This window comes from Gastrolobium bilobum, unplaced genomic scaffold (assembly GCF_033153095.1).
Source record: "Gastrolobium bilobum isolate Gb01-03AN ecotype WA unplaced genomic scaffold, APGP_CSIRO_Gbil_v1 utg7904, whole genome shotgun sequence".
In the NCBI taxonomy this organism is placed as follows: Eukaryota; Viridiplantae; Streptophyta; class Magnoliopsida; order Fabales; family Fabaceae; genus Gastrolobium; species Gastrolobium bilobum.
In genome coordinates, this window is record NW_026899548.1 from 525,320 (window position 1) to 586,267 (window position 60,948).

Sequence of the window (60,948 nt, forward strand, 5' to 3'; positions counted from 1 at the left end):
CTATCCATTTCAAAATTTGATGATGTACTTGTAGGAATCTCATCAGAAATGCGGAAGCGCATCGAACCGACACGACGAGGGAAAAGATTAACCTTCACCGGCGTAGTTATGTGACCACGAACAATAGTTGTTCCCTCTATGATCGATCTTCCAGACTATCTCTCGAGGAGGATGAGATGGTTGTGTGGGCAACCGTTCAGATGATGAACGTCTTCCTCTTGGGTTTGTTTCTGATGATCTGTTCACCTTGGAGGCACAAGAGGAGAAAACTATGAATATATACGCTTAGGTCTTAGACATAACTCAACCCTAAGCCTCATGGGCTCAAGTGTCACTGAAGCCCAATAGGACTTTAGTGACCAAAAGAGCATATATCCAACAATTTCCCACTTGCTCTTTAAGATACAAACTTGAGTTCGTAAACCCAAGACCATGTAGCCCATAAGCTATCATCATCTGATAATATACCCCATCCCTTGTCTCGAGCTAGCCTGGGGACCTACCATTTGTCATTGATCAAGGCTCTTGATAATCTTTACAAGATTATCTAATTCAGTGCTACTCCACTAAAAACCCGAACGTGAACTCCAAGAATAATGACATTTATAACATTAATATGCATTGCCCCTTTATAGAATGTCTATAATTCATTGATTAGTTTTCTGTAACCCAATCAATTATTTATTTCCTTGACTTTGATAATTTCTCTAATGGATTACATGCACTGGCCAGTGTCTTTAATATCCAAGTACCGAAATATATCAAGGGGACATTTCCTATAAATTCCTTGTTGTTTATCTCATAAATACTGATAATCAAATAATCTCACTCCCAAAACACCGAGTTATTGGCCGTCAAAAGATCAGACCTCACCCGTTGGTAAATCAAAGAATGAAGACTATTTAATTACCTATTTATAATAAACTCAGGATTAAGAGCAATCACATAACTATAGTTAACTGGAGATTTGATACCTTATGACAGAAAAAACAACCTTAATCAAATCTCTCCTTGATCCTTTCAATGTGAATGTTATTTCACACCAATATTTTACAATGATTCGGACAAAACTATTTCATAAAATATTGCAGCCTAAATAAAGTGCCCAACTTTATTTAATAGCTGTGAATCCATTCATCAATTGTGAGAACCTATGATCATGTCCTCCATGAACATATCCATATGATCATATACTCCACAATTTGATCCGGACCTTTATGTTTGTAAATAGTGCGCAAAATAAATAAATAAAATCTTATTTATGAAATTCAGAAAATTATTTTATTGTTTCATCATCTTACTCCAAGAGCACAATGAAACCAATAACTCCCACTTGCTTAATGCAAGTCTGGGATCCTCCTAAGACCCAAAGAAGTAACATACCTCTCGAACACAAGTTCAGGCAAACTCTTAGCAACTGGGTCTGCAAGATCCACCTCTAATGCTATTTGAGTTTAGTGAGAAACTCATAGCTCGAGGTTGATTTTCTTGAGTCAATATCCACTTGAAATAACTGAATTTTTGAAAACTCAGCTTTTCAAGACTCCCACTAGAATATACCAGCATATAATCTCTCGTTCTCCAAAGATACTTGAGTACATGCTTAACAATAATCTAGTATTCCTCTAGGTTCAAAATGGTACTATCTCACTACTTCCACTGCGTGACAGATGTCTGGTTTAACGCCCAACATGATATACGTGAGTCTACCTTTGCCAAAGCATAAGATATCTTGCTCATGCATTCTTCCTTCTTAGAAGTCTTTGGTCACTCCTTAGGAAGATGAATTCCACATCTGAGAATTATAATTCTTCTCTTAGAATTCTCATGTTGAATTTTGGCAAGAGTTTTGTCAATATAAGTAGCCTGAGGTGATGCCAACAACTTATTCTTCCGGCCTCATAAGAGTTTTATACCAAGAATATAATTGGCTTTCACAGTACTTCCATACCAAAACACTAACTTAGCCAACTCTTTATGCTTGATATTACATCCACATTGTTTCCAATAAGGAGCAAATCATCTACATAAAGTACCAGAAAAAACTACTGTCTTCCGTTGTATCCTTTACATACAAATACACATCATTCATCAAGGTTCTCTCAAAATCAAAATTTTGATAACCTGATCAAAACTGATGTTCCAAGTCCTGGATGCTTGCTTAAGTCTATGAAATAGACTTTCACAACTTGCATACCATGTGTTTCTACCAATTTGCTATAAACCCTTTTGGTTGTTGTATGTAGATATCCTGACATCCAACTCCCAAAATGAAATCTCATAATTGAGACTTATAGCAACTAAGAGAATAAGGATAGACCCAAGCATGGCGTCTGGCAAAAATTGCCTCCAAGCTAGCTTTGAAGGTTTTCACCTTCCTGTCCATCCTCACTTTGCCTTTTATGTCCACATGCACCTTGTGGGTTTTACCCCTCTTGGTGTTTTTACTAGGACCGAACAAATTTGAAATACAAGTATTTTATCTCATTGTTCATGGCTTGAGCAACACTTGATCAACAACATCTTCTAGTGCATTATCGTAACTAGTAGGATCAATATCACTCAACAAGAGACAACTTGAGAGTTAACAAGGTTCTCTTCCACTACGAAGGTACTGCACTAGACCTTGTGTATTTATAGGTAAAACAAAGAGTGGATCAAATGATGGATCTTCAATTTCTTGAGGATCCGCTTATCCTTGATATTGTTCCTTTACATGTGATACTAATATTTCTACTAGTTTCACTTATATATTATCATGTTGAATTTCCATCATGGTTCTCTTGTTTGTTCACTTAGAGATATATCTATCCCCTCTTGAACAATCAAGGGAACAGTGGATGAAGCTTCTAGAGATTCTGGAAATTCTTGATCTGAGATAAATCTCATCAAGAATAACCTAACTTAAGAGCTTATAATTTCTTATCTAGTCCTCCTTTAAGAAAATCATGTGAGTGTTCACTTAGATTATCTTGTCCTTAAGACTAAATAAGAAATTATCTCTAGTTCTCTTAGGGTAGCCAAAAGATATGCACTCTTCCATATAAGATTCCATCTCATTTGACTGCTGTTGTAGGACGTGTGTCGTAGCACCCTAAATCCGAATATGGTTTGATCTGGGCTTGCACCCTTTCCATAATTCTTTAGGTGTCTTTACAACAAACTTTGACGGAATCAAGTTAAGAAGGTACATTTCCTTCTCTTAGGCATCTCCCTTGAACAACATTGACAAAGATGAATAACTGAACATGATCTTCACCAAGTCTAGAAATGTTTGATTTTCGCATACTGCAACTTCATTCAACTAATGCGTTCTTAGAGTTGACAGTTACAAAAACTATCCCCTCTTAAATCAGGTAAGACCTGAACTTACCAGACAGGTAGCCAACACTTTAGTCAGACCAAAGTGTTTTTGATTTGAACACCTACATGCTTTTCTGCCTCAGACTAAACCTCTTGAAATTTCCAAAAGCTTTAGACTTATGGCGCACTTGGTTCATCTGTCCAAATCCAGAGTAAACATTCATATAATGAAGTACTCATCACCTCTTCTGGTCTGAACGCTAATTGGTCCACATACATTTGTATGTACCAGTTCCAGTTGAATAGTTGCGCAAAACCTATTTGGCCCTTGTAGGATTGCTTGGCCACTTTACCTTCCAAATAGGACTACCATGTAGCTGTTAGTTAAAAGATTCTTGAACTTTCAGTCTCTTTTTTAACTAAAAAATATTTTCTACTTGAGATAATGTGACTCAATCACAAAGGCCAAAGTTATGTTTCATTTGAAACTTTTATTTCTTTGGTGAAAATCCTTGTTCATCATCCTTTCCATTCAACACAAAAATTTAGGGGGTATAGGACAAAGGTAATAAAGACTATTTAAACAATGTACCAGAAAAAAAAGACGAAAATGAACTTCGAAATGTAACTGAGGAATCAATTGCATTGTCAACCCATGTTTTAACCAAAACAACTAACAAAAATTGAATTCCTCCTGAAATCTGGAACAAATAAACAGTCACCCAAAACCATAGTCTTATTAATAACTTGTCTTACTGCAAATGCAGACACAAGTTCCCAATTTCAAGCTTAAAATATCTATGTCCATTGCTGACAAGTATGCTATGTTTGAACTACTACAAAGAGTAACAAACATAATCAGTGATTCCTGAATCAATAATTCATTCACTGATCAGGCCTTGATATGCCCATGTCAGGTTCTTTTCATCACCTCTGGGCAATTTTTCTTTCAGTATCCCTTCAATCTGCACTTGAAGAACTTGTCTTGCGGCTTCTTCATAGCAACTGGTTTGACAACTGATAACCAAGTCTTTTTGTTCTTGTTACCACCATTGGGTTTCCCTTTGGATTTAACAAGACTCTTAGCAAAACTTGCACCGACTGCATTCTGTCTAGCAGAGCTGCTAGACGCAGCAAACATGTCATTAAGAGTCTGAAGCATTTTTACTCCACTCTTAATCATGTACACTTTCTTCTGCAAGTATTTGGAAAGACTGACAATAATATAGCAGCGAACTACCATATCTGCCATTTCCCAATCTGAGAAATGCATCTTAGTTTCCTTAGACGCATTCTCTGCAGGTTGCTATGGCACTCGCATTTTCAGGACAAATTTTAGCTTCCATGTTTTAGAACAATATCAAAGATTTGCTTTTCACTTATTCATAGTTGGTACCATCTAGAGGTTTTCGACTCAAAATCATTTCTAAGATATTTTCTGAAAAACATATAAAGCACACAATTACAAACAAATAATGCAATAAACAAACGAAGTGCAAGTAGATTCTCATAACTACTCTTGTTTATTGTTAACAATCCTTTAGTTTATCTTTACAAGGCTTACGATGGGCAAGTGACTTGTAAAAACCAAAATTGTTATTTGGGCTTTCAGTGCCATTGCCAGAGCCTCGATGGGAGGGTTAACAATTTTACCAAAATTGAATGTAATTAACCATTGTTTAATTTCAAAATTATCCTTAGTGTCTAAGCATTGCCGACGATGGGCCATACAATACTTTACTAAAATTTTGAAATTGTTAAGATTTAATCTAGTGAAATCTGATTATCCTTATCTGATGGGGCTTCAGCGATAACCATTTCACTAATAAACCCACAAATGGAGCCCGCATGTTTTAAAATTAATTAATTTTTAAAACCTTCACCCATTCAACATTTTTGTTTGAGAATTTTCATAAGCCCTGTCGAATTCATTGTTTAATTTCAAAATTATCTTTAATAACTTAGTATTATCGACGATGGGCCGTACAATACTTTATTAAAATTTTGAAATTATTAAGGCCCAATAAAATCCAATCATGCTAATCCGTTGGGGCCTCACATGATTATTTTATTGATAGGCCCACAATGCGCCTGGAGGTTAAATTAATTTCTTAATTTAAATCTCCTCCATAATTATTTAGGTCCAATCTAATAAAATCCAATCATGCTTATTCGATGGGACTTCACATGATTATTTTATTAATGGTCCTTATAATGCGCTTGAAGGTTAAATTAATTTTTTAATTTAAATCTCCTTCCATTCAACATAAGCAATATTTTCCAATTTCCAAGAATTATTTAATTGAGAGTATCCTTTGTTTGATTTCAAAAACTATGTAAGCAAGAGCGCCGATGAACGGTGCATCACTTAACTTATATGAATTTTGAAATCATTAAGGTACTAAAATTCGGTCATGATAGGCAGCGTGTGCTTCACACAATCATGATACATGATTGTGGTATGCAGCGTGTGTTTAACACATTACCATTTTAGTAGACCCACAAATTACTCGCAAAATAAAAGAATTCTCTTAGGAAATTTTCTTACTAATTGTCTTGATTTTAAACTCCAAAAATAATCAATTTGATTATTCTAGATTTTACCAAAATCATAATAATTAAATTAATTTTCGAAATTAATATAACCATTAATCTAGATTTTGTTTCAAAATCATAATAATCATAATTTTATTTTACCGGAATATTTAAAATCAAAAACTACACGCATAAACTATCATACTAGTCGGTTCAAGACATAATAGCTACTATGCAGTAATGACATGTGATCATGCAACAATATGGCATCTTCCTATTCTATATGACATGTTATTTCATACATCATGTTTAATCGCACATATAATTCATACAATTCAATTAAAGCATTAAATAATAAATAAATAACTTTAATTCATGGCTTTCCTATAATAATCAATAAATAAATAAAATTACAACTTTGAAATTCTTTTTCCGTCCAGCCCCTAGTATCTGTCTCAAGCCCCTTTAGGGTATCTATGGGCCCACAAGCCCAAAGACCCAATCCTTTGCTAGAAACCCTAGGAGACAAAAAAAAGGAACCCTAGCCAACTGTTTTGCCACGCCGTCCGCCGAAGTCATCTCAACACGAAAATCCAGGGGAAGGACCGCCACGGGGAGACGAGAACACGGCCGCCGGAACCACCCAAAAAGGGTGTGGCACGCGCCCCCACGCGCCGTATCTTTCTCGGAGAGTGAAGCCCACTCTCAGCCACTTGTGGTGGCGAGTGGCGGCGCGTGGAGGCTCTAACGTCCGTGATCCACCCGTCATTTTGATCGTCTTTCCGTCCTCTTTCCAACCATATATGGATCGTCCAATTCCGAGGTCCAGAGGTCCACAAAAAGTCTCGGACAGTGTTGAATCCTCATGTTCTTCGCAGTTTCTTGATCTCCAATTTTTACAGAAATTCGAAAAATACATAGAAATTCCAAAAAAAAAAAACAAAAAACAGCAAGGAAGAAACCTAATCATATGGGATTAGCCTCCTTGTTACAAATCAAGAAATACATGAGAGAATCTAACCATGGATTAAAGCGATTAACTGATTAAAATTAAAAGCAATATCGAATAAGAATTATAAACGAATGATCACCATGAAATAAATAACAAATATAGAAAAAAGATGTCATATTTTCAAAAAATAATTTTCAAAAACAATCACATGAATTTATTTCAAAACTGGTTCTTTTCCTCGTCGCGATCCGGCTCTGATACCAATTGTAGGAATCTCACCAGAAATGCGGAAGCGCATCGAACCGACACGACGAGGGAAAAGATTAACCTTCATCGTTTTGATTACCTGGAAGGGCGTAGTTATGTGACCACGAACAATAGTTGTTCCCTCTATGATCGATCTTCCAGACTATCTCTCGAGGAGGATGAGATGGTTGTGTGGGCAACCGTTCAGATAATGAACGTCTGCCTCTTGGGTTTATTTCTGATGATCTGTTCACCTTGGAGGCACAAGAGGAGAAAACTATGAATATATACGCTAACTCAATCCTAAGCCTCATGGGCTCAAGTGTCACTAAAGCCCAATAGGACTTTAGTGACCAAAAGAGCATATATCCAACAGTACTTTCAGGTAGGATATTGATTTTCTCTTTCAATCAATAAATTCTACCCTCATCCGTTGACTGCACCCCACTAGATCTACTAATTAAAATACTTTAGGTCTCGGGAAGGAGATTGTTTGTGTAAGTAATGCAGGTAATGCATACTTCAGTTGTGAATTATCCTTAGCTATGAGAAAATATTGATCCTGGAGTAAAGCAAATCATTTACTGATTGGCGGAAAATAGAAACTACACGAGTTTAAAATTTATGGTGTTGTCTAAGTTTGAATTGATGGAAGTAGGGGGAATGGAATGACATTTCTTATCATTGTTTGGATTTTTTCAAATAGGATGGATGGAATAAATGCAACATGTAGAATCCATTCCACCCATACTCCAATTTTCTTCCCCTCCCTCCAAAAACATCTGGGTTTATAAGATGCAGCCAACTTACATTTTACGAATATAATTATTAAATTACACTTTTGTCCTGTAAACAACATCAAAAGCTTCTTGACACCATTAAGGGAGTTCTCAACGTTGGTGCGTTTGAGATAAGGGTAATATGAGGGCAAAAATTCAAAATTCAAAATTCATGCCATTCCATTCCCTTCCCTTCTACTATAATTTCCAAACTAGAGAGTGGAGACTTTACTCCACTCCATCTTTGATATCCAAACAATGGTATGGGATCTTTATTCCAATCCATCCTACTTCACTCCATTCCATTCCATTATGTACCCTTCCCCATTGACCATTAGAATCTGAAATTTTGTCAAGTATACTGATCTTAATTGGTGCAGTGTTGCTGTCTTCTTGTCATGGGCACGTCAACATATCTTAGCTGCTGATCCTATTTCAAATCCCAGGTTCTCTGTCATAACTTTCCAGATTCTACAAGAAATGTTTTTTCTGTTTTGCTTACATGTACAGGCCCATCTTTAAATACCTGCTATATCCATAATTATATTTTTGTTCCAGTTATAAAAATCCAACAGTTTTGGGATGCATAGCTGGGTCTGCTATATTGAGGAAGGCTGCAGCACTAGCTTTCTCGGATAAGAAAAGATCAACAGTTACTGGGGACATTATTGAATGCTTAGGGAAAAGGTAGTGTATTCTAGACAGGCATTAGTTTTGTGACTGTGACTTATTTTTAAGCTTTTGCATTTTTTGTTGCAGTTTGGAAGGCATTTGTCCTGCCAGTTAATTCCGTTTCTGTCCTGCAGACACTTACCACTAGCAACTAATTTGATGTTATCCTGCTAGAATCTTTTCTTTCTCTTTAACTTCTTTGAGTTTTCTCCTTTCATGTCTTTATTTCTCACTGTCTGTTCTGTATAGTCTACTTGAATGTTTAAAATTTGTCTGTTTGTTGTGCCATGATAAAGAGTCTAAGAAAGTTTGTTGACCAGAGTTTATCCCAAAATAACGATGTACCCTGAAGTATCATAATGCACTTCAAGAAATAAAAGGTACATATAGAAAACTGCTTAAAATTAAGGCTCAAAAATACTATGGGAGTGAGTATGTTGCAACCATATTGCAAGATATGGGACTTAGAGTCTCATATCGGAAACATAAGATTCTTGTGTGGTGTTTATATGGACTTTAGGTTCTCCTATCTTATGAGCTAACTTTTGGGATGAGATTTTCCCAAGATTCGTATAAATTGGTATTAGAACTTTTTACTATATCTCTTAGTTGCAATCGAGCAGCGCGACTCGGCCGGTGACGTTAGCATTGCAGTGTTCGTGTAGAGCTAGTAAAAGACCAGCGTAAAATCAGGCCGCGACCAGCGTAAAATCAGGCCGCGTGGGTACCGGGGCTACAAAGCGTGGTAGGATGTTACGATCCTATTACAAGGTATGGGACTTGGAATCTCGTATCGAAAATATAAGATTCTCAAAATTCGTATCAGAGTGCTCATAAATTAATGGATTTTTATCTCCTTTGGATCTTTTAAGGCCATATAAAACTACAATATGATGCTCATCTTTGTGCTAAATGTATGTCTTGTTGACATATCCCTAGAGTGCTTTATCTGTGGATACAGGGATACTCTGCAGTATGTATCGTAATTATGAATCCTGGTAATTACCCTTTACATCTCTTGAAGTTGTAAGACAGAAATAGAACAAGTCGATATTTTGGATTAGACGATATTGTACATTTCCTTGATTCACCATGCCCCTCCTCATAGATGATCTGACAGTATATAATTGATTCATTCGTGATCTTTTTTCCTTTTTGCCCGAACAATGAAAATTGTAATAGCCGTAGACGGGTTAAATGTCAGAAAAGAATTATGGAAGGGGTTATATTGTTTAGGCATAGCTCTAAGCATGTAGTTAGAGTGAAACTTTTAACAACTATTTGTATCAGAAAAGAAAAATCAGTGGAAAAAGATGCTTATTGCGCAGGTTTTGCCATATATTTAAAGAACCTGAGAAAAATTAAGAAGGTTTAAATTAAGGGAAATAATTGTTTTATGTCACATAAGACAACTATCTTACGTTGAACACTCATGAAATCTTGTGTCTATTTGTTCTTTTCTTTTTTTCTTTTTTTTTAAATTGTGGACCCCACAACTTTGTTTCACCCACATAAGATACATATCTTATGCAACATAAGATTAATAACTCTCTTAAATTAAACATAAAATGACGGGAGAATATCGAAAACCAGACTTATTGGATTGAAAAGCGTAACTGTACATTGATAGAAACAGTAAATTCTCTATCTAATGAACAAGGTTACACCCCTACTACTTTGATCCACTCAAGTTATCATCATCAAGCTATTTAATTACATGATGGCCCCTCATGCATGCCTTGGGGTCACATCCACATAAACCCCATTGCTCCGTTAACACATCATAGCCCATGGGAAGATTTACTCTCTGGCTGCAAGAACTGCTGGACCTTCCACCTGATATTTCATCCCACCAAATTGACAGTTAGTACAAAAGAATTGGAGTTCGAGCTCATTAATGGAGAGCAAAAGACACTAGATTATGCATGCAAGAAATGTTGGAAGCCAACTGAAATGAAAATTAAACAGAAATTAAATAAACAATAGCTAAGTTTCCCATAAACTGGAAATAAAGGCCTCCAAGTGAAATTTAATTACAGTCTTGGTCACATTATTTGACTTCAGTTGCTAGTTCTAACGGTACCTTCAAAAGACAAATGGATATTATGTCTAATTCTTCCATTGGTTTGACAACCACCACTTTGGGTCAGTTAAATTTCACTCTTAACGATTCTATGGTTAACTTGACAAGACTTTTTGAACTTTTTAAACACTTCTTCTTGGCTTTTAATTTACCCCCTATTCCAAATGCAAGCTTCAATTATTAGTAGTTCCAAACTTTCTGCAACGAGAATGGAGCACTATAACAACAATTTTGTTTATATTCATTCATTTTGTTACCTTGAAGGTTGCACCCCAGATTTCCTCCTCATTAGCAGGTACTGCAGTAATCTTATTTTTGGGATTCTCATAGCACATCAATCCTCCTACAGCTGTGGAGTAGAAACATCCTGTCCAATTAGAGAGCAACAATGTCAACAACTAGAGAGAAACTCCTTTAATTTGAGGGGAAAAAACAGCACTCGGACAATATTATTGCACAAAACTTATTCGGGGATACACACTGACAGAAATAAGCACATATCATATCTCCCAACTTTTCTTTCCAATTTCTATCTATAACATTGTTATAATATCATCATCTTGGAAAGTTAAATGACCCGATCTGAATCACTATAAGCATTTTTTTTTATCACTTGCAAGAAATAACACACTGACAAGACAGACATATATAAGCACATGATAGAAGTTAACCCACCTTGAGGGAAAGAAGCAAGTGACTTGCCACAAGCACCTTTAAGCAATTCTGCATCATCAGCAAATGCTACATATCCATCAGCAGTTATTCCCCAGTATAGAGGTACCTTACCAAATTGATCCTGTCAAAAATAATACGAGCAAAATGAGAAAGAAATGAAAGCACATGGTTATTGATCAAGACAATTGGTTGGTGGGATTTATGATTACTTACAGAGGCAACAAAGAGGGTAGAAGTGGATTTGTCAAAAACTATGAAAGCAAAATTGCCACTGAGATGGCCAACGACGTGATTGGCAGGGTAAGGTGCTCGGTCACGTAAAGCTTTGTAAGCCTCAATCACCAAAAGTACTTCATTGGCAGACTTGGCCAGTCCATACTGTTGTCTCAAGCTGCCCAAATTGTCAAGTGCTCCCTGAAATAAGCAGAACACCTCATCCTTCACAGCAAACGATCTGCCATTTTTCCACTCAATATTTAGATAATAAGGTAGAAAGGTATAATTAATAACATTTCATGCTAAGTTCTAGCTAATAAGCACATCATAGATATTATACTGTCCTAGAAAGTCACTAAGACCAACGGCTGCAGCAGAAAAACCCCTGTCTCAAGAACATTGAACTGGAGAAACATTAATGTTAAATTGATTCAATCAATTAAATTTGTAATTGAACTGTGAATAATGTTCAAACCAAAAACATAGTTAAGAACCTACTAAACTAAGTGATAAACACCATTTTAACTCAAAACCTTAAGGCATTAAAACCATTGATATAACCCCAGCCATCAGCTTAAGTTTTTGGGTTGAATTAGTTCTTTACACTAAGAAAATACAATTACACTAGTTAAGGATGTGACTCTCCCCTAGGAAAAAAGGAAAAGAAAAGAAATAATGGAAAAAGATATTATCCTTCTGATAAGCCAATACTGTAATATCAAAAAGTATAATCAAGAATCAAATAGATTTTATTTTTTTGCTCAATGATGTCTCGTGGGTTTTCAGCTCCAAGCCCCCAACAACCTCATCAGCTCATGTATTAATCTCAAAAAGTACAACTGGTGTTCGAATGACTAATTGTTTAGCAATCACCTAAAACAAAGTGTTTGCCCAATCCAAATTACATCCGGTCATTAAGGAATCATCGTTCCCAAATACAATTGGGCCATATAAGAATTGAGCTGGTCCGCGTCTGAGCATATAAATACGAACCCACTCAATTTAACTTAGCGAAATACAACTCTTATGTTGCACGAAACTTGTTATCTCATGCCATAGACACAAAGCATGTGAGACTCACTCTTTTAAAAAAATAAAAATCGAAAAATAAATGTTAGCACAACTTTTGATGTATTAGTAGAAAGGATATGTTATCTCATGTAACACGAGAAAAACATACCCATTTAACTTAAGTGGCACCTGCATTTTTTTAATAGATAAATTTTAGTTTATAATTAAAAGAATGTTACTTAATTTTCACACAATTTCTTTCTTTCTTTTAATATATTATGGAAAAAATAAAACAACATTTCTGTTGCAATTTTTTGAAAATGAAAAAAGTGTTTTTACAATTATTAATAAAAGTAAGTTAACTTAAATAAAAATAATAATTTGAACAACACCTTAAATCCTTAATCACTTCAATTTTGTAACCCAAGAATTGTTAAAAAAAAAATTATGCCTAACTTATTTTAGAAATAATTTTTATAAAAGTTAAAACTATTTAGATTTAAAAAAAATATTTGATTTTTAATTTTTACTTTTTACTTTTTTTAAAAGCTAAAATTTTTAGCTTTTTAAAAAATAAATTTTTAACTTTTTTTTTTTTATGATTTCTACTTCTTTTTTAAAGCAAATATCTAAATGGATTTAGTAATCAGAAAAAAAATTCATCCAAACAAACCTTAATCACTTGAATTACATATTTTTTGAAAATATTTTAATACAAATTAACATTATTTTTATTATTTTAAAATTTTTTGATATTAAATGACATCAGTAAAGTATTCTAAAAAAAGTAAAATGAAGTTGACTCGTCAACCTGACTCAAATCAACATAACTATAACCAGGTTGAAATAGATTTTTTTTTGTCCAATCTTATTGTGTAATTTAATGAACTCATTTTGATATTAAAAAACTTATATTTTATAAAATTTATAAAAGGTAGATTATTTCCACAGTAAGTGATTGAGTAATATGGAAAAGTAAAATATGCTCAAGGGGTCCTGTCAGTCTTTTGCTTAGACCATAAGGAAAACAACACCAAAAACAAAATTACTTTAAAGTATATAATAGGAAATATTTTTGTTATGTTATAGAAAAAAAATTATTTCATGTTGTAGAAATAAAATTATAAGTGAGATCCACAAGTAAAAGGATAGAGAAAAAAGAATGGTAGAACTCAATATCTTATTGTGTGTAAGAAAATTATTTGTCTCATATAAAATGAGATAAACATAATTAATAATACAAGTACATATAACTATTTCTGTATTTAAGTTGGAGTAAACAAATAGTTTGAGTTTGAAATAACAAAAAAATAACTATTTCTGTAAATTTAAGTCCATCCAAACATGGGCTAAAGTTGATGGTTGTATTTTATTTATCTTAGAAAAAAAAAAAAAAAAACCAACTTCATTACAGTCCTGAACCGTCACACTAGCCCCATGCAAAATTGGGCACATAAGGACCGTGTGATGGAGGGATGGGGAACAATCAACCGTCCGATCCGATCGGCAGATTTACCCTCCCATCACACGGTTCTACGATTTTCCGCTTATTTTGTGACACAACGACGTCGCTTAGGCGAGAGTGATCATGTTTACTTTACCTGGGTTGCCACGGAGACTCGCTGTGGTGAGTGTAAGCCAGCTGGACATGCTCTCCAATCTGCACTGACACTGCAGACGCGTTGCTCTCAACGAACCGATTCACCAGAGCCGCCGCCGTCATCTTTGGAGACGGAGTTCGGCTCCCGGCGGCCACGAGCTCGTCCGGCGGAGACATAACGGAGCTGCTGAACACACCCAACATCTTATCGGAAAATTAATTATTCTTCTTTCTAGCAATAAAGGACACACACACACACACACAATGCGAAATGAAGCAGGAGCGTGGAATTCCTTATATAGAGGATGGATACGAGGGCAATATAGTCATTCAGTCGTAAATAAATGGAAATTTATGAGTGTTTATAACATTTAATAATTAAATCATAAGTCCGTCGAATTAGGACAAGTGGGTGATGATTTTTTTGTCACCGGAATCAGACATCTTAGATGAAGTGGGTCCCACTTGCTTTATTAATTCATGATTAATGGTTATTAATTATTATGCGCCTCTGATTCTGGGATGGAATTGGAGATTGACGGGGTGATCTCCTGCGGAACCATCCACAATTTCTTGTGGTGCGAGCCTGCTTTTGCTTGCCACGTCTTCCTTTCAAGTTCTTTGCACAATAATTACGTTTTTAAAAGAAATAATTGAAAATTAATATAAAAAAAAAAGAAATAATTGAAAATGATATTACGAGAAGATTCTATCCCATTCTATCAATGGGGTGTGCATCCTTTGAAAAAAAAAATTAATTATATGATCATATTATTCGATCATAATCATTTATTAATGATAAATAAAAAATATATATAATTTTTAATTAAATAATTATAATCAAATAATATGATCACATGATTATTTTTTTTATAAGAGAAGATTCAAATAAGATATTTTAATAGGAAATTCAGCTTTTAGGAAATGATCACAATTAAAGAGGATTATAGTAGGGGGAAAAACGTTTTTAACACTAAACTTCCTTCGATGTTAACGATGTTATTACAAGTTTGCAATAGTTCTGTACACTAAACTTACTTTCTTTCTCTTTTTTTAAATTTAAGATGGATGAAGTTTTTGTATATTTTTAGTACACTAAACTTTCTTTCTTTTTTTACATTTGATTTCATTCTCCTCTGTTTGCTTGCCATGAATAGAAAAGGCCGGCTCAAAATTATTAACGATCAAACCTGTGGGTGGACCTTCGGATTTCTATGGGTTGTGAGCAACTTGAACATAAAATACAATGAGAACGAGGTGCTTGTAGGTTCTTAATGTCCTTGGAGTTTAATATTATTTAATATTATTGAATTAACAATAATCTAATCAAATTATAACCCATAATGATGGCACATCAAGCTGACGAATGTAACTGTACATTACTTAATAATTTAGTTGAACAGTTTTTAAATTGATGTTTTATTTTTAGGTAATTATTCTCTTTGTTACTATTATTATTCTTAAATTATAATTCATGACTTAAAAATAGGCTAACATCAATACAAAAATTTAAGTTCCATATTCGTACCCCAAGAAAAAACATATGTTGCTACAAAAATTAAGAAAACATTGACGAATGAGAATGAGGTTGGTTTGAATATTTAGTTATTTACCTCCTCAGCTGGCCAAGGTTGGAATCAATATTTAATATAAGGTTGATAAACATACATACATCCATACCATTCGATGTGTGGTAATTATAAACTAATTTGGTTTATCCCCTCGCTTAATCGTAGGAAGAGTCTGCGTGTATGGTAAAGTCCCCTAGAGGTAGATATTAGCCAATGATTGGATAAATTTTCGGCAATTGGTAGCATTGAGAATTCAATGTTACTCTCATTGAAGTTACAAAAATATAGTTCATTTAATTGTATTTATATTTTAGAGGAAAGTATATTTTGGATCTTCAATATATATAAGGGAAGTTAATTTAATCCCTTAAAAAAAAGTTAACTTGTGATACTCTCAAATTTAAAATGGACTTCATGTTAGTCCTTTTGAGGGGCTAACATGAGTTCTCTTTGAATTTCAGAGGGATTGTAATTTTGACTAACTGAGTTTATTTTAAATTTCAGAAGAATTACAAATCAATTTTTTTTTATGAGATTAAAATGGATCCCGTAATTTTTGTTGGGACCTCAAAAAAAACTTTACTCTATTTTTTATTTTCAATGTCACATAAATTTTCTTATTTTAAATTTTTAATAAAAAAATCTGCATTATAAGAGAAAAAAATTTACTTGCTTTGATGCAGGGTCTACAATCTGTGCGGTGAATGATGAACTCGCATTGTCAATGACTTAGTTGAATGAACCATGGAAAAAGAACCACCCTTGAGTCGTGTCAAAGACAAAGTAAGACAACAAATCAAATAAAAAAGTAAGAAACTGACGTGGAAGTGATTCTTTTTGGATAAACATACTTTACTTTGTAATACTTTAACCTAAAAATTCTTCTTTCGTTCTCCTGAAGGTGACGCCCACAGTTTTAACCGATGGCCCACGGATTCAAGCATACAGAGTTGAATCATTGACAATTTTCTTTGTCGCAGAACCAAGCATTTGTTTGCAATTTTATTCATTTTATATTTAGAAAAAGCATACAGCGAGTGTAAAAGATATGATTTAGGTTCTTTTAACAGTTTTAATTCATGATATAATTTTTCATTACTGGTAAACTGACCCTGATGTATTATCGAATTCGTGACACCGAGACTCTGATATTATGTAAAGAATTAAATAACTCAAAAGCTTAAGCAATTGGGTAAGACTTATTAATGATTTTTATATATATCTAATACGTCCTCTCACACGAGAGCTTATTGAGCTTGAAGAGTGAACAATGCACATGTCCACCTACCTGTGCTAAGAAATTTCACAAAAGAAAATGAGAGGCGATGATGATCGACTTCGGGACATCAAGACTCTAATACCATGTAAAAAATCAATTCAACCCAAATATTAAGCTGTTAAGTGAAGTTCCATCAACAGTTTATATATTTCTCTAAGAGTTTCATTCCTCTTGTGTTGCATGTAGCATCTCCATGGATTATTTTGTTTAAAATGGAGAGGAACAAGAGGAAGGAACGGAGGAGAGAACAAGAGTCACTCAAAGAACCATTACCCTTGTGAAAGTTATAAAACTATCTTATTTACTCCATTACTAATTCGAATTATTGTCTTAAACATGCATATGTTTATTGATTTTTTTGGTAAATGTGGATTATGTTGATCGTGCATAATCACCCTATATGATAAATAAAACATGCATTAGGATTTTGGAGATATTAATGATAATCTAGAGTGCACGCATTGCATGCATGTTTTTTTTGGACTTGGGAGATGTGATAGCATCAGTTGGGGCTGATATAAGTGGGTTTTTGGACCAAGAGAAACCCAGGTAGCAGTTGCAGTAGAAAATTGCATTTATGCTAATTCTTGCTGACCTCGCTCGATATAGCGAGTAGCCCCGTGAGAACAGGTCTCTCTGGAGTTACTCGCTGGACTTGCTCGCTCTAGGGAGCAGCCCAGAAAGCAAATCCTGCTACCTTACTCCCTGTGGTCCTTCTTGCTAGTGCAGCTCGCTCCAGCGAGCAACCTAACGAGGGTATCTATGACATAGGCTTTGCTATATAATATTGTCCATCAACACAATTGATATTTAGTTGTTTTATCATTTGTTTGTCCTGTCATAACATGATATTTTATTGAGAATCCTAGTGTGTATGTGTACATATAATACAGATGTGGGCATAATGCTTATATAGGTGCCATACAGTTACAGTTGTGAGGGACGTGTCGCTGTATTTGAGCTCAATACACTTATAGGCCCATAACGGACAAACACATATAATTGCTATATGCAGGATATATACAATAGCTTATTCGGGGCCTAAGAACCTATACAATAACTTTAGACAACTAGTGATTCAGTGATTATATGTAGATATATAAATGTGATTGCCTTTCTTTCAAGAAACTTTTTACAGAAGTGTATAGGGAGATATTGTCAAGTGGGACAAATTCCAGAATCATAGTAGAGTAAGTTTAATAGTTTTATAATTGACTGAGATTCACATCTCACTCTATTGGAATTTCATTATAGGAACTCTCGGCAAGGACAACAATTCAGATAAGATGTGATCATGTGTGCACAATGGATAATGTATTTTGTTTGCCATGTAGTGACAGTAGAATAATGCCTTTAAATTGTAACTATGACTTACAGTTTGGAAGTTCTCTCTTAGAGTAAATATTTCCATAAATCGGGGTGTTACAATAATAATGTATACATATTCTCATAATATTTGAAAATATATTTTGTGAGTTATAACCAATGTTATAAAAATCGAACCAGTGATCGACCCGGTTAGTGTACCGGGTCAGTGGGTCACGGGTTGAACACTTGATTTGAATTTATAAAGAAGTATGTAATAAATATTATAGTTGATATAAAATATCTCAAATCAGGGATTGACATAATGATTATTATCTTTTATTTCATACTATGTCACCTTGATTCGAGTCTTGGTGGCTGCACATTGCATAAAATGATTTTTAAAAAAAAACACCAAAATTGGTTCAACATTAAACCATTCTTGGTTTTCACCGATTGAACCTGTGCGCAGGTGGGTCATCGGGTCGTTATCCGTTCACATGCATATACAATTAAGTTATCAGAATAGATCGGCTGGGGATCCAATTTCTAGGCCAATCGGTTGGACCTGCGGTCCGGTCCGATTTTCGCAACACTAGTTGCGCCCTTTTTTTAATATTTTAAAATAAAATTATGTATGACATTATAAATTATTGAATTTAAAAATATGAAATAAATGTGTATGATTTCTATTTTTTTCAATCTCTACTTATAAAATGTTTTGGGTGTAAACAATTTTTATTATTAAAATCAATTGAAAGTTGGAACTAAGCTTTGTTCCCCATTTATTAAGCTCACTTTTCTTCCTTATTAAACAAAAAAAATATTGTGTCTAATAAAAAAATAACAAAAAATTGCTATAAAGAGAAAGTAGGGAATAACTTACACAAAATCATCTGATTTACAAGAGAATGCACCTCTCAAAGACATTAAATGATACATTAAAAAAAATATTACTTTACCTGAAGAATTATATCTTAAAGGAATCTTTCAATTTAATGTTCAATTTTCATTCATTCAAAATTATCATTATTAATTACCCACTTAAATATTTAAATATCAATATTAAAAGGAACAATTATAAATACATTTTTTACTTATTTAAATTTTTTTGAAATTAACTAAAATTGAAAATAATTTGATTTGATTAGATTTAGAAATCAAATATTATATTCAAAAATCTTAATAACAAAATGAAATTTATATTGATTTGAAATTAATTCTTATTTTAGAACTCATTAAAAAAATGTGTTTGGTTTCATTTTATTATTTTTCATTTTTATTCTATGAAAGATTAAAAAAACCCAAAAAGTTTATACAAGTACAATAGGTTTTTTTAAGGAAAAAAAATAAAATAAAATCAATTTCCATAAAGTGGTCCACGAAATATTTAATCTTAAAGGAGAATGCTTTTGGCCTCAATTTCCATCCATTAACTTCCAAATTCAAAAATCGTTTGCATACTGAAAATCAACAAAATCACTTGTAACTTTACTGGCTACTGATTTGATTGGGGAAGGCCAGAACATAGATATAGCAATTAAACATTCTTTATTAAATTTAAAATCTGAATTTTGTGGCTTCAAAAAAGTTTAACAAAATTGGGGCTTTGAACTGGACGCGACTGTTTAAGACCTAATTCACATATTGCGGGTATGACTCTAAGCCTTACTATAAATTTAGTAATATAATATGACCTGAATAGGCGAATATAATAATTCTTAAAAATTGTAAAATGCGATATATGATAAATTTAGAAGCAGCATCCAACCCAAAAGTTCGGAGCAATAGACAACACGAATGATGTAACACATAAATTTAGTATAAAAATACAATTATTTAATTTAAAAATAAAAAAATAAAAAATCTCAAGAACAATAAATATTACCATTTATCTAATCATAATATTTTTATTTACATTTGTACAAAATTAAAAATAAATGTAAAAAAATATAAAATATAACGAAGAATATTTGACACAAGTATTATAACTATAATTGTTTTAAAGAATTAATATTCTCATGTTATAAGATATAACTTTATCTTCTATATATATATAGACGTGATCATGTGAACAGAAAAGAAATAAAAAAAAAATATGAGCCTCGTGAGTATAAGAGATAAAATTATCTCTTACGATATGAGAAATATTAATCTTTTGTTTTAAAATATCTATTACAAATACATGTTCAAATGGTAAGATTTGGATCCTATCTTGGAAAACAAAGGTTGAAGATGAGAATAAGTAATTTATTCCCGACAGAAAATGGGTTTACAATATTCTACGGCCTTTACACAATTCACTTTTATACACCAATTAAAAGTAATTTTATTACAACAAACTCAAATTTATTCTCAACCATTGATTATTTACTATCCTTTATCCACAATTTACCTTTCTTGCCCTTGCTCATATCAACAACCCATATACAACCACCATTTTGAACTATAGTCTCTTCCTAGACATGTACGTACATAAACATAACACTTTGTTATTCACCAATCTTCAGTGTAGTGATCACGAAGGAGCTAGTGTAGAATGGAAGAAAACAAATTATGGTGGTTGGGGTGGGCTCCAATTGCACAGAGCGAGAAGCTATAAATAAAGATGGAATGGATTTGGGATAATGACGAGTGGGAAATTCCTACTATTCCACCAAACCAAATGGCCACTTGGGATTATCAACTACAACTACTGGTCCTAGTTACTAAACAAACAAAAGCCTTTGCGAGAGTTTCTATTTATTTTGTTGAAGAAGGATCACAGCCACGTATATTTCTTGCTCTTCCATTGACTCTGGTTAAATCGGTATTGCTAGTTATAACATCAAAATCATAGACTGAAAACATCTCTGTGATGGGGCAAGATACGTTCATTCGACTTGATAACTTCTTGTTATGTACCAATAAATCTTTGGTACTACTGTTGTACCTAGATTCAGTGCATTTCATCAATGAGAGCATTACACATCAGAGAAGAGAAAAAAAATTGACAGAAAAAAAATAAAATTAACTGACATGTAATATTTTTATTGGTAAGATACATTAAATCTTTGGTACAACAATAGTATCAAAGATTTATTCGTTATGTACATCATGCCCCCACTTCCAATTTTCGTATCAAAGCCGACATGCAAACATTACAATAAAAAATAAATATAGATTCTATATGAAAAATACTCCCATTTTCAGCCGGAGAACAAATACTCACAGTATAACCAGAAAAAACTAAATAATCAATTGAATTGATTTTTCATTTCTTGAATTCTTTAAGAGACTTCAGAGACATCATGTGTACAATGTAGAATCGAACTACCACTATTTTATAATAACATAAAGAAAACACAGTATTAAATTACAGAAAAAAAAAATCCAATATAAAAGATATATGCTCATTTGTAAGATTTGTGATTAACTGTTAGCCATGGTATTAAAGCTTTTATGATCAATTAATTTAGAGATTGATTATTGTGACCTCATTCTTTTAATAAATATTGTGAATTTTTCTATCATGAAATTATTAGACTGGTGTATTATTCACCCTTCAAATTCAACCGACTTTGAGTGAAAAGATGTATTAGAAATATAAATATAAAAATCACTCATATGTCTTCGTTTAACCGTTAATTTAACTCTTAGGAAACAATTTACCAAAAAAAAAATATATATATATATTAGGAGACAATGGTTTCATTTAATTAAATAGTTGATGTAATTGAGATTCAGGTCCAAGTATTTTTATCCGATACCTCTAAAATGGGTTTTCTTTATATGGATTAAAAAAGGGATGAATTGCATCACTATGAAAGCCACAAGCTAAATTAGGTAAATGTTTGTTAATTAACATGCAATTTTATTAATGAAAAAACTGAGAGTGAGATATGAAAAGGCTGAGTGGAGGGAACCAAAATTGGGGATTTGTTGCCATCCTTCCAGGGTGTATGGAAGAAAATTCTTGGCCTGTCGTAGGCTTCAGCCATTTGTGATTGTCTCTTTTTCAATTTTTGCCGTTTGTTTGGTGCGAAAAACCAGATTTTTCTTTCTCATTTTCCCTGTTAGATGACTCGATATGAAGTGGACCTTAAGGCTTAAATTATATTTATCATGAAAAGCAATCTTTTACATTAAAAAATAATTAGCATTTCATAGATTTCTAACTTTTTGTTGATTGGTTTCATCTGTTAACACGGGCTGGAATTCCACCAGATTCAGCTGCTATTTAACATATGATCATTGGCAAAGACAACGTCAAATTTCATTTAAAATCACTAATTAAGATGCCATCATACTCATACCGACCCAAAGAGGAACTATTTACTTTTAGTTTTCTTTTTGTCTCTCGCAAATTTCGTGTGGTATTATACACTCCTAAAAATTGGCTGGTTTATGCACTCATCTTGTCACGTAAATGATTCTCTCAAAAATTAAAATTGTTGATTAAGATACATGAATAATTCTTAGGAAAAAATGTGTATCACTTTAAAGGACACAAAGAAAGTTGTAACATTTTAAGTGAGAGAAAGAGATAAATCATGAGAGAGAGTGGGAGAAAAAAGTTTTAAAGATGTGGATCTCACCTCTTTATGAGAGTAAAATGATGTAAGGTGGGTCATTTAACATGACACACCTTTTCTCCTAATTTTTATTATCTCTTAACATATATTATTAAAATTTATATAAATTAAAATTTATTATCTATGTAAAGAATAATTCAATCCAAAAGTTTATGCCGTTAGGTGAGGCTACATTAATGATTTTATACTTCTCTAACACATCCTCTCACACAAGAGGACACTGGGCTTAAAGGGTGAAAAACACATACATCAACTTATCTGTGCTAAGAAATTTCACAAGATTTAATTAAATATTAATTAAATGGGATGGTGAGGATCGAACCCGTGGCGTGAGTCTCTAATACCATGTAAAGAATCATTCAACTCAAAAACTTAAGCTATTAGGTGATGCTACATTAATGGTTTTATACTTCTCTAACATTAATTATTACACAATAATAAATCCCTTGTAAAACAACTTAATCACAAGAAAATAATCTAGCTTTTTTAAATTAAAATTGTTTAATTAGTATATGTAAATAAGAATTAAGGATTTTACCAAAAAAAAAAAAAAGATAAGGATTAAGGATTAATTTGACATCCCCAAAGATAGTGGATTCGATTCATATGAGTCGCAAACTCGCAATTCCTAGAGAAGGTAAAAAAGCTCGAATAGTCATATTCATTGACACTAGTTATATATATATATATATATATATATATATATATATATATATATATATATATATATATAAGGTTTTACAAGAGTTATGTTGTAGGAGAAGTGATCGTGTAATGTTATAGAGATTCGTTTTGCGTGCCGTAGTTTTTTCTTTTTCTTTTTCTTCAAAAAGTGTGGGCCCCACAAAATATTGTGTGTGTAGGAAACTTTGTTGTGTCATGTTAAATGACAAATGCAAACCCCATATATATATATATATGGGTCAGGATCATTTTATACCAGTGTAAGAGACACTCTTAATCTTGACCATTGATCCCACTTATATTTAAGGGCTCTAATTTTTTAATAATGTGAGTCATTGGATACAAGTGGATCAATGATCAAGATTGAGTGTAAGACTTCTAACTCTTACACCGGTGTAAGAATATCCTGCCCCTATATATATATATATATATATATATAGAGGTAAGATCATTTGACACCAGTGTCAAATTTGAAATTTGACACCTCATCTGAGAGCCGTTAGATAAAAAAAGATCAACGATTCTGATTTGTAAGCATGTGATACCATTGATCTTTTTTGATCTAACAGCTCTCAGATGAGGTGTCAAAATTCAAATTTGACACTGGTGTCAAAGGATCCTACCTCATATATATATATATATGTATATATATATATATAGGTAAAGTCATTTCTACAGCCACTTTACTTACAGCAATGACAGGTGTATGGTTATGATTCCCTACATTTAATGCTTTCATCTTTTGTATGGTTATGATTTCCCACATTTAATTCTTTCATGTATATATAGCACGTATTTGACTGTTGCACGTACAGCAGCTGCAGAAATGTAAACCCTATATATATATATAGAGGTAGGATCCTTTGACACTGATGTCAAATTTCAATTTTGACACCTCATCTAAGAGTCGTTAGATCAAAAAAGATCAATGGTGTCACATGCTTGCAAATTAGAGTCGTTGATCTTTTTTGCTCTAACGGCTCTTAGATGAGGTGTCAAAATTAAAATTTGACACCGGTGTCAAAGGATCCTACCTCATATATATATATATATATATATATATATATATATATATATATATATATATATATATATCCACGATAAGCTTGAAATTGGTAGAACTACCAATTCAAAAGGTCTTGCATATATGGGTGGGAAGTTCAGGGCTTCATATTAGCTCCTGCTTTCAATCTCAAGCTTAATTAACATGTCCACCTTATAATTGAATTTTGTCTTCATAAAAAAATTGATTTCACAGAGGAAACCAATACATTTTATTATAAAATTCGCATCATTAAACAAAATTTTAATTGATTAATTAATCATATATACTATGGATAAGTGAGCAGGACTAGGTAAATTGGTTTGTTTTGTACTCCAAAAGGAACAGCCACCTAATTTCGTAACTTGGGGTTTCAATTTCATTAATTAATTTTATATTTGACTCAACATAGAAAGGAGCTCCAACTCTTTGCTAATCTTCTCATTTGGATGCTAGAGATTGTAAAAATACACTAAACTGATTTGTTTTGACAAATAACTTAATCTTGGATCCATTCAACCTATAAAACCAACTTAGCAAAGAATTAATAGAGAACCATTCGCAAAAAATCGGTTGAACAAGTTTGGAGTAAATTATTTAAAAAAAATAAAATTAGCCCATAAGACACCATTTCAAAATAGTTTAAGGGTTTAGCTTTTCTTATGTTGTAGGATTGTAGGAGAGAAAAAAAGTAGAGAGAAGTTAAATGTGGGTCCCATATTTTATATTAAAAAAGAAAAGAAAAATTATTTGGCACGGAAAACGAATTTGTGTAGGAAAATGAGAGTATCTCATGTGGCATGAGAGTATTATTTCCCATAGTTTAATTCTTCAAAGGATTAGATTATATTGTTTTAAATATTGTTATTAATTATTTCGATTGGTATAATTCTTAACATTATAATCTTATAAGTAGTATGTCTATTGTTGAATTTTAATAGATTATCATACTACTTTATTAGTATGTTAGTTTCTTATTTAATATATTATATGAAATTAAAATATATATATTTAATTGTCGCCTATATTATTAACTAATGTCTTTGTCAGTTGAGTTTAAGTCAGTTCGATTTTGAAAACTCTGATATATATACATCGTTGAGATTAGCAAACACTTCGTCTTGTGCAGAAAGGCAAAGCAACTCAGGAAATATAAGAATGTGTAGGTTCTAAAGAAGGAAATTTTAGGGAACATCGATCAAAGTGTTATTTTTTGACAAATTTTTTATTCAAATATCATGGGAACAATATTTTTTACCAGACTGTCATGCGACGAAGTTCGTTATGATTAGTAGCAAACTTCGTTCGTCAATGATTTTGTGATACGTGACACACTTTCACAGAAAAAAACTGATTGGACTAAGTTCGCTACCGGTGGTAGTGAATTAGATATGAAATATGGCCACATGTCACGAATTCATAGGCGATGAAGTTCGCTACCAGTTATAATGAACTTCAACGTGTGACAGTTTGGTAAAAAGTATTATTTGTGTGATATTTGGTTAAAAAATTTGCTAAATAGTGAAACTTTGGTCACTGTTCCAAATTTTAGTCACATTGACCAACGTTCCACGTTTTCCCAATAAAATTACCTGAATGTCACATTATCATAAAATTTTGCCAAAATATCACACTGATAAACTCATTGTTAGTGACAACAAGTTTCAACTACCATGTAGTAGGACAAGAGAAATTCACTGCCAGTGGCATCGAGTATATTGGTTAAAAAATTAACTTATTTCCATAAAGTCATAATTTTTGACTCGGGTATCTGAATTAGATATTTTTTTAATTCCAATTAACTTTTGAGATCTACGTGCTGAAAAATTCTCGAAAAATTTTATTTTAGTGTTGGAGAGTGAAAATAAGAATAAAAGTTAAGTAGCAGACTAGCAATCATTCACATAAATAAAATGTGCCAAACAAGACATAATGAAGCATTTTTTAGACAAAATTTTTGATCTAATTCCCTTCGGGTATTTACTGGGGTGTAGATCTCAAAAAATCATGTGAAATAAAAAAATATCTGATGCGAACACTCAAGTCAAAAGTTATGATCTTCAAAAATTTATCATGTGTCAAAACAATAGGCTATCAAACTGTCAACAATAACGAGTTTAATGACTTATCGTTTCGTGTCACGTGGCATTGAAAACCACTAACTTTGCCATCATGACATTTTGGCAAAATTTTACCATAACATGACATTTAGGGATTTTTTTTATTGTGCTCCAGGAGCACATTAAAATTTGACGGTCCTTTACTAAAAAAGGAAAAAAAATTCCATTTATACCCCTTTCTTCTTTCTAAATTCCCTCCCAATTCTTTTTTTCTCCTACTTTTGGTAAAGGAACATGAGCTCCGGGCCCATATTAAACGAGCTCGACATTCAGACAAGTTTTTTGGGAAACGTCATAACATGGTTAAAGTCCCGAAATTTTATTACCCCATTATTGTTTCTCTGGCCATTCAAGTAAACCCATCGTTCAGAAAATAATCTTCTTCAGTTGTCTGTGTAGAGAGTATGGGTGTAAATAGGCTAGGTTAGGCTAGGCTTTGATCTAAACAGATCAAGTCTGTGTAAAAAAAATATTGGGTCTGGCCTTGCCTATTAACCTGTGTAGGCCCCGAATTATAAGTCTGGCCTGACCTATCTTTAAAAATTAAAAGTCTTGGCCTAGGCTTGTTAGCTTGTTTAAGCCTATTAAACATTCAACAATTAAAAGAATAACTAAAATAATATCTTTATTATTCAAATTTATTAAAATAATAATTTTATTTATTTTATTTAAAATAAATAATCTAATATAGGTCGGCTTGTAGGCTTATAAGCCCGATATGTACAAGAAAAATCTATGGCCTATTTTCTAAATAGGTTTTTTTAAAAGCCTAGGCCTATTCTATTTTACTATTTGTAAGAAGCTAAGCCTGACCTAATATAAGCTAAGCCGTAGGCCCTTGTAGGTCGGCCTAGCCCATTTACAGCCCTAGTAGAGACTGTAGGGTGAAAGTGGGCTGGGCTGGGCCAAACTTTGCCCCAAAAAGCCCAAGCCTACGCCAAAAAATTTCAATTTGGCCTGGCCCAAGCCTAGTATGAGTCTACATGTTAGTCTGACTTGGCCCTGTTATGGACCTGAGGAAGGCCCACAGTCACAGGTAGCTCAAATGATGCAAGCCCAAAGGTAAGCCCTATAAATAGGAGCTAAATACCACAGGTATAACAGATCTCTCTTACACTATCTAGAGAGAAAGCACTAGATCCAAGATCAATCATCCGACTTACGATCGGACATCTCTGCCTCAGGCAGAACATGCCCGTTTATAAAAAAAATAAATGGCCTGACCTATTCTATTAGCCTGTTAATTTTTAACTTCCAAGTAGACCATGAATCAACTTTACAAAATACTCAAATTTTGTTGCTAATCCAAAAATCATAATTTGAACATCCAAACAAAATCATGAATCACAACAAAACTCATACAATATGCATTTAAGTCACTTTCAAAAGCAAAATGCTCAAACTAAATAACATATATTTCATCAGATCTAACAAACAAATTCATACTATGTAAATTAAAATAACTACATGAATCCAACAAACACATCATGATATTTGTAGTAAGTATAACCTCTCCCAAAAATCTTTTAATATATTCATATACACATTCTAACATGCTGAGATGTTGATTCTTCCTACATAAATTATAAAATCAGATATCTATTAAAATATAATCGAATATAATTAAGTTTTAAATAATTGTAATTGATTAATTTATATTTTTTATTTTTTCTTCAAGACATACTTATTCTATTTAAAATAAATAGTACAATATAGGTCGGCCTGTAGGCTAAGAGGCCAGACCTCGTGAAAGTGGACCTACGACCTTTTTATTAAACAAGCTTTTTCAAAGTCCAAGTCCGACTTATTTTACGAAATATATTAGATCAGATCTAACCTGACATAGACCAAGCCGTAGGACCCTGTAGACCGACACGCTCACTTTCACCGCAGCAGAGAGTAGCGTCAGTGTTCATCATTGTCATGGAGAAAGAATTTTGAATAAAAATCCGGCTGAGTATGGGCCCAGTATGTATGGCAAGGCTAGCTAAAGAGAGCTCAAAAGATAAAGGGAATCAGACACTAGACAGGGTTTAAGATTTTTTAAGGGGTCATATCACATCAAATTTTGGAATGTTGTGGAGTGGGAATTTTTCTGTGGGGCTATCGGTACTTCCTTTTTATTAAAAAAAAAATTATTTTCATTTTGAAAAACATTATACTAACAATTTTTTTTTTTACAATAGAGATCAACTATATTTTAATATTGTTGCTTTTTGTCAATTAACGATTTTTATTTTCGCAAATTAAATTTATTAATTAATTATTAATTCACAATAAATGATAACCGTTGATTGACAGAAATCAACGGTGTTAAGATATGATTATAAGAAGTTGTAAAAAAAAAATTGTGAATATAATCTTCCTTTTTCATTTAAACTAATATTTTTATCTTTATTTTCATCAAAATTTCAATTTTTTATCCTTTTTAACTAGATGTATGATGCTACAGAAATATCAAAGATTTGTTCATCAGTTGAAAATCGGGGAAGATCAAGATTCACTGTGCGTTGCCATCACGAAATATTTATCTGTGAAAATGTGTACTATAATTTTGTTGTTGTTGGATTGTGTACTATAATTTAATCGTAATATATTTAGAAAGACAACATCACAAGTTGCTAGATATGAGTTAGCGTTGAAGGTTTTAAGTAGTTTACAGTAACTATAATGCCATAGATTTTAAATTTATATTCCTACATGTACTGAAATACCAAAAAGAAAATCAGGTTCTTTAAACCTCCACTCAATTGTGTGGGCAGGTCCACGTTGTTGTTGTTGTCGTGGAGACTAATCCCGAAGTTAGTGAACATAAATAGGACTTCCTAGTTCCTAGTTCCTACCCAACCTATTTCATGTTTCAGCTTCGGTTCAGTGAATTCAGATTTTAATCCTACCCAAAACAATTATCATTGAAGAATGAATGAAAATAATTTAAATAAAGAGTTTATTTAACCCAAATTCCACCGAAACAAATATCTAAAAAATAAAATAAAAATATTTCCATATAATATCCTATATTACACAATTTTTTCCCCATAAAATACAATATTAATAAAAATCAGTTATATTATAATTTACAAGCGCATGCGTAGTTTTTATTTTCATAAATTGGGTTTGGGACCCAACTAATAGGTTATAGGCTATCGTGGAAGCCCAACTCTTTCTGAGACCAAAGCCCACGTTCATTGATAGATCAACCCTATCCTTCGGCTAATCAACATATTTTCAACTAATTGCATCTGACAGAAGACGACCCAAACCGACACATTTGCAGTATCCAAAAACATCCTAGTGTCACGAGGTTTTCACAGACACAAAAATATAATATTATCTCGGAAAAACGTGTATCATTATAAATGATGTAAAATTACGTCATTTTAATTTTAAATGAGAGAAAAAAATAAAAAATAAAAATAGAAAGTAGACAAAAATATATATATAAAGATGCGATCTCACTTCTTTACGAGACTGAAATGATATAAATATGTCATTTAAAGTTGACATACTTTTTCCATATTAATTTTGGTGTCTATTCTGTCTGTCAAGCGAAAAAGTCACCCTTTTTCCCTTCGAACAGCCTAACTTATTGTTATTATTTTATTTATTTTTTTTGTTGCTTACCCTAAGCTTATTTAGTGTTAGTTGGATTAGAATTTAGAAAAATAATTTTTAAGTAAATTTGATTTTGTAAAATTAATTTTAGTTAAAAGTATGTCCAAGTAAATTAATTTATGTTTAAAATATTTATATGAAAATTTATTTTAATGTAATAAATATAGTTTGAATAGTGTCAATAAAAATAATTTTTAGATGTATATTTACTGAAAAAGGATATAAAATTATTTCTTAAATTAAATTAAAAAAATTAAGGTTAAAAAAATTAATTATAAATTAATTAATGCTCAAATAATTAATTTTAAAATTAATATTATGTAATTTAATTTTAATGTTATATTATCATTTAATGATGTATTACCTTATTATTTGATGAGTTCAACAATTGACATGTATAATTATTTATACTAAAAATTTTATTAAAATAATTGTTTATGCAAAATTAGTTGATAGTGTAAAAATATTTTATATTAACAATACATTAGAGTAATATAATAGTAATCTAATATTAAATAATAAAAATATTTTTATCAATACGCCAAAATAAATATTTTCACACCGCAAATACAATAAAATGTTATTCCTAATGCACAGTAAATTTTGTCTAAAACAGAACATGACAGCAGCACGATCCAAGTAATTTTTGAATGCAGAAGATGTTTTGAATGGTTTCAACGGGAACCCACTCATAATGCCATTAGATGTTAGAAGTTAGAAGTGGAAGAGAAACATGTCTCATTCTTCTCATGAAGCTCTGATTCTGATTCAAAAAATGGTGAAAGTTCCACCAGCAAAAGCACTTTTGTTCTTCAACTCCTCAACCTATCAAGGCCTTCACCATACCTCCCAATCTATATCCTTTATCTTAAACCATTTCCTTTCCTCTGGCATGCTATCCCAAGCTCAATCTCTTCTCGTGCGCCTAATCTCTGGTCGAATCTCCTCTCCTATGTTCTCCCCATCCTCTCTTATGCATCAATTAACACAAACCCATTTCACCTCTAATTCGACCTATACTCTTCTCTACGAAGCAATTGTTAATGCCCATGTTCTTTCTCAGTCACCTGATCAAGCCCTCTATTTCTTACACCAGATGATTCACAATGGCCATGCTCCTAGATCAAACACGTTCAATAATCTTTTGAGCTTGCTTATTAGATCAAATTGTTTTGGTAAAGCATGGGTTTTTTTCAATGAATTGAAGAATAAGGTTGTTCTGGATGTTTACAGTTTTGGGATTATGATCAAGGGTTGTTGTGATGCTGGTGACTTAATGAAAGGTTTTCAGCTTTTGGGTATGTTGGAAGAGATGGGTTTGTCTCCAAATGTTGTCATATACACTACGTTGATTGATGGCTGTTGCAAGAATGGTGATCTTCAGCTGGCAAAGTTGTTGTTTGCAAAGATGGAGGGATTGGATTTAGTTCCCAATCAGCATACTTACAGTGTATTAATGAATGGGTTTTTCAAGCAAGGACTTCAAAAGGAAGGATTTCAAATGTATGAATATATGAAGCGAAGTGGAATTGTGCCTAATATTTATGCTTACAACTGTGTGATTACAGAATATTGTAATGGTGGGAACGTTGATAAAGCTTTTGAGGTGTTTGATGAAATGCGCGAGAAAGGGGTAGCATATGGTGTTGTAACATACAACATTTTGATTGGTGGGCTGTGTCGAGAGAAGAAGCTTGGGAAAGCAGTGAAGTTGTTTGATCGAGTCAACAGGATTGGCCTGAGTCCTAATATAATTACATATAACACACTGATCAATGGGTTTTGTGATGTTGGAAAGATTGACACTGCTGTTAGATTATTCAATCAACTAAAGTCAAATGGATTATCGCCAACATTAGTGACCTATAATACTTTGATTGCAGGATATTCTAAGACTGGAAATTTAGCAGGAGCTCTTAACTTGGTCAAGGAAATGGAGGAGAGACGGGTTGCTCCTTCCAAAGTGACATACACAATTCTGCTTGATGCTTTTGTACGATTAAATTATATGGAGAAAGCCTTTGAGATACATTCTTTAATGGAGAAGTCTGGTTTGGTTTCAGACATTTGCACATACAGTGTCCTTATACATGGGTTATGTATGAATGGTAACATGAAAGAAGCTTTAAAACTCTTCAAATCATTGGGTGAGCTGCACTTGGAGCCAAATAGTGTCATATATAATACAATGATTCATGGTTACTGCAAAGAAGGAAGCTCTTATAGGGCTCTTAGGCTACTCGAAGAAATGGTTGAGAATGGAATGCTTCCAAATGTGGCCAGTTTTTGTTCAACCACAGGGCTTCTCTGCAAGGATGGAAAGTGGAAGGAAGCTGAGCTTCTCTTGGGTCGGATGATAAATTCAGGACTGGAGCCATCGGTTTCTTTGTACAATATGATTTACAAAGTCAAAAGCGAAATTTCGAATGTTGAACTTGAAACTAGTATAATATCTGATTCATAATTTTTTCTTTTTCCTTATGTTGATATATAAATCCATTAATGTAACCTCACCCAACAGCTTAAGCTTTTGGGTTGAATTGGTTTTTTACATGGTATTAGAGCCTCATGTCCCGGGTTCGATCCTCGCCGCCCTCCACTTTCTTTCAAGTGGAATTTCTTTGTTCGCACAGGTAGGTGGGCTTGTGCATTGTCCACCCTTCAAGCCCAATGGGCTCTGGTGTGAGGGGGCGTGTTGAGATATATAAAACCATTAATGTAGCTTCACCCAACAACTTAAGCTTTTGGGTTGAATTGGTTCTTTACACCTTAATTCTATTTCTTTTCCATGAAATCATTAATCGAGCTCGTTCAAGAATTTTGCCGATTTTTATGTCTTTTCAGTTTGATCTATATCCTAAATGAAAAATGTTCAAACATCAATGTCTAGCAGAATAGCTAATATTTGTATCTACGGAGCGAATGAAAGAGATAACTGGCAATGATGGATCAAGTACCTCTAGTACGGAGAGGGTGAAAGAGATAAATGGCAATGATGGATCAAGTACCTCTAGTCAAAGTTCGATGGGCATGCTGATAAGAGGTGTGTGTGTGAGTCACCTACTTAGTGGATAAGATGTCCTTTGAGCACTAATGTGAAGGCTGTAGCTATGGAACTTATCAGATTTTTTGTTATAGTGAGTCATATATAGATGAAGTGCACTATAAGATTATGCAGATAGTGGATAGTTTCCTGGTGATTTAGTGGTCTCATACAATACATAGTGGGTGGTTATATGTAGTGGTGGGAAATTGAGAAAGAGTGAGGGAGTGAGATGTTTGATGCAGTGAGAATAGCAAGTGAGGACTATTAACACATAATAATTGCTGACTGCTGCATTCTGACATACATCGGAATGCTAAGATAAATTCTGGACATTGAATTAAAATCTCTTTGTATGGTTACTCTTAGATATGGTCAAATACCTTTTCCTCTTGACATTTCAATATCATGCCGAGTTATACGAATCAATAACAAGAAAATGATCTCTGATTTGGTTGGTTGTGGTCTTGTGGAAACTAATTCTGACTGAGAGAATATGATCCCAATGGAGCGTAGTTTCCTTGTTATTGGTCTACCGGGTTTTCCTTTTTTGACTAAACGATGACTTTTAACTCTTAAACCCTGGCAACATTTTTTGAATCCAAATCAAGGAATGATTATGTACAATAAAATTCAATTTAGTCAAATACAGTTAGTAAGTTTCTCTGGTAGTCTTGGTTGACTCGAACCGAAATAATCCTGTAATTGATGTACAGACGGAGAAATCCGAAAAAAATGATAGTAAGTTTCTGTGCATCAAATTCACTTTTTATGTAGTCTAAAAAAATTGTACTACTCAAATATTCCTTTTCTCTAATGTTTTGGTTCACTACATGGTCTGCTATCTTGAATTTTTACATTGAACTAACAAGGGGGGAAAAACTTCGTGTTAGTAAAAAGAATATCATTGCTTATAGATTAAGTATACCAAGGCAAAGTCATTGATTTCATTGAGAAAAGATCAAAATGTCATCTTTTGTAAAAATAAATAAATAATAAAAAATTCAAAATGTCATATTTGAAAAAATATTTTTCATTTTGTCACGTTTAAAGTTTATTATTGAATCCAGGACATATTTTGTCATGTGACAGAATAAGGTGAGTTTCACTAACTGAATTAACAACATGCGTCTCTAACATTACGTATATTTTGTCACCACTCACCGGTACCAAAATTCAATCGAAGCATTTTATAAAATAATTTGAAAATCGTAACTTATTAATATATGGGATTTATAATTCTTATAGAATTTTTGCAACACATACGTATTCAGGTGGACCCATTAAAAATGGTAAATTAAAAAAAAAATATTGGCACATAAAATGATATGAATCTAACATGAAAAGACTTTACTGATATTGCATAAGAAATATAACTCTCTTAATATTTATGGAAAAAATATTTATGCATTTAATGCAGAAAAATTATCTGCATTTAATACTTATGTACTATTGATATTATATAGTATAATTTTTGAAATGAACTTTATCTTTGTTTAGATTTTAAAAATTACACTTTATACTACCTATAGTACATAGTATATTACAGATAACTTTTATGTATTAAATGTAAAAAAATTAGATCCAATATATATATATATATATATATATATATTCGCTTTTTTTAAAGTCAATGTAGATAACTTATATATATTGAGTCCAAAATGACGTCATTTTGAAGCGAAAATCAAGATATTTTTATAATTATAATTTATTTTAGGGTTACAATACTCTTTTTCATTTTAATTTTTCAAGTCAAAATGACATCATTTTGAAAGCGAATGTAGATAACTTATCTACATTCACTGTAGAAACATTAAAGCTTATATATATATATAGGGAATGATTGGTTTATAAATTATATTAAGTATGAACAGTTATACACTCTTAATTAAAATATGACTGATCATATTTAATATAATTTGTAAACAAAAAATTTATAAATATAATATCTTCTTTATATTTACAAATTGTGTAAATTTATCGTTGTTGTTAGCTATCTACTCGATGACAAAATTTATTGTGGTGCGGGACCACCATTTTTTAGGTGGTCCCTTAGTGTAAATGGAAGGATAAAATTGAAAAAGAAGAAAAATAGCAGGGGTAAAATGGGAAAGAAAAAATTAGTATTGTGAGAGGGAGTACCAAACCATTAGGTGATCCTGGAACATATTAAATATTTCCCTACTCGATGGGTATATTTGTGTCAGTCAAATGTACCTCAAAAAATGCGGGGTTTTTTTGTTTTCCAAAAAAAAAAAAGTTTTTCAAAAAAAAAAATGCAATTTTTTTTTCTTTGTTTTCTGTTATGTACGACTAATTCTCTATATGTCTGACTTGCTTTGATTATGGGAAGCTTATTATGAAAATTCTGTCGCTAATTTCATTCTCGCTGTTATTTTTTATTGCAAATTCTCTCACAAATAATTTTGGGAGAGAATTTGCGATGAAAATTAGTAGTGAGAATGAAATTAACGATGAAACTTTCATAACAATCTCATCGCTATAGAGATTTTTTTTAGTAGAAGCATACCTATTCCTTTGACAAAAACGAATTATAATGTTACTTTTTACATTATATAATGGTTTATTTGAGATGACCCGTTTGATTTAGTCCCAAGTGCAGGAGGAAAATAAAGTGGTTTTAAGAGCCTTATTTTTTAGGAACAACTATATAATTCCTGTACATTTTTTTTTCCTACTAAGTGAAGCTAGATGTACTGTTCATATATAAATCATTGAATCGCATATTCCCGTAATAAAAAACAAAAAAAGGATAATTTATGTGTGCCATATCTTTTCTTTGCCTTACATAATGGATATGCTTTTCCAACTGTCCATATTCCACCACGAGATGCTCTTCTTGTCACATTTTCCCCGTTTGCAATTTAATCAAGCTTTTTATAATGGGAAAATATAGTCTTATGTTGTAGGAGAGTGTTATTCTCTCCTACACATACATCGATTTCCGTGTTATTTTTTTTTTATCTTTTTTTTATAAGTGGTGGGTCTCACATGATTGTCTCATAGCATAAGAGAGAAATCATATCTTCTACCAAGACATTTACTGGGGAAGCAGAAGTCCTTTTGAAGGAAGCTATTCAGGAACAGATGGAACTCTTTTTACTCCAGGAACAAGTATAAAGAAGTTGATTAATAATTCAATAATTGTGAATTTTAATAATTCTTATCTTTGAAGATCTTTTCTTTTAACTTTAATATTCTTATCATAAATTATATTCAATTTCTATTCAATTCGAATATAAATTGAATTCTAAGATAATATAAAACAAAAAAAGCTTCTCTCCTATTGCATGAGATTAATAAAGTCCTTTTATAATATATAGGAGAAGAATTTTAAATTTCTAATATCGAAAACATTGACACAAACTATAAAGTACTGACACTTCAAAAATAATCTTGATGTGTCGTGTTTAACACTTTTCGACACTCTAACATTTCAACACGCGTTATAGAGACTCAAAAAATGTTCAAAGATTGCGATACATTGTGTTTTTAATTCCAACTATTAGATTTGTGAAATTACGATTACCATTTTATTGAGTTTAATATAAATATTTGAGATATTTATGATTTTTTGCAAAATTGATGAATATTATAACTTTAACTTCATTTTTTTGTTAAATTATTGAATATTAAATATAATATACACTGTATAAATTAAAAACATTATTTAATATCAAAATGTGTCCTAACATATCGAAATGTAACATTTTTTAGAATTAACGTGTCGGAATCATATTGTCGTGTGTGTCTCGTAGCGGTATCGATGCTACATAGAAAGCAAAAGTGTCATCAAACCACCACAAGAAGATCATGAGAATAGAAATATGATTCAAAATGGATTTAGTTTCACTCATCATTCAAGTTCTACACGAGCTACATAATATCTCAAGCTCTTTCACAACTAATAAATAGTACACACACACACCCCCATCCCTCAAAAAAGAAAAAAAAAAAAAAAAAAAAAAAACCTACAGAAAAATCAAATTCTTACAAAATTGAGAAAACTTAGTAGTATAACCCTCATCATCAAAACGATGGTCAATACTCAAACTGATGCTGCATGAATAGAACCAAATTTGAAATCCGAACAGCGAGTATTCTTGGTCAAAAGGGAAGAGCTAAATCCTACCATGGAAGTAGCTAAATCAAACTGCACTATGACATCCTCCAATTGATATCCCCCAATCACAATGGGATTTCTTGGGTTCACACCTCCATCCAAGAATCCCAAGCACATTATCTCATTGCTCACCCTCACCATCGAGTTCCTGCCATATATGCTCCATTTCACCATCTCACTCTGCAGCACCAACTCAATAATTGGCACACTGGGCCCCACTTGCGACCTTCCAATTCCTCTGTAGCTAAAACAGAGCTCAAAGGGTGCCACCGAAGCCAATCTGGTCATGTTCATAGACATAGCAGCATCCACAAAAGCTGTCTTGAAAATAGCATAGATCGAGCTCTGCATGGTAGTGTAAGGCACAATTGAGCTCAACTGAGTTTGAGTCCCTCCATTATTGTCCTCTTCGTCTTGGGACTTTGATGACGTGTTGAAAGACAATCGCTTTCCATTGATTTTGATGGAGTTGACGTTGACGAAGTATTCCTGTGATGGGTATCTCTGGTTTTGATTGGTAATAAGGGGTGTGAACGTTAAAGATCTTAGAATTTCAGCTCCAGAAGGAGATTCATAGTCCATGTTGCCGAAAAGTATAACCCCAGTTGATGATGAGAGACATAGAGTGAGTTTTCTGTGGGTGCCGAAGGAATCAAAAACCTGTGATGTAAGGGAACAGCGAGACCTACCAAGACCTACCATGCCTTTAGCACCCCTAGCTAAGCCATTCAAGAGCATGCTTGGTGAACAGGTGAAGCGTACTTGGTGTATGGTTTCTAACTTGTGAGTTGATTGGAGAGACATGAGGTCTTGTACAAACTCTCCTTCTGTGGCCACTGTCCCAGTGATGCTGTTTTCTGGGAAAACTTGACATGGCTGATACTGGTCTTGATCTGTGGGACTGGACAGAAACGAAGTAGCCTCAGCTTCATGGGTTTTTGCTGTAAGGCATTGAATTGATCGGTGAGGAGTGGTAAGGGTTGAAGATGATGGCATGTTTCTGGATGCACAGTCAAGCCAGAGGAAAGGACCTCCAAGATCAAGCACGAGCTTGGTGGGTAAGAGAGGGGTGCCATAAGAAAGGGTTGTTAAGTACTGGAGGGTTGAATTGTCCTTAGTGACTGGGATTACAAAAGAAACTGGTGACTGAGCATGACAGAGTTTGGCAACAAGACATAGAAAGGAGAAAATGAGAGGAAAGGAAGCCATGGAAGAAGAAAATAATTCTTGGGTAGTTTTGCACTTTGCTATGAAATTGCGTCTTGGTTCTTGCTCACTCTCAAAGTATATCACTGTTAATTTTTTTTCTTTTAAAAAAAATAAATATGTCACTATGTGCTTGCTTATCTTCTATCTTCTTATGTGTGTGGGCGTGGATTTGGACATGTCACCGTTTTTACTGTGGTTGGGTCACTATCACACAGAATTTTTTTTATAATTATTATTTGGGTGCATTTATTAGACTTCAAATTTGGGCTATTTGTATTTGGGCATATACCTGTGTAATTCTTTTTGGGTGTATTAGGAAAGTCTTGATCTCTTGCCACTGAGACATCGATTGAACGGCGTGGTTTTTTTTTTTTTAAGTATGAGCCTACCATTAACTATGTCCGTTGGAAAATTGAAACGACACGAGTGGTATAAAACCCATTTAACAATAGGATAACATTTTTAGTATTACTTTTATTTAAAATAAAATTATAAATTATGTATTTTAAAAAATATATAATTACACTATTAAAATTCTTTTTTTCTTTCAAAAAATATATCAGGTGTTATGTTTTTATTGGTCAAATATAAGTACTATGGTAACATATTAATTTTTTCCTAAAAATAGATTGTTAAGGATTTGACTCATACCCCCATAAAAATATAAGTTTAAATTCCGTAGGCTGATACGAAAAATTTGTTGGTATGCGGATCAATAAATTTTTCCAAAAATATAGTGAAATATCAGTATTTAACACTACCTAAACTTTTACTCACCAAAAAAAAATCTCTGAACTGTTATGTTGAATTTGAGCTGGTGTTGCTGTCTTGAACCCAGCCAAGATGAAGGAAAAAGAGAAGAAGGAGAAATGACACTTCGGAGTAGGACAGGACACGAGGCAATAACCACCGAAGGTGTTGCAAGCGGATATTCGTTTTTCCCGATGTCTAAAATCCCACTGGAACAAATTTTAAGGTGTACTTCAATTGTTAAGCGGACGGCAGTATAAGAATCAAACTTTGGTAGCCGACGAAGTCAATTTCTATGATAAGTATTTTGGGGCTAGTGGTAGTTATAAAGAAATTAGTTTCATTTTACGAGATAGAAATATCCTAATTTTATTCAAAAATAAAATAAAATAAAATCCCACCGGAAGAAGGTGAATATGAATTAGCCTACAAAAGGTCTTAAGATGTTAACAATCTTTTCACTTTTACGAAACTAATACTTGTTTTAAATACAATGTTTTCAGGGGAGGATCCACACTTTAGGCCAATGAAGAAGCTTACATGATGCTCTTCATAGAAAAGAAAGGAGGGAGTAAAAAATGAAAAATGAAATAAAATGCATAATATAATCTGAATTTATGTATTTTTATATTATGTCTCACAATTCTACTAATTAAGTTAGGATTTGTTGTAAATATTTTAGTAAATACTGAAAATGTTTATCAATTTTTTTTCTATAAATGTGTCATAAAATCAATTTTATATGCATACTAGCTTTTATATGACAATATTAAAAATGTTGATTTGTAAGTGAACGCGCACAATTTAATTTGTTTAATATAAACAAATTAAGTCCGATTCAATATGTTATATGTAGCATCACTTTTTAGGTATACGAACAAATAATCCCCAGAAACAATTGGATATTATTTTAAGAGTTACATTAGAATATATACTCGATTAAAGATTAATTTTTATATAGGACATAGATGACCTTTTTATTTTCTGGTACAGAAAATATATGACCTATTTATTCGGTACTGCAAAATATGTAAATAAAATTTATTCATCACCAAACCTAACTTTTCTGAATAGGTTGAAAGTGAATTTCTTAATAGGCTCTAAAGTGGGAACAGTTTGCATTATGGAGTAGAAGGGAGGAGCTAAAACCAAGTTTTGAGGAAACTAGATCGAACTCCAAAAGATTGTCCTCAAACTGATGCCCACCAATAACAATTGAAGTTGCTATTGGACTTCCTGGCTCCAAACCTCCATCTACAAATCCAAGGCATAACACATTTTTAGCAACCTCAACCATTGAATTGGCACCATAGATTCTCCATTGAACTCCCCCCTTAAGCACCAGATTAATTATTGGCACAGCGGGTCCAGTGATGGTCTTGCCAATGGTTCTTGAATCGAAGCACGCCCCAAATGGTGCCACTGCTGCCACTCTCTTTATTTTTCCAATAGCTGCTTTCTTGACAAAATCATTCACAAGTGGCTGGTATATCAAAGTGTGTAATTTCGTGTAAGGAATTACGGTACTAAGTTTGGTACCCCCATCACCCCTTTTGTTAATAGACAGAAGGGAGGTAGGAAAGTTGACAACTTTGCCGTCAACCTGGATTGACTTCACATCAATAAAGTACTCAGTGGAAGGATCATCATCAAAGATTGGACCTGTGCTATGGGGGTTCACAATGAGTGGTGTGTAGACAAGAAACTTAGAAGCATCAAGAGGAGACATATAATAAGGTCCACCACCAACAAACAGATCCCCAAGTCCATTCTCTCTTGAAGTTGAAGGCAAACAAAGGGCAAACTTGTGATGAAGCTTATATTTAGTTGTGAGTTGTGTAGGTAATGAAATAGCAGTCCTTGCAAGGCCTAGCACCCCTTTATTACCCTTGGCCAGGCCTTGAAGAAAGCCCTGAACCCCAAATTTATCTGGGTATACACATGAAGAAAGGAAGTGTGGCACAAATGTATTGGAAAGTGCTCTTGCACCATCTGTTGAATACACAGATGACAATATATCCTCACCCATGTCTCCGCTTACAAAGAACTCACCGAAGGGGTTAAATGGTTCAAGACCGCAAGTGTTGTTTGTGCATCCTGTTTTAAGAGGATGATTGGTACATGTAATGCAATCTCTGCCTTTGGCTTTCTTGCATTTCCTTGTGCCGCAATGGACAGGTTTGTAGGTTGAGGAATTGTAGTCTTTGCCACACTCGAACCATAGGAAACGTTCGCTGATATCAATGACTAGGTCTATGCTGACTGGGGGAGTTCCCATGTCGATAGAAGTAGAGTACTGAAGGGTTGATGTGTCTTTCACAATTGGAAGGATGAAGGCATGTGGTTTAGTGCGCTTCAATGCAACTGATGAAGACAAGAATGAAAGAACAAGTACTGAGAGGAGGAAGAAATGGTGGGCCGAAGAAGTAGCCATTGTTCAAATCTGCTAACAATTGTTCTGAGTCTGATCATCTTAGCGTTTTGGGGTCCCTATTATATAGATGATGGATGCTTAGTAGATCTAATTAATCTCATTTGACAATTTTCTGGCCATGTGACTTTATAAGTAAAATACTGTTAACAATGTTAGCAATTTCCCATGTGGATAGATCTAATCTCGATATACATATTCGATTGGTCAAAAGATGACGATAGTATTCGATAGATCAAAAGGTGACAACGGATTCGAGTAATCTACACTTCGCGTCGCAGTTCAATAAATTCTAGGAGCTGACCTTCACTTTTATATTAATAAGTGATTGATTTATGGACGCAACTAATTTAGGAATTAGGATTACTGGTTTAGATTTTTGAAAAAATAGTTTGGAAAGAATTAATGTATACATTAAAAAATTATATTTGAAATGATATTTTAAAGCTGAGAGTAAAAAAATGATTTTATTTGGATGATGAAGTAAAATAAGTTTCAAAATGATAATATAATTTTGTTCTTAAAAAATTATAAATTCATTTTACTCACTTAATTTATTTATTTTAAGAAAATGTTACTTCCGTCAAAATTAATTCCTTTTAACACCCCCTTGCTTTTAAATAACTGAGAAAAATAACCAAACATGTTCAATATAATACAAAACTTTGTTAATGAATGTAAACAGGATTTTACCTGGTGAAAAATGTAAAACAAACAATCTATTATAAGGAGCCACATTAAGAATAGGGGGGTTTGCTTTTGTAGATTTCGTAGGACATACATTATCATTATTTTTTCTTCTTTTTCTGATTTTCGTTAATTGCTCGCTTTTCTTTTTTTGGTGAATTTGATGAGGTTTTTTGCTTTTCACGAATCAGTTCCCTTAAGAATAATATATAAAATTTCCAACTTTTAATTGGTGCCGCATGTTCTAAGTTTCAAAAGCAATAAAGATTTCCTTGCTATTTAGGCGATCGAAGAAAATCGCAGTCAATTCAATACAATACAAACTGTGCGCTCTAAGATTGTGAATTTATAATTAACTAGTAGACAGTAGTTAATTAATTAACAGTGCAATGCATGACTCATTGATGTATAGAGATGTTAATATGATAGTGGACAAAAAGTATTATGCTAATGCTTTGTGTTCAGTACCGGGTACTCGGGTAGCTTCTTCCACAGCTGCTTCGAAAATTTAGAGATGTCCAACGATTACTTAACCCCTTAGGTCATTTTATTTTGTAATATCTTGATAAAATGTCAATTTAAATATAAGATAATCAAAACTTAATTCGGCCCGGTCTAGCTGAGCCCAAATTTATTGGGCCCAATTGACAACCCTAAAAAACTTACCCCATCTCGCACCCCCGAAACACCACCAGCTTGAAGACGAAGGAATAAAAAATAATAATAATAATTTCTATTTCACATTGCAAAGATTCCGCAGCACTCAAAACCAACGCTTTATTGGTGAGTTCTTCTCCCTCTTTGTTGATTGTTGGATAAGCTTCATATCACATTCTTACTTAGTTTGCGTTTGTAATTGTAATCGCTGCTTTTATGAGAAAATCTTGAATTATTTGTGCTGCATTCACATCAATTTCGTTCGTGGCTGTTTCTGCAATCATCAATATATCGTTTCTTGGTAAAAATTAAAATGGTTTATATCTGCTTTGCAATCGGTTTTCATTCCTCGACATGGAAACATGGTCGGGAATTATCTTTCTATATTGATGATTGGCATTCGTGTGAGTATTTAATTCGTGGCAATTTCGTTCCTTGTTCGTTAGGTAGAAGAAAAAAAACTAAGGATCATGGGAACCTCAGCTGCTATGGATCAATTTGATGAATCCATGAAGAAACAAATAGCATCACTTTTGCGGGTTATGAATTTAGTTAAATCTTTCAAACAGGATAATACTCCTTGCAAAATTGACGAGGTAGTATTCTACTATGCGTGTCACCAATGTAGCTCAATTTAACAGTGTTATGACTTGGATTCAGTTTATTCTGTTAGTCTTCTGGATATAGTAAAGGCTGTCGTTGCCCTAATATTTTGTATTATGCAGGGTCTCTTTTTGGGTTCGGTTGGCACTGCAGCTAACAAGGATGCATTGAAAAACTTGAATGTTACTCACATTTTGACAGTGGCTGGTAAATTGGAACCTGCACATCCTGGGGATTTTGTCTATAAAATTATAGATGGTACGGTAGTTTTCACAGAATCAAATAAATCTTGGTCTTTAGTTTCATCCATTGTGATGATTTATGAACTCGTTTTGACATTAATGCAATGCAGTGTTTTTCTGATTGGGTTTCTGGAGCTTTTGATTTTATGGCTATCAAAAGGGGCTTCATGACTAAGTCATTGGATTCAGTATAAATGGGATTAAATTTGTGGCTGGAATTTGAACATTTACTTGGTGCACCATAGAACAGCAGTACTGTTTGCAATTTTGAATGTTTATGCTTTGGTCTTTAACTGTTTAGCATGCAGTTGCTTTCAAAATATTTAGAATTTTGGACAATTGCGGGCAATAATTTTCTGTTTGTATCTTAGAAAATGTGTTTTGTAGAACCAGATAGCTTTATGGTAGATGTTATCATCTCATATTGTCAATTGGCCTTTAACCAACGCATAGTATTGTTTCCTAATTAAGGAGACTGTACAGCATTTCAATCCATGTTGCTTGTAATAAAGGTTCAATATGATTATATTTATTTCACTAAACTACTGAGTGAATTGAGTGTATGGTGTTCATTGTCCGTCCTTATGAGATTGTTGAGCTTCTAGTACTGCATCCGTACTAAAGTAATGATTTTGTTGGAATATTGAGGCAGTTGCTGACAGAGAGGATGTCAACTTAAAACAACACTTCAGTGAGTGTTTTGATTTTATTAATGAAGCCAAAAGACGTGGTGGAGGGGTCTTGGTTCATTGTTTTGCTGGAAGATCAAGGAGGTAAGTTTCTCTTTTCCTATCTTTTTCCTTTGTTTACATAATGCGATCAGTTCCTGTACAATGTGAAGACAATTATTTTTATTTTAGACAAGTGTCTCAAAATAACTCATTTGAAGCCTGTTTTAGAAGCAAGTTTTATGTCTTAATCACTTCTTGCAAAAAAAAAATTAGGTTTAAATTATCTGGAATGTTGTTTCTCACACAAAAAACTGGGAGCTACGTGTAGCTTATTGCAATTTCAATTAGGTTCTTAGAAGTCTTACTTTATCAAATATCAACAAAGTGTATTATATTATTTTATTTGTGACTTGTTTTTTATGCAACAACTTCTGGATGCTAGTTCCTATACCAGTATTAACATAGAAAATGGCTCATGTAAAAGTAATATGTTTTCTTTGCAAAGTTTGAAAAATATCTTGGAAGCTCATAATTTTATGACAAAGATTGTACCAGCATCACTCAAATATTTATTTTACTTGTAAAATATGTTTTCATATAGTTATATGACTATTTATTCAAACCTATTGTAATGAAGTTTTGGATGCCATGTGGAACTTCAGGATGTGACCGTTGAGCCAAATGTGAACTTGTTTAATATTGAAACCTACGTATCTTGTTGTAGCCTTATAAATTATAGATATCATTTTGTTGTTTTCTCTGTTTCATTATTCTTTTCTATTTCTGGAATCTGCTTTCATACGTATACTTCCAGTTTCAAGTACTGAAAATTTGAAAGAATAATAAAAGTGCATGCTTCAAGATTGTTGTCTATTTTCACAGTGAAATAGAAATTTAATTAAACTAAGATTTTTTCACCTCTGTTTGTGAAATGCTATCAAATTTTCAAATTGTTCGAAACCTAAGCTAGACCTCAAGTTTGTTAACATATGTAGAAAGGATAGGTAGGGATGTGGCTTGAATTTTAGGAATGATAAATTATATCATTGTTTACTTTGGGCCTGTGACTTCAGTTCTGCATGAAGTTCATGTCAGTATTTTACTATTTCTTTTTTTATGTTCATGTTGGAACTTTAAAAACAAAATCTTGGTATTTTTATTGTTTATTTGGTTATGTCCCTTTCCATTAGATTAACTAGGAAAAATCGGCCATAATATTTTCCCACGTTTCCAGTGTGACTATTGTTGTGGCATATCTGATGAAGAATCGTGGAATGAGCTTATCTGAAGCTCTGCAACGTGTAAAGATTAAACGACCAATAGCAGCTCCTAATCCTGGTTTTGTTCATCAGCTGGAGGACTTCGAAAAATCCCTTCAAGGTTCTTCTAAATTGCATTTGTCTTGTTTACAAACTTAGTACATTATTCATATATTATCATCAATCATCTACATGAAAGATACATTTATGTCTTATATATTTGAATTGATACATTTACAATTGTGCGATAACACATGAAAGACCTTTTACGAAATGTAAGGAACTGAAATTTCAAATGATAGTTTAAACTGAAAGAAAAAATAACGTATACACAACATGTTAATCTAGCAGAATGTGCATGGTAAAGGAAGTAAAGAGGGATTTTTCAATTACTCACTAAACATAATTGTTACTATTTTAAACAATTTTTGTATACAATGATACAGTCACATATACTTATAATGATACCTCGATACCTTTTGTGTAGAACTTTCATTACAATGTTTACGAGAAGATTCAATATACGCTCATTTTGTTGTGAAACTTTGATTTCACTACTTTTTTATTAATAGACGATATTAATGTTGCAAAAATTATCCTTTGGCTATCTTATACTGGGCAAAGTAACAAGCAGATACGCATGTACTATGTAAAATGGAATTTCGAATTATAGACCTGATTTCTTTATTTTATTTAGTAATTATTTCTGACTCTAAAAATACTACTGTTTTCCTTTATATGTTGGCTTTCTTTCATTTTCTTGATTAGTGGACTTTACTTTTTAATTGTTCTTCATATAGTTTTGTTTACACTGTTACCAATTGAAAGTAGATTGGATCTGTTTTGTTTTTGGAAAGACATCGAAGTGTCTGAATATAGAACATGATGGAGATTAGACAAGGTGGTGTAGATAAGATTTATTGCAACAATGGCAATCACATGAAAACAAGGCAGCAGGAGTTAGATATTGTAATTGCAACTTCATCTTCAGGTGCACAAGTCCCATTTAGAAGAATAATGCATTGCAGCTGTGCTCATCAGTCTCTTTCTATTCTATGAAATGTTGAATTCATTCTGCCTTTTCTCTTCCCATGTATGTTGTTGGTGCTTACAGGAGAAGAAAAAGTAGAACTTAGTGGAGTATTGTTGGTTTATACCCAAAGGATGTACCTGAAAATACTTTAGTTTTTTAAGTGGATAGCACATGATGGCAAAGAAAAAACCATACACGCAGTAGTAGGCCTACTTCAGATGCAGCAAAATAGATTTCAAATCATCTAATTTAATCATCCCATAAAAAGATTTATAGGGCAATTGTGCCCGACGGCTCGTAAGCAACTGCTAGATATATTGTGAGTGGTGAAGAGGACGGGGTTTCTGTGAAATGGGAAATAAGATTAACCGAACACTTGGGAAATAAAGCATAGAGAAAAAAGAGGGGGTCTGCCATCGAAAAACACAAAAAAATGATTGTTTATTTATTTATTTAAATATCTGCTTATCTTCTGTTCTGCACACGAAAAAAATGTAAAGTACTCTGCTTATTCATAAAATGACTTAGATTACCTGTTCCATTTTTAATTATATATATATTGAAGGCGGTGGTGAGGGGATTTTACCCTAAATTAAACACAGGAAAGGTTTATTGATAATCAAACTTCCGTGTTCATTTACAATTTAAACTTAGGGATTAATATTTTTTAGGAGATAATTTATCTCGTGAATATATATAAAAATATGTGAAATTCATGTGGGGGAAGAAGACAGAAAAAAAACATGTGGATTTTACACATTTATGTGTATGTAGGAAATAAGATTTATTTCTCACAAAAAGAGAAATATTAATAAATATTCTAATGACATACATGGCTGATTATGTAGGATAATTTTATTTCCTAAATACACATACACACGTAAAAATGTGTAGGGTTCGTGTGAAACCATGTGAACCGAAGACATAAAAGAAAATATAGGGCCTCATATATTTATTTATTTTTTAAGATAAAGGAGAAATATTAATCCCTTATGTAATTTTGCATTCGATATATTTGTTTGCAATAACTAAAAATTGATATGTTCACAACTCGATGTAATGATTCGATGTAAAAATTTGACAAGTAGGTCTTTGGCATTAAATTTTTTTAAATAAACATTATTACTTGATTTGATGCTAGAACATCTTTCAAAATCAATACGCAGGCTACTTGGGCTTCTTACATACCATATAAGTTCTGATGTAAAGTTGGATATAAGTTCTTACATCCGCAGTTTATCACAATCAAATAAGTTCATATACATCTGAGCATTAAGACTTGTATTACACCCTTGCTTTATCGGAAGACAATCAGGAAAGGGAAGAGAAAAGAAAAACCATTCTATTGATTCTGATAGATGGAGTTTTTATACATGTCAACAATAAAACTATATAAGAGAAAAAAATAAAACTAAATTAGTTACAATTTAAGACAATAGCTAAGACAAACATTTTAATCCCCCCGCCAAAATCTAAAAGAGACATGCTTTAACTAAATCACGGATTAAGACTTCAAAAATAAGCCAAATATACTGTATGTCGTCCATTTCAGGTGATGGGTCCAAAACCATGTTTAGGGTTCTTCATCTACTAATGTTTGGGTTAGGGTCTATTTCAAGGTCCCATACAAAAACATAACGTCCTTCATCATTTCATTTGCACTCAAACAATAATGTTTGAACTAATTGTGGCCAACAATATTATTCAATAATTAATTATATGCATACTTGTTTTATTTTTAAAAAATTAATGATAATAAAGTCAATTTTATGATTAGATATGTTAACTATCTGGTTTGTTCGAATTGTATTAAAAAATTCCTTTTATGTAATAAATTATTAAAATAAATTAGAAATGATTTTAAATATCATCTGTTTGAGGGGAAATAAGTATTTTTGGGTCCAAGTTGTTAAGTAATTAAAAAAACAAAATTATAGCTTAAAAAATGGTTTCTAATGTTAAAAACTAAGTAACAGCTGTTATTGTAACAACTCAAGCAATTTAGTTTTAGAATAAAGTTACTCTTTATATGAAAAAAAAATTATTAATATTTAATCTTTACAAATCATTAAAATTTCGAGCTGTTCCTTCTTCCTTTATGTTTGGGTAATTGACCCTTTTTCCTTTAATTATGTGTACAAACAACTTTGATTACATCATCATCCTGTAATTGTGACATTTGATTTTATTTTTATTTTTTATATTGGAACATATTGGCCCAAACTTTGTCGTTTGCCTTCAAAATCACTGAAAAAAGGCGCGGCCTTTTCTATTTCTATTTTGGTTAAATCAAAACCCATATGATTGAACCCATTACTTTCCTCTCTTTTTTTCTGCTCCATTTATTTTCCATGCAGTGTTTCCTTCCCCAATACATCACGACTAGGGCTGAAAATGGGCTGGGTTGGGCCAAGCTTTGTCCTGAAAAGCTCAAGTCTATGTAAAAAAAATTTAAATTAGCCTGGCCCAAGCCTAGTACGAATCTAACTGTTAGCCTGACTTGGCCCGTTTATAAAATAAAACAAATAGTCTGGCCTATCCCGTTAGCCTGTTAATTTTTAATTTTCAAACAGAACCATGAATCAACTTTACAAAATAGTCAAATTATGTTGCTAAATCAAAAATCACAATTTCAACGTCCAAACAGAATCATAAATCACAACAAAACTCATTACAATATGCATTTAAGTCACTTTCAAAAGACTAGCATTCGTGGTCAATGTGGTAGTTGTTGCTTGTTGGAGGACAACACCATGCTGATCCTGGTTCGAATGCTGGTAGAATCCGAAAAAAAAAAGTCACTTTCAAAAGCAAAATGCTCAAACTAAATAATATATATTTCATTAGATCCAACAAACAAATCCATAATACGTAAATTAAAATAACTACATGAATTCAACAAATACTTCATGATGCTTGTAGTAAGTATAACCTCTCCCGAAAACCTTTGAATATATTCATATACACAATCTAACATGTTGAGATCTTGGTTCCTCCTACATAAGAAGTAAAGTCAGATTTCTATGAAAATATAATCGAATATAATTAAGTTATAAATAATTGCAATTGATTAAATTTATAACTTTTGTTTTTTTCTTCAAAACATACTTATTCTATTTTATTTTATTTAAAATAAATAGTACAATATAGGTCGGCCTGTAAGCTTATAGACAAGGCCTTGTGAAAGTGTGTCTATGACTTTTTTATTAAGCAGGTTTTTTCAAGGCCCAAGCCCGGCCTATTTTAATAAATATACTAGGTTAGATCTGGCCTGACGTAGGTCGAGCCGTAGGCCGGCCCGACTCAATTTCACCCCTAATCACGAGAATAATTATATAAACAAATTAATTTCGTTTTATTATAAATATAAATTTTTTCACATCGTCGTTTAACTATATATTATTAAATGACTAAAGAAAACTAGTCATTATAATTATTACTTGAAAAGTCTTCTATTTATATGACACGTCAATATATTATCAAATGATTTTTTTTTTTCAATAACAATACATCAAATTTGAATTCGTAACACAAAGGAAGATGATTATGACGTATTATACTTTTTTACACGTTATTTGTACTTATTTAAAAAAAAGAAAGAAAATGTGTATTAGTATTTTTTTTATTTCAGACAAAAAAAATGTTAAACTAATGCATAAAACATTTATGTATGAATATTTTCGCCCTAATGCAAATGCAGATAATAATTTCCATCAACTATGCTTTAGATCTTATTAATCTTAGTATAGGAAAATATTCCATCATTGTTCCTTTCTCTTTTCTCTTTATTACATTTTTTTTTTTTGGTACAGAAAAAGTAAAAACTAGCTTATTATAATTATCGGTTTATGACTCTTTAAGAAAAAATAAAAAACTATAAAATGTGATTTACTGCATTCATATATTTAATAAATGATTTTTTTTTCTTATGTCAAATAAGATAATATTTCTCATGTATTAAATATAATAAGTGATAAAATTCATCACTTATTTAAAAAAAAATGCGAATTTTGATGCTTGATAATATGAGAAAGTAATTTTCCTTAATAAATATAGTAATCAATAAAGAACAAAAAGTGGAGCCGAAAGTCAAAACTAGGTACCCTATTTACCGTAATGAAAGGAACTGTTGGGCAGCACTCTTGGTCTCCCACATATCATTTTCCATCTTCCCATTGCACAAACTGCCATCATTCTGGACAACCATTCTCTAAATTATTACTCGGTATGGGACCATCGTCCATGGCAGTGGATAGATCCAGCCATATATATGCATTTCCGAGCACTATGCAGTCCCAGTCTTTTTCATATGCTCACACGTGATTTAATATTAATTATTACTCATAATCATTGAATTGGGTTGCTGGGGCCTGGTTTCATGTGAAAGAACTTTGTCTATTAAATATCTTTATAAGGTCTACAATGAGCCAACAAACCCTTTTTCAAAATTGAATTTACAAGAGAACTGTGCGATTATGCCAAGAGATGGTAATTAAATGATTTGAGTCACTAGAAAAAATGAAGCTTCACTGTTACTCAACGAGTCATTACAAAAATTGTAAATACTAAAATGACATCATTCACGAAACAAACAGTTTATATTTTTAAAGATTTGTATACATAATATTATTTGTTTAATCAGACTTGAATAATGCTAATTAGATTTATCTACATTCTATCTTACTTGATGTGAAAATAATATTTTTCATTAAGCATAGATTACGAAAACAGTTCATCTGGGTTTTAGTGTTGTTTCGCAGACTAAATTATTTTTAAATGGCCCTATTTTTTTATCCTACAAAAGATATGAAAATATACGGGATTTATATTTTTTATATATCTTCTCTTTACATAGCCCTACATGGGTCCTACATATTTTTTTGTATTTATCTCATATAACATAAGAAATATTAATATATATATATATATATATATATATATATATATATATATATATATATATATATATATATATTGTTATATGGACTTGGGAAAGGCCCATGCCTACAAGAAGTCCAATCAGCACAAGCCCACATGTAAGCCTTACAAATAGGAGCTAAAGACCATAGGTATGACTGATTTCTCTAACCCTATTTTACGCAACCACGACAGTGCACACACACACCCCCTCTAGCTAAAGCCATCGTATAAGTGTGTAGTGATTCGTTGTCATCAAGATACCTAATTGATAGGTATCTGGAGAGAAAACACTAGATCCAACATAAATCACCCGACCAACGGTGGGACATCCCTGCCTCAGGCAAAACATATATATATATATATATATATATGAAAAATTATTTCTAGAGCCACTTTAGATAAGGTTATCTAAAGTGGCTATAGAAATATATATAGGATTTTATATTTGTTATGTTATATATATTAACTCCACATTCGTACACATACATCAAAGAGGTGGGTCAACATTTTTTTTTTTTTCATCATTTCACTTTCTTTCTCCTTTTTGTTGTGTGTGTAAGAAAGTGAAGTTAGGATATATATATATATATATATATATATATATATATATATATATATTAGTAGCATTTTATATCAATGTAAGTTATACTTTAAATTTTGATGATTGATCCTATTTATATCTAACGGTTCTGATTTATTAGATATTTGAGCCGTTAGATGTAAGCAAATTAATGATTAAGATTTGATATAAGATTTCTTATTCTTACACCGATATAAGAATCTCTTGTTCTTATTTATATATATATATATATATATATATATATATATATATATAAGGGTTATATTTACAAACTCTTACAAACTACAATATCTTTTTCCGAGAGAACACTAGGTCACACTATCTTCTCCCGGAAGAACACTATGAAAACTTAGTGTATTTGTAAAAAAAATTTGTAAATGGATCATTATATATATATATATATGACCATTGAGTTTCTATAAAATGCTGGGTTTACCTGATCAAGAACTCCGTTATCTCTATTAACCATTGTTTTTTGATAGCTACTATTTGTAGATTAGGACCATTAGCCGCGACACTGTTTGTTTATTGATTACTTTCTTTATAAGTAATATAGTTTGCACCAAGGGTTTGCACTTTCATTCTCTGCGCTGCAGTTCTATTAGCTTTTGTTTTACTATATAGTTCTAGGAATTAATATTTTTTATATTATAGTAGTTGATTTTATTTTTTATATATATATAAAAGTATGTAAGATTCATATTTTTTCTTTCTCTCTCCTCTCTTGATATAACCCCATATCAACTTCATATATTTTTATGTATGTGTAAGAGATAATTTTATCTTATACAACATGAAAAATATCAAACCCTTAAATTGTAAACTTGAACCTTATCCTTTTTTTGCAGTAAAAGTTATGCACACACCATGAATTTGGTGTTGGCCCAAAAAAATTAATCCAATAACCACACTTGCAAGTTGAAGCCGTGTCCCGCAGCTCCCGCTAGCAATTTTCATGACATAAAAAAAGCTTTGCACATTTTTAAATTGCGTATTACGAATTCAGCAATATTAATTATACAACACTATTACGTATTATATTATGATGGATATTAGTATCATTTTTAGTTATTAAATTCATCTAACAATTAACATATTTTTTGAACTCAATATGCTATAGGGAGTTCTACTTGCCACCAGGATACACAAGCACAACCACCACCACCAAGTATACATAATTGCTAACAAATTTCCATCTTAGTTCTACTTCAATGATTCTATTTTGTATAATCAATATCTGTATGGAAACTTATTCGATTATTATACTTATCAAACCACTCTTGCAAATTGTTGTCTTGTATTACCAAGGACAGAGAGACAGAAACACTAGGAAAAAATGATAAGCAATTAAGTATTTGAAGAAGGGTTTGACTACTCATGAAGAAAGAGGGGAGACAAAAAAAGGGTATGACAATACAAAGGCTGATGCAAATAATGCAAAAACCTTACCTTACCCACTGTCAGTTTCTGACATAAAATGACTTGACACTCGCTTAGCACAGCAAAGCACACCGTCGTTTCCGCGCGTGACGCCAAGAACCCTATCGTTCGTGATCACTAAATTATTTTTCCAAAATGTGTCTGTTTACACTTGAAAAGTTGATCAAAATATCACTGTTTATCAATTTTTTTATTTGAATATCACGTCCACAGTATTATTTTCTAATATGACCGTGTAATTCGTGTGATATTTAGATAAAAAACTTGGTGAACAATCACATACTGTTCTTAGTGCATCGTGCCACGTGTAGGAAAAGTAAACGACGAACATTTTCTCTTTCCATGGGCCTTCTGTGCGGGAACTCTTTCCTGCTGGGTGTGACGGGTAGTAAAAATGAAAATTTTACTGTATGTCTACCGACCCACTCAAAGAGTAGAGGAAGGAAAAACTTCCTTAAAAAAAATATTCAAAATTTTGTGCACGTTTATATTTCAAGGGATATTTAATAAAAAAATTTCTTTATAATTTTTATTATATAATAAATCGAAATTAAATTAATAATTACATAATAATATTGAATAAGAACTGTTAATTTAATTTTGATCTAATAATGATAAAATGATTATAAAAAAATAATATAAGTTAACTCTTATTTTAATACCATAGAATGTATTTAATATCACGTTTAATTTTATTAAAATATTTTTGTAAAATTAATCATATTAATTATTTAATAAATTACATCTTTTATCTTGTTAAATTATATATATATTATTAAATGGTAACGTAAATTTTTATATGAATAATACGTACAAATTTAAAATTTTAACATAATATTACTTATTTTATACATCTATAGTATTACTTTTAATTAGACAATCTTGATAACATATAACATGCTAAATATTTTAAACTTTTTAGGAAATTAATATTTAATTAATTATTTTTTAAAATAATTATTACAACATATGGTATTATTTATTTTTTTTAATTATTTAAATATATATATAATTTTAAAATTTCTAATATAAAAAATTTAATTTAATTTAATAATTTAATTTTTTTTTAATCAATATCTTAAGGGTTTGATGTTTCTCATGTTATAGAAGATAAATTTATCTTCTACATATATATAAAAATATGTCAGATCATTTATCAAAAAAAAAAAAATGTGTCAGATCGATATGAGATCATATGAAGAAAAATAAAGAGAAAAAAAAACACATGAGCTTTATACATTTTTATGTGTATATAGAATATAAAGTTTATCTGACTTTCAACGTGACTTTTAAACGCATATCTCTTAAAGGTGTTCATGTTAACTAAATTCTACTATTTATTATGAAATACATTTTTGTAATTATTCCTTCTTCTTTTTTTAAATTTTGCCTCCTAGCACAAATTATGATATACGAGTAACAAACCTCCACCCCTCGATGCCCCAAAAGTGATCGGTGTTCAATTTGGATTCCCCAATGTATCTAATCAACCTTTTGTTGGAGCCCAGAGATATTTTTGGTACGTTGTATTTTTTTCATCCCCATCAAAAGTGAAGAAACTTTGAGGTTCAATCTCTTCTCCCTCATCCTTTGAATAAATTCTCAGTTTCAAAGGTTCCTCTCCCTCCTATTTATGCCCGAAAGTAAATTATGAGATATGACGTTCGCCATTTCATTTGTATTGTTTTTCTATTACATTATAAGCACAAGTTTTACTCCAAATATAGTTAGTTTTTCGCCAGCAAATTTATCATTAGTTCTATATGTAAATTTAATGTAATGTACACATAACAACACATTGCAAGATCATTTACCAATTAAAGATCTTGAGAAAGAAATGATAGCCTGATTCTTATTACGCTTACAAACAAGTTTAGGCAAGCTTTTAAAAAAAACCATCGACTTATCTTTAAAAAAAAAAATATTTTTAATGAAAAAAAAACACTTAAAATATACAAATCCGTAATTATAATAGGTAATGGCATTTGATTTTGAACTTTCACAAATCCGCAGCGAAAGCAGAACAATCTCTGAGCCATAACTGGAGGAGAAAAAAATGGGGAATAAAAGGACAAGGAAAATTTCCAAAAAAAAAAGAGCATGGGTGTTTGTTACGCGGGATTTTTAAAAATTCTAAGAAACTGAATTTTTTTAAATTTTAAATTTACGGATATTATTATAAACTGAATATAAAAATTATATTTTAAAAAGTTGAGATTTCTAACTAAAAAAAATTTCTCCTATAACAAACACTTTCGAAAAGAAAAGAAAAAAGGACAAGGAAAAAGATTGAATTGCGTGTATGGAGGGAGCAGAATTGTTAGTGTGGCAGGCTTAGACTCAGCAGAGGTAGGGCCTAATATACTTCGTGTTGCGCGGAGAATATCTTACCAAAGATATTCTTCATCAAAAATCACCCTCACTCACTGACTCACCCACACCCATGCATCACATTTTCCATCGCCGTTGCTGTTGCTGAAGCTATCTCGTACCTTAGTCCTTAAATAATTGTGTTACGAGTTTCAAACATCATAGATACATTCCAAACCCAGGCTCCTTCGCAGTCGCAGCTGAAAACACGACCAGAAGCATTAGCTTTTTTTTACTCATCACATTTTGGACTTACTGTGGTAACATACTAAAGTGCATGTGCAGTCACAGACTCACAATAGCTTCAGCTTTGAGTATTTTTTATGCATTTTTTGTTTGTTATGATTGCACCGTCGCAGCATTTATATTATTGTTATATGAATAACAAAAAAACGTGTACATTTTCAAAAGGAATTAATTATAGGATAGATCTAATGTTTTTTAACGGATTCTTTTTTTAATAACTAGTTATTGTGATTAAGTCTTTTTCTTTTTCTTAAACGATATATATACATCAAATCATTAATTATTTTAGAACTAGAGAGAACAGAACATATATGTATTATTTATCTTATGATGCATGATAAGATTCTCTAATTTGGAATATCTCTTCAAGCTTTTGGGAGACAAGAAGTCAGAACTACTACAGAAAAAAGTTGTATATCCACCCAATTCAACGGAGTAGAGAGCATGTGATTTTGACCTTATGGGGAGGGGATGGACGATCAGTTGAAAAGTAAGATTTTTTAGGATTCGTCACCATTTTCTAAGAACTACTTGGGATACTAAATATGAGAGCTTCTTTTGGCGTTAACCAAATATTAGTATATATTTATTCTTAATATCGTTTGTGTATTCGAGATAATTTTTTTTTTCTATATAAATAAAAATACTGAGCTGAGATGTGTCTTATACACTTTTATATGTGTAGGAGAAAAAAATTATCTCTTACGATATATGAGAAACAACAAACCCTTATATCAATATAATTCGAGTGCAAAATAAAAAAGTAAAGCCAACAAAGGTGGACACAATTGGCTAAGGGTTAGATCCACGTGCGTTCAAAATTGGCTAGCAGATGTGAAGACTCTATTCATGAGTGATATATAATCTTTTCCGGAAATTCTCAAAGAAGTTGAGGGTCTTCTCTGACTCTAGTGAGATACTGATGTCTAATCCTACTTAAATTTATTTATCTATAAAAAAAAAGTAAATCCTACAAATTAAAATGCATAAAAGTAAGTATATATTAAAAAAAATCTTCGAAGAAAAGATAAACTAAAATGTCCTTTCATTAAGAAAGATACGATGACCAACTCACATATTTCGTATATAATAGCATTGATTAATACTCGTGATTAATTATCAAAATGATTCCTGCTTAGTATTCAGTGACGAACCATTTTGTCTAGTGTTTCAATAACGAATTTACGAATTGTGTTTCCCACTATAATATTCAATTCATCCATAATGGGCTTGGTTACATGCAACTTTGAAACAGAGACTCGGAATTTAGGGTCTCTGTCCGCCTACAACCTCTTGATTGGAATGTGGACCTATTTATGAAATTAATTGTCCTCGCTATGCTCTCAGCTGGACTTAGCAATTGGTACTAAATTCCATTCAATTTTAAAGAGACGCACAAACACATGTTCCGCAATTTATGGCTATAGCTCAAAGGAATGCAATAAATAAAGCAACCAGGAAATTCTTTTTTTATTTAATTAGAAATAGGATATTCGTATTATTATTATTTTTTCACTATCATATGTTATCATCTATTATAAGTTTATAACTATATATTTAGGAAAGTATATAATTATAAAATTAATTTTTTTTTTCAGAAACTTTTCAAAAAAAAAAATACTGCTCCAACAATGATTAAAAAGATAGAAAATTGATTGTAAAAAAAGTGATAGCATAAATATCTTCCTCGTTTAATTATTATCCTCTTTATGGCATTCTTTTTTCAATAGCATAAATTGTTTTTTTGAACTTCTTTTTTTCAAAAGCATCTTTCAATTATGGGCAATTTGCAACAGACAAAAAAACTAATTTAAAATTTTCTACCACAATTTTTTTACTAAGTAATAATGTATATATTAATACATATTAACTTAGGATTTTGCATCTATCATTTAACATGACCACAACAACTTTTCTATACACACAACATTTTGTGGGACCCGCAGTTTTTGAAACCAAAAAAAAAAAAAAAAATCGGCACGCAAGACGAATCTCTATAACATATCACAATCATTTTTCCTACAACATAACTCTTATAAAATCCATTAACTTATTGTTTATAAGTAAACTTTTTTTACCAACTATTGGTTACTTGAAAAAGGGTATTCTAATATATTATAGAATTGTAAATAATCTGTACAAAGGGTTCTCTATTTATAGAGAATATTTGACCTACTTTTAACCTAATGGGCTTGGCCCAATACAACAAAGGGCTTGGCCCAATACAACAATAAATGACTAAATAAAAACTAAATAATAACTAAATCAATATTATTTACAACACTCCCCCTCAAGCTGAGGAATAAATATTTATCATTCCCAGCTTGCTAGTAAGTTCTTGAAATCTGTCTGAAGGAAGCCCCTTTGTTAATAGATCAGCCAATTGACGCCCAGTGGGAATGTATGGAGTGGTAATCAACCCGCTATCAAGTTTCTCTTTGATGAAATGGCGGTCAACCTCAATATGTTTAGTCTGATCATGTTGAACTGGATTATGAGCTATACAAATAGCGGACTTATTATCACATAGCAGCTTCATAGGTCCCTCACATTTTATTTTGAGATCATCAAGAACAATTTTCAGCCACAGTAACTCACAAATGCCTTGAGCCATAGCTCGAAATTCAGCTTCTGCACTTGATCTGGCAACCACATCTTGTTTCTTACTTCTCCATGTCACCAAGTTACCGCAAAGAAACATGCAATAACCAGTGGTAGAACGACGGTCAGTCACAGATCCAGCATAATCAGCATCTGTGTAGACTTCTAAAGATAGATTGCCATCACGTCGGAATAACAATCCTTTACCAGGAGTACCTTTAAGATACTGAAGAATTCTCTCTACTGCCTGCATGTGTTTTTCTTTTGGATCGTGCATAAACTGACTGACAACACTAACAGCATAAGCTAGGTCTGGTCTAGTATGGGCCAGATATATCAATTTCCCAACTAGCCGTTGATATTGTCCTTTATCAACTGGAGGACTCTCTTCTTCATAGCCCATCTTGTGATTCTGCTCAATAGGAGTATTAGAGGGTTTACACCCGAGCTTTCCTGCTTCTTTGAGAAGATCAAGAACATATTTCCTCTGGCTGATAAAAATTCCTTTGCTTGAATGAGCTACTTCTATCCCTAGGAAATATCTCAGTTTCCCAAGGTCTTTGATTTCAAACTCAGAGGCAAGCCTTGTTTGCAGAATCTGTCTCTCCACAAAATCATCACCTGTGATAATAATATCATCAACATATACAAGGAGCACAGTAAGCTTCCCATTTTGGGAGTGCTTGAAGAAAAGAGTGTGATCTCCTTGGCTCTGTCTGTATCCTAAGGTCATCATAACCTTAGTAAATCTTCCAAACCAAGCACGAGGTGACTGCTTCAATCCATACAAGGCCTTTTTTAATCTACAAACTTTATTTTCCCCCTTCACAGAATCAAAACCAGGCGGGATTTCCATGTAGACTTCTTCTTCTAACTCACCATTGAGGAAAGCATTTTTCACATCAAATTGATTTATATCCCAATTGTAATGGGCAGCAAGGGATAACAAGATTCTCACTGTATTCATCTTTGCAACTGGAGCAAAGGTTTCTTCATAATCAATGCCATAGGTTTGAGTGTAACCTTTGGCCACTAATCGAGCCTTATATCTCTCAAGAGTGCCATCAGAATTATATTTCAGGGTATAAACCCATCTGCACCCTACTGCTTTCTTTCCGTAAGGTCTATCAATAACCTCCCATGTTTTATTTTTCTCCAAAGCATTCATCTCCTCTTGCATGGCTTGAGCCCAATTCCTATCTTTCAAGGCTTCATGTACTGATTTTGGGATTGCAATAGAATCTAGTGCTGAAACAAAGCTTTTGTGCTGCACAGAAAGATTAGCAGAGGAAACAAAGTGGGAGATAGGGTATTGAGTACAAGAGGGACAGGAGGAACAAGTTTTCTTGTGACAAGATCTTTTTCCTTTTCTAAGAGCAATAGGTAAGTCATCAGAAGTAGAAGCAATGGGTAAGTCATTAGAGATATCAGAAGAAATAGACAAATCATGAGAGGAAATAATATTAGAATCAGAAACAGGAGATTCAGAAGAAATAGGAGATTCAGGACTTACCAGTGGTTCAGACGATTGAGGTTGCTGGTGAGACAGTATGGGTTGTATCTCAGGTGTATTTGAAGGTTCTGACACACCAGGAGCAGACACACTAGGAAGAGAGAAGATTGATCCAGACTCAAAGAAGGAAGGGGACGAGTCTTCTGAAGAACTATTCTCCCCCTGACGATGAGGACCCAGGAAATAAGATTCAGATTCTTGAAAGGTGACATCCATAGAAACAAAAAATTTCTGACTTGGTGGATGATAACACTTGTACCCTTTTTTATAAGGGTTATAACCAA

At 32.3% G+C, this 60,948-nt stretch overlaps 6 protein-coding genes across 7 annotated transcripts in view; 3 read left to right on the forward strand and 3 right to left on the reverse strand.

Moving 5' to 3' along the window:
- LOC133291323 (ATP-dependent (S)-NAD(P)H-hydrate dehydratase) overlaps positions 1 to 8,602 on the forward strand; it is a 12,371-nt gene extending 3,769 nt beyond the window's left edge. The window contains exons 9-11 of the mRNA XM_061489576.1: positions 8,196 to 8,261; positions 8,374 to 8,502; positions 8,575 to 8,602. Of these exons, the coding sequence (XP_061345560.1) occupies positions 8,196 to 8,261; positions 8,374 to 8,502; positions 8,575 to 8,602 (223 nt within the window). The remainder of the gene's footprint in view (positions 1 to 8,195; positions 8,262 to 8,373; positions 8,503 to 8,574) is intronic.
- A 1,404-nt stretch (positions 8,603 to 10,006) lies between these two features.
- On the reverse strand, positions 10,007 to 14,329 carry LOC133291276 (stem-specific protein TSJT1). Its single transcript, XM_061489509.1, has 5 exons — positions 14,074 to 14,329; positions 11,459 to 11,699; positions 11,246 to 11,366; positions 10,828 to 10,937; positions 10,007 to 10,323 (listed from the first exon to the last, which is right to left on the reverse strand). Exons 1-5 carry the CDS (start codon positions 14,274 to 14,276, stop codon positions 10,288 to 10,290), a joined length of 711 nt encoding a protein of 236 aa, XP_061345493.1. The 5' UTR covers positions 14,277 to 14,329; the 3' UTR covers positions 10,007 to 10,287.
- A 16,666-nt stretch (positions 14,330 to 30,995) lies between these two features.
- On the forward strand, positions 30,996 to 32,726 carry LOC133291339 (pentatricopeptide repeat-containing protein At4g11690). The gene has a single exon (XM_061489592.1). It carries the CDS (start codon positions 30,996 to 30,998, stop codon positions 32,724 to 32,726), a length of 1,731 nt encoding a protein of 576 aa, XP_061345576.1.
- A 4,469-nt stretch (positions 32,727 to 37,195) lies between these two features.
- LOC133291307 (probable aspartic proteinase GIP2) lies at positions 37,196 to 38,718 on the reverse strand. The gene has a single exon (XM_061489549.1). It carries the CDS (start codon positions 38,659 to 38,661, stop codon positions 37,378 to 37,380), a length of 1,284 nt encoding a protein of 427 aa, XP_061345533.1. The 5' UTR covers positions 38,662 to 38,718; the 3' UTR covers positions 37,196 to 37,377.
- Positions 38,719 to 40,501: 1,783 nt separating this feature from the next.
- Positions 40,502 to 41,845, reverse strand: LOC133291328 (probable aspartic proteinase GIP2). The gene has a single exon (XM_061489582.1). The coding sequence runs from the start codon at positions 41,843 to 41,845 to the stop codon at positions 40,502 to 40,504; it is 1,344 nt and encodes a 447-aa protein (XP_061345566.1).
- A 1,384-nt stretch (positions 41,846 to 43,229) lies between these two features.
- On the forward strand, positions 43,230 to 47,341 carry LOC133291289 (dual specificity protein phosphatase 1-like). Of its 2 annotated transcripts, none has more exons than XM_061489526.1 (6): positions 43,230 to 43,312; positions 43,633 to 43,782; positions 43,912 to 44,047; positions 44,684 to 44,804; positions 45,937 to 46,082; positions 46,793 to 47,341. In XM_061489526.1, exons 2-6 carry the CDS (start codon positions 43,657 to 43,659, stop codon positions 46,855 to 46,857), a joined length of 594 nt encoding a protein of 197 aa, XP_061345510.1. In that variant the 5' UTR covers positions 43,230 to 43,312; positions 43,633 to 43,656; the 3' UTR covers positions 46,858 to 47,341. The 2 variants fall into 2 exon arrangements, with proteins under 2 accessions (XP_061345510.1, XP_061345511.1); XM_061489527.1 differs by having other exon boundaries at positions 46,819 to 47,341.
- The last annotated feature ends 13,607 nt before the right edge of the window (positions 47,342 to 60,948 follow it).

Excerpts from the sequence above, each read along its gene's own strand:
- LOC133291276 (XM_061489509.1), bottom strand. The coding sequence starts at position 14,276 with ATGTTGGGTGTGTTCAGCAGCTCCGTTATGTCTCCGCCGGACGAGCTC. Across the intron at positions 11,700-14,073 it reads GAGTCTCCGTGGCAACCCAG|ATCGTTTGCTGTGAAGGATG; the intron begins GTAAAGTAAACA and ends GAAAAATGGCAG. Across the intron at positions 11,367-11,458 it reads CTACCCTCTTTGTTGCCTCT|GATCAATTTGGTAAGGTACC; the intron begins GTAAGTAATCAT and ends TATTTTTGACAG.
- LOC133291339 (XM_061489592.1), top strand. The coding sequence starts at position 30,996 with ATGTCTCATTCTTCTCATGAAGCTCTGATTCTGATTCAAAAAATGGTG.
- LOC133291307 (XM_061489549.1), bottom strand. The coding sequence starts at position 38,661 with ATGGCTTCCTTTCCTCTCATTTTCTCCTTTCTATGTCTTGTTGCCAAA.
- LOC133291328 (XM_061489582.1), bottom strand. The coding sequence starts at position 41,845 with ATGGCTACTTCTTCGGCCCACCATTTCTTCCTCCTCTCAGTACTTGTT.
- LOC133291289 (XM_061489526.1), top strand. The coding sequence starts at position 43,657 with ATGGGAACCTCAGCTGCTATGGATCAATTTGATGAATCCATGAAGAAA. Across the intron at positions 43,783-43,911 it reads CTCCTTGCAAAATTGACGAG|GGTCTCTTTTTGGGTTCGGT; the intron begins GTAGTATTCTAC and ends TGTATTATGCAG. Across the intron at positions 44,048-44,683 it reads TGTCTATAAAATTATAGATG|TTGCTGACAGAGAGGATGTC; the intron begins GTACGGTAGTTT and ends ATATTGAGGCAG.